The following is a 72089-nucleotide window of genomic DNA, read 5'->3' as shown; positions in this document are numbered from 1 at the left end:
ACCTATCACCCGCCTTTTTGACAGCCGTCATCCACCATCTTTAATCAACAGAGCACAGTGCTGCACTCAATGTGGTGGCGGCAATTTGAAAAATTCTATGTGCTCTTGTTGGGAAACAAAGCCACGTGCAGCTGTCATTCGCCATCTTTAATCAATAGAGCACTGTGCTGCGGGCAATTTCGTCGGCTGTCATCCGTCATCTTTAATCCAGAGAGAACAGTGCTGCACTCTATGTGGTGGCGGTAAATTCCACGTGCTTTACAAACCTATGCGCTTTTCTGACAGCTGTCATCCGCCATCTTTAATCCAGAGAGAACAGTGCTGCACTCTATGTGGCGGCAGCAAATTCCACGTGCTCTACAAAGCCACATGCTCTTTTGACAGCTGTCACCCGCCATCTTTAACCAACAGAGCACTATGCTGCGGGCAATTTCGTTAGCTGCCATCCGACATCTTTAATGAACAGAGCACCGTGCTGCCCTCATGCGGGGGCAATTTCGTTAGCCGTCATCTACCATCTTTAATGAACAGAGCACCGTGCTGCCCTCATGCGGGGCAATTTCGTTACCTGTCATCCGCCATCTTTTAATGAACAGAGCACCATGCTGCTCTCTGTAGTAGCGGGTAATTTGAAAAGTTCTGTTAGCTGTCATCCGCCATCTTTAATCACCGTGCTGTCGGGTGGTGGCAAATTCCACGTGCTCTTGTTTGGAAACAAAGCTTTTAATCCAGAGAGAACACTGCCGCCCCCGGTAGCGGCAAATTCCACGTGCTTTACAAACTTATGTGCTTTTCTGACAAAAAAAATTCTGCTCTCGAGATACTTACCGAACAAGACGATACTATACTTACGAAACTGCTCATCACCTTCTTTCTTCTATGAGTAATAAACAAAAACTCTATCTTGCAAATAAGGAGTGGGAGGAAGGTAATACCTAACCTAAAATAAAAGAATATGCTAATTCTACATTATTTATTTACATCTTGTATGTACAAGTTTTATCTCGAATCATTTTACCCTAGTGATGTTTGCGTACTTCTCGATGCAATTCTTGAATGTACAAGTTTAAACTTGCCGTACTACGCTCTCAGCGTACCTCTCCCGAATTGTGATGTAAGACAGCGTAACGTAAGTACACACACCTCTAGCATAATGTTTATGTAAAGTAGTACCTATCAATACTACTATGCCCCCAGGCTAGCGTGTTGGTAGAATTTGGAATGACAAACCGTTTACAATCATCGCTATTAAGGGCTACCTTACTAATTAAATGAGTGTACAACTGGTGCTTCTTGCTTCTAATGACAGACATTTGCTTATGCAAAACAGGCGGATTACTTTTAATGCAATTGTTATAGTTTTCAAAACTTAGCTGATTCTGAACGACATTCTTTTTAACCCCCTTCAATCTCTTTATTTGTAATTCATTTAAGAGTTTTATGCAATATGACTTGGATTTAGTACCTACAAATGAATCGATAATATTCCCAGCACATTCATCTTTCATTTTACCTAGAACCTTTTTGTTCACTAGCGGTAGATGATATTGATTATCTGCAGGATAGTTACTTGTATCAAACCTACCCAAGTCCGGCTTTATATCATTGTAATAGTCATCAGTTTTGATTTGATAAATAAACGAATCGGTATCTGTGTAGAGCAATTGCGCATTATGCGCGTACTTCTTCATCATATAATCGTAATGGAATTCATACATGAGTGTTTTAGCCAATTCAAGTACTGCAAAGCCGACGTAGGTAGGTTTGTCATACTTAACCTTGACACGATTCATCTGTATAATAACTAAATTCTCATGTATGATGGTGCAGCTGTGGAAATTTGGTTTACTTATTAAATAGTTAGCACCATACCTTTTCTTAATATTATCCCAGTTTGTAATCAATTTTACATCAACGCGTTTGTCAACATTCTCCATAGTCTTACCAAACACACTGTTATTCATGAGCTTGTAGAAATCTTTTTCAAACTCGTTAACCGCATTCGTTCTTAAATTATTGTTCAGATCGATATATGGCTTTAGCCACGGTGACTGATTAAATTCTAGTACGCGGTGAATTTTGGATAACTTCAAACCATGCTGCAAACACTGTTTTAAATTTCGGTAATGAATGATATACTTAGATTTATCGCACAAATTAGCAATGAGCATTTTCGTCGTTGATGCAATGTACGAGGGCTTCATATTTTCAGGGCAGAACGGTAGGTCATTATGAGAAGTGTGTAACTCTTTAGGATACTGTAAGTCAACTTCGAGGAAATAGCCTTTATCAGCTTCATCACCTAGGGCGTGTAGCTGTAAACCATCAATTTCGCACTGCGTCAGCCAGCGGAAACCACTCACCGGTAGATGCTGACTCATCGCCCACCCATACTGATTATTAGCATCGAGGTAAACGATATACCGAGATTCCTGACTGGAATCGAAACTCGGCATGTACTTATTATTAGCACTCGAATACCGCCCGCTGCACTGACTCAGACCGCCTCGAATTGATGATTTTATAAAGTGAACCATATCGATATCGGTCAGCAGTTCCAAATTCACATGCGTGTGTTTCAACATGGCATCCCAACTTAACCCAGGTGCAGTAAAATACTGACATGGGTCAAGGCTGTAGGTGTTCATGCAAACACAGCGAAAATTTTCAAAAACATCAGCTAACAAAAGTACATCTGTCTTTAAATATAAATCGGAGTATTCACCCAGCGTTTGAATGTGGAACTGCTCCCAGATATGTTGTGCATGTAAATAGTCATCATCACTAATATCTGCTGAATTCAGCGAGCTGTAAAAGGATAGTTTCGATGGTAAGGCACGTTCTTCGAGGCGGTCTAAGCAGTCGAGATATTCATAACAAAAAACACCCTTACGCCGAAGTAAATTAAACTGCGCTTCTTCGGGGAAAACGCGTCGAATTTCCGTAAATTGTTCAGACTGTAAATGACTAGAAAGTTTATCGAGGCTACTCGCCATAAAGCGAAACGAGTCAAGGAATCTCAGTTTTATAGAATGCTCAGCATCTACTTTTACAGACTTTGCAAACGCAATGTACCGCTCTTTATTCTGAGGGATTATATCTACTTTTTCATCTGAAGCTCCAAATTGTGAAATGATGAAATGAGAGTCGTAACCAGATAAGTTATGAAAAATTACAGGGATGAATTTAGGAACTCTATACTTAAGATTACAGCTATAATGAGCGGCACATCTGTAGAATCCAGTTAAATGATCATGATCAAAAACTTTAGGGTCATTTTCGGAAAATTCCCCATCACAAATGCTACACTTTGTAGCACGTTCATGATCATTTAACTGAATTTCGGTGAGTGGCTTCATAGGAATATTACTATTCAGAATACGAACGAGACGAACTGCATCACTTTCAAGTCTTTCTAAAAATACTTTAGCAGCATCATGTCCTCGATACAGCTCTAAATTGTTAAGCGTACTATCGTAACTACACTTGATGTAATACGCGAAGCTATACGGGACATGCATGTGCGTAGTATTAGTGAAAGAGTTGTCAGGATTAGGTGAGCATGTGTTGCATGGCGTGAGGATGGCTTCAAAGTCTGCATAAATCACGAACGGTACCCACATCTGCTTGTGAAAATTTGTAAATTTTAAAACATTATTGCCTGTAGTAGGTATCTCTGTACGTACATGATTGCAGTCATTCTTGTAATGCTTCGTTAACTGATCTTCTTTTCTGAAATACTGCAAGCATCCATCACATAGCCACTTTTTACACTTATCTTTAGATAACTGACTACCAACAAGTCTACTCAGATTTTTAATCCAGCAAAAGTGGCTATTCTCACTGTTTTCAATATAGAGTAAATTAACGTGAGTACTCTTCTTATGACATGTATAATACAGAGGACCTACTACAGACTTTTTCTCTACACCATACACATTAATACTAATGTTATTTAGTTCCTCAAAGCGCTTAATATCCTTTATCTGCACAGGAAATTCTATACTATCGAAATTTAGCTGCGTTGAATAGTGTGGATACGATGATGTTCTATTCGCTACATTCCGTTTCACAGGATTTAAAGCTGACATCACCGCCCATGCAAAACATGCTTCGTCATTGTTTCGGATGTTTACAACAGCTTCTTTTCGCTGAATCCATGTCGGCAGCTCAATGTGCGAAGATCCACGCATAGGATTGTACTTATTGATGTTAACTTCTAGATACATTATCTCAACTAAAGCCCACCCTGATTCCTTTTCCTGAAATTCCTCGCTCTTAGTTGAAATAATGTTAGAGACATCCCTAAGTACATCACCAAAATTAGTCGACTGACTTATGACAAAATTCTTCGTATTAAATGATTTAATGTCCGTTATTTCGGATTCATCCGTGCTTTTAATGTACAAGGCGAAAAGTTCAAAATTAACTTTAAATAAATTATGATTGGACAATGATTTAGCAAGAAGCTGTTGTACATCCGGTTGAACGCAATTTAAAAAGTTTGAAGTGCTCTGAAACTTTTGACTGGTGCGAATTCTGTAACTAGCAATCCTACTTTTAAATGCTGTATTAATTTCCTCGATGTTTGCGTTACTACCACTTCTACACGCATTATTTTTATGCGCATTACTCCGTAAGTGCCCCTGAAAATGCGAAGATGGTACATCAGTGTTACAGTGCTCGCAGTGAATAGTTTGAAGTTCATGATTTTTTCTAGGTTTTTTACTACTAGTACTTTCTACAGCTACATCAGTAGCTGCACGCTTTTTCCCTACTACTACCTGAGGGCAAGTAGATATTTGATGTACCTCTGCTAAGTGATCCTCATATCGCTCTACGTTAGCGAAATACACACTACAAACTTTACATAAAGCAGATGTTATGCTAGGGTGTTTTGATTTCATATGGCGCATGAAGTTATCACGCCTTGCAAACGTTACATTACATTCCTCGCAGCAGGGGAACATCTGTTCATGATTTTTTCTAGGTTTTTTACTACTAGTACTTTCTACGGCTACGTCAGTAGCTGCACGCTTTTTCCCTACTACTACCTGAGGGCGAGTAGATATTTGATGTACCTCTGCTAAGTGATCCTCATATCGCTCTACGTTAGCGAAATACACACTACAAACTTTACATAAAGCAGATGTTATGCTAGGGTGTTTTGATTTCATATGGCGCATGAAGTTATCACGCCTTGCAAACGTTACATTACATTCCTCGCAGCAGGGGAACATCTGTTCATGATTTTTTCTAGGTTTTTTACTACTAGTACTTTCTACGGCTACGTCAGTAGCTGCACGCTTTTTCCCTACTACTACCTAAGGGCGAGTAGATATTTGATGTACCTCTGCTAAGTGATCCTCATATCGCTCTACGTTAGCGAAATACACACTACAAACTTTACATAAAGCAGATGTTATGCTAGGGTGTTTTGATTTCATATGGCGCATGAAGTTATCACGCCTTGCAAACGTTACATTACATTCCTCGCAGCAGGGGAACATCTGAAAAGAGAACGACCGATAGAGATTAGGTGAAAGTTACGGAAGAAACCAAGTTTCAACGTATAGAGGTTGGACATGGCTGTGAGTTAGGCCTATAGCATGAGGATTGAAGAGAACGACTAAAGTTACGATGTTCGGAAGAAACCAAGTTTCAGCCCGTTGAGGTCAGACATAGCTATGTGTACGTGTTTGAAATTATACCACGTCTACAGTATGAGGATTGAAGAGAACAACTATTTATCAATTGCTTAAAGTTACGATGTTTTAGAAGAAACCAAGTTTCAACCCGTTGAGGATAGACATAGCTATGTGTACGTGTTTGAAATTATACCACGTCTATAGCGTGAGGATTAAAGAGAACAACTATTTATCAATTGCTTAAAGTTACGATGTTTTAGAAGAAACCAAGTTTCAACCCGTTGAGGATAGACATAGCTATGTGTACGTGTTTGAAATTATACCACGTCTATAGCGTGAGGATTAAAGAGAACAACTATTTATCAATTGCTTAAAGTTACGATGTTTTAGAAGAAACCAAGTTTCAGCCCGTTGAGGACAGACATAGCTATGTGTGTGTGTGTGTGTTTGAAATTATACCACATCTATAGCGTGAGGATTGAAGAGAACAACTATTTATCAATAGCTTAAAGTTACGATGTTTTAGAAGAAACCAAGTTTCAGCCCGTTGAGGACAGACATAGCTATGTGTGCGTGTTTGAAATTATACCACGTCTATAGTATGAGGATTGAAGAGAACAACTGTTTATGATTAGCTTAAAGTTATGATGTTTTAGAAGAAACCAAGTTTCAGCCTGTTGAGGGCAGACATAGCTATGTGCACGTGTTTGAAATTATACCTCGTCTATAGTATGCGGGTTGAAGAGAACAACTATTTATCAATAGCTTAAAGTTACGATGTTTTAGAAGAAACCAAGTTTCAGCCTGTTGAGGGTAGACATAGCTATATGCGCACTTCGTCTATAGTATGCAGGTTGAAGAGAGCAACTATTTATCAATAGACTAAAGTTACGATGTTTTAGAAGAAACCAAGTTTCAGCCTGTTGAGGACAGACATAGCTATACCTCGTCTATAGTATGCAGGTTGAAGAGAGCAACTATTTATCAATAGACTAAAGTTACGATGTTTTAGAAGAAACCAAGTTTCAACCTGTTGAGGGCAGACATAGCTACGTGCACGTGTTTGAAATTATACCACGTCTATAGCGTGAGGATTGAAGAGAACAACTATTTATCAATAGCTTAAAGTTACGATGTTCGGAAGAAACCAAGTTTCAACCTGTTGAGGATAGACATAGCTATGTGCGCGTGTTTGAAATTATACCTCGTCTATAGCGTGAGGATTGAAGAGAACAACTATTTATCAATAGACTAAAGTTACAATGTTTTAGAAGAAACCAATTTTCAGCCTGTTGAGGGCAGACATAGCTATGTGCGCGTGTTTGAAATTATACCACGTCTATAGTATGCGGGTTGAAGAGAACAACTATTTATCAATAGCTTAAAGTTACGATGTTTTAGAAGAAACCAAGTTTCAGCCTGTTGAGGGCAGACATAGCTATGTACGCACCTCGTCTATAGCGTGAGGATTAAAGAGAACAACTATTTATCAATAGACTAAAGTTACGATGTTTTAGAAGAAACCAAGTTTCAACGAATAGAGGTCAGGCATACCTTAAAATCTTCGCGCTGCAAACTGTTACTTGATGTATAAAATGCGTGCGTTCAAGCCTGAAACTCGAATGATAATATTCTGGTCGTACCTAAAAAAAAGAAGAAACATATATGAATGTAGTGTGTAGGGGTACATCATCTAACCTAGTTATCTTTACAACTCAAAGTTCGATAACATACCTTTTAAAAAAATGCACGTGCTGCAGACTGTTACTCGGATGAATAAAATTGCGTACTTTCGAACGGTACCTAAAAAAAGAACAAACATATATGAATGTAGATGTCTAGCGTAGAAGTTGCTTTGCAAATAAAAAAAGTAACTAACAGTTCTACCTTACCTTAAGATAAAGGCTGAAGAATAATATTCACAGCAGACGGGAGATGTGTGTGTACGTAATAAACGCATACAGAGAACTGTGAGCACTTCGCGCAGACTGCAGCGACTAAATATTCTGCTTGTTACCAAGCGGATGTGAAAAAATCGCTGACAACCGCGGTACAGTCGGAACGAAGTGTTTATGCAACAAGAGCTCCTACCTATAGTCCTGCAGGCTGACGTATTCGAACCTCCTGTTGATGCCGAGGTGTCAGAATTTAAGAGTTCGAGCCTTGGAAAGTTAGCGTGTGATCCACGACTTCTCGAGGGTACATACGCGGTATTCCTTACGTGTAGGCACTTAAAGCTAGATCATGTCATGACGATCGCGCTGGTCCCTCGCCTAACATTTACGGCTTCCAGTTCGAACCCGCTATCTTCCGAAGTAGCGAGAATGATTGAAGAGTGTTTGAGGGTGATTCATTTGTTGGATGGAGGTGTTAAGCTGGCTTCTTCGGTAGGAGTAGGCTATGTCGGGATATCGATTTAAAATCCTAGTCAGGAGGGGCAACCGGTCGTATAAAACTATGGTGTGAGGCGGGGTGTGCAAAAAGCTAGCAATAAGTAAGGGCTGTTGATAGGGGGTGTTAAACCTTGTGCAGACTCCTTCGAAAATGATTTTTTGAGTACAAGACTTGACGGTGATTCATTTGTCGGATGGAGGCAATAAGCCTTGTGCAGGCTTCTTCAGTGGGAGTAGGCTATGTGTCGGTACCGGGATATCTAGTTATAAAACCCGCTACAACAAATTTATCGCGTATACTGCGATTTAAAATCCTAGTCAGGAAGGGCAGCCGGTCGTAAAACTATGGTGTATGATCTAAGAGGCGAGGTGTGCAAGAAAGCCAGCATTAAGTAAGGGCTGTTGATAGGGGGCGTTAAACCTTGTGCAGGCTCCTTCATCAGGAGAAGCCTACATGCCGGCACCGTGCAGGCTCTTTCGATAGGGGTGTGCTATATGCTCGCACTGTGTGTGTGTGTGTGTGTGTGTGTGTGTGCGTGTGTGTGTGTGTGTGTGTTTTAACCTCTCCGTACAATCATGATAGTATACGTTAGGAACTTACATAGGCTAAATGCTACACATTCCGTAGCAGAGCCGGGAATCGAACTCAGACCTCCGGGGGTAGCAGCTAATCACACTAACTACTGCACTACAGAGGAGGACTATTTCAGAATATTTTACAACCTTAATTGGTACTGTGTTTTAAGAGCTTGAATGCTACTCAGCTAAGAAGACCTTCGCGAGTTACAAGCCGCTTATCAGCACGCAGTATCCTCGTTCAAGGTCGAGCCGGAAGATACGTGTACAATTTCAGCTAACACATGCATTCCACACTCGCTCAGAATGACTGTACCGATACTTCAAGGACTGTAGAACAAACCCATAGCCTACAGTTTAGTTTAGCGTGCATGCCTCTCACCCGGTAGTCTCGGGTTCGATTCTCTTAGGAATAAAAATGTGTTTAAATCGCATGAATGTGTTGAGTTACCCTTCCTGATGCAAAACTGGGAGTATCTAACCTCTTACATTATGGTTTTCAACCGGTTGCCCTTCCTGACAACTCGGATCAAGAATCTGTCGAGAATCGGGGGTTTTACAGCTAGCTTAGATTTTAAATCACGAACTACTGTTTTACTGCCGGATGCCCTTCCTGACTAAGATTTTAAATCGCAAGAATTTGTTGAGTTGCCCCCTTCCTGACGCAAAACTGGCAGTATCTAGCCTCTTACACTATGGTTTTCGACCGGTTGCCCTTCCTGACGCTGAAAGACCAGGATTTAGCCAGTTACCCTTCCTGATGTAACAAGACTAGGACTGCACTTGGCTAGAAATAGCCACACAAAATTATTATATAGAAAGAGAATAGCTAGGCTGATGAAAGCTGTCAGAAAAGCACATAAGTTTGTAAAGCACGTGGAATTTGCCGCTACCGGGGGCGGCACTGTTCTCTCTGGATTAAAAGCTTTGTTTCCAAACAAGAGCACGTGGAATTTGCCACCACCCGACAGCACGGTGATTAAAGATGGCGGATGACAGCTAACAGAACTTTTCAAATTACCCGCTACTACAGAGAGCAGCATGGTGCTCTGTTCATTAAAAGATGGCGGATGACAGGTAACGAAATTGCCCCGCATGAGGGCAGCACGGTGCTCTGTTCATTAAAGATGGTAGATGACGGCTAACGAAATTGCCCCCGCATGAGGGCAGCACGGTGCTCTGTTCATTAAAGATGTCGGATGACAGCTAACGAAATTGCCCGCAGCATAGTGCTCTGTTGGTTAAAGATGGCGGGTGACAGCTGTCAAAAGAGCATGTGGCTTTGTAGAGCACGTGGAATTTGCTGCCGCCACATAGAGTGCAGCACTGTTCTCTCTGGATTAAAGATGGCGGATGACAGCTGTCAGAAAAGCGCATAGGTTTGTAAAGCACGTGGAATTTACCGCCACCACATAGAGTGCAGCACTGTTCTCTCTGGATTAAAGATGACGGATGACAGCCGACGAAATTGCCCGCAGCACAGTGCTCTATTGATTAAAGATGGCGAATGACAGCTGCACGTGGCTTTGTTTCCCAACAAGAGCACATAGAATTTTTCAAATTGCCGCCACCACATTGAGTGCAGCACTGTGCTCTGTTGATTAAAGATGGTGGATGACGGCTGTCAAAAAGGCGGGTGATAGGTGATGAAATTGCCCGCATGATAGCAGCACGGTGCTCTGTTGATTAAAGATGGCGGATGACAGCTGTCAAAAAAGCACATGGCTTTGTTTCCAAACAAGAGCGCGTGGAATTTACCGCTACCACATAGAGGGCAGCACTGTGCTCAAAGATGGCAGATGACAGCTGTCAAAAAAGCACGTGAGTTTGTTTTCAAACAAGAGCACGTGGAATTTGCCGCCACCACATAGAGGGCAGCACTGTTCTCTCTCGATTAAAGATGGCTGCATGTCGAAAAGCATTTTTCAAATTATCCGCCACCACATTTCAAAGGTAAGTAGCTAAAGAGGGCAGCACTGTGCTCTATAGATTAAAGATGGCGGATGACAGCTGCACGTGGCTTTGTTTACCTCGCGCTAGTTAGGTTAAGTTGGTAGCACTAAGGTTTAGACCCGTCAAGATGGCAGCACTGCCGATGACAGGTGACGAATTTTGCAGCTACTACGATATAGAGGGCAGCACAGTGCTTTGTGGTTTAAAGATGGCGGATGACAGCTGTCAAAAAAGCACGTGGCTGTTAAAAAACACGTGGCTTTGTTTACCTCATGCTAGTTAGGTTAAGTTGGTACCACTAAGGTTTAGGCCCGTTAAGATGGCAGTACTGAGGTTAGCGATGCGTTGTTGTCTGTCAAAAGCACGTGGCTTTGTTTACAAATCTGTCAAAAAGCATGTGGCTGTCAAAAAGCACGTGGCTTTGTTTACCTCGCGCTAGTTAGGTTAAGTTGGCACTACTGAGGTTTAGGCCCGTCAAGATGGCAGTACTGAGGTTAGCGATGCGTTGTTGTCTGTCAAAAAGCACGTGGCTGTCAAAAAACACGTGGCTTTGTTTACCTCACGCTAGTTAGGTTAAGTTGGTACTAGTGAGGTTTAGGCCCGTCAAGATGGCAGCAGTGAGGTTAGCGATGCGTTGTTGTCGATGACAGCTGTCAAAAAGCACGTGGCTTTGTTTACAAATTCAAATCTCCCGCCAAAATTCAAATTTCCCGCCCGGCGGCGGCGGCGGAGGCGGCGGAGGAGGAGGAGGCGTGCGGCGGCGGAGGCGCCCGAACCCGCTTATTATACTACTAACACTATTCTAAGTTATGACTAAACGGCGGAGCAAAATTAAATAACTATTGTTTTCTCCGTCCTCATTCTATAGCTGTATAACCGGCTACCTAGCCAATGTGGTAAAGACATGTTCGGTTCACCCAGAAGAACGACGGTCCAATTCCCCTTCATTATCATTATTATCATGTTGTATTCAGTCTGGTAACGGGTTTGTCCCAAGGATGAGTTTCCTCCAAATGAATGTCTTTCGGGCTGTTCTTTTAGCTTCTTCATAACTATTTATGCCAGTATGACTGAACAACTTTGGCCTCCTAACAGGGCGCTTGATGGATATTTTGCCCTTCTCAGGTATTTCAATAATTACGCCACAATGTCGCAATCTTTACCCCAGCCATGCTGATCTTCTTTAGTTTATTTGATTGATTAGCTGTCGCTTCTCGTTGACTAGCTCGATTACGTCCACATGGGTTACGTGCTCTACCAGCTTATTTTCTTTCAAACGTCACCAGCACCACATCTGAAAGGCCTTTAGCCCTTTTAAGTCACCTTTGTTCAATGTCAAAAATTTAGTAACGTGATATCAACTTCTAGAGAGATTCACTTTGCATACATCATAAGTGAGGACCTAGTTTAATTTCTGGGGGCAAAGGTGGCCAAGCAAAGAGCTAACCACTCTATCTCATTTAGCGCCGAGGTTACGGCTAGTGGTAGCCTTTATACCTTCCACTTTTTGATAGGTAGATGCAGTGTGGGTCTCGGCCAACAAGTAGCCACGGCTGGTTGGTGGTCCAACAGCTCTGCACTCTGACCGGCCAACCTAGCAGAGGAGGGATGGCCACGGCTCTACCGTGCCTCTACGTCTCTGCATTCGGGAGAGGGGACAGGGCTGGATCTCACGGCTGGCCCTAACTGGCTTCTGTCCTGAGAACGTTATTCCGAGTTTTTCCATTCTCCTGCACTAAGGCGAATGCCGGGACAGTTCTTAGTATAGGCCACGGCCGCCAACCCCCTCACCTCCGAGCATCCCCTTCACCGTAACAAATCTCCCGGCCTGACAGACGGTCACCGTCTAAGAGGCCCGCCTCCCCCTTCAGGGAAGGAATGAAAACATTTTAGTATTAGTAGTAGTAGTAGTAGTTCCACTTTTCCAAGGGCTTCAATGGCCTGTATGGAGATGACTTCTTTTCTCTCCAGATAAATTGTGGATTAATGTCGGTTCTTGACCGATGATGTACACTACCTGACACAAGTACTCAGCAAACTCTTCTATAGAAGACACAATGTCAAACTTCATGTTATGGTATTTCGTATTAAAACATGGCATTCCTTACTATGTAATACATTGAAGATTGACAAGACGCTATCACGCCGCGTCACAGTATACAAAGACTTTGCATTTACTTATTTTAATGTGTCCTCGCCTTATTTTTAATGTTATGTATTTGTATTTGTGACTGAAGATCTCCTATAAGAGGACGAAACATGTTTCACCAGTGTACTTTAATGTAGTCTTTGTAATAAACACAATTATAGTATTGTAAAGGTGGAATTATAAAATCTAAATTTTCACAAGTTGATACTTTGACAATACGGGCTCTAATATGACATTTATAACGTGTTATGTAATACAGGGTGTAACAATAATGTAGGGCAAAATTTCAGGACTCATTCCAAACACGTACGAGAAAAAATATCTTACATGGACATGAGTTTGGTAACGCATTACTTCCATGTTAGAACTCTGGACCGAGCTCGATAGCTGCAGTCGCTTAAGTGCGGGCAGTATCCAGTATTCGGGAGATAGTAGGTTCGAACCCCACTAACGGCAGCCCTGAAGATGGTTTTCCGTGGTTTCCCATTTTCACACCAGGCAAATGCTGGGTTGTACCTTAATTAAGACCACGGCCGCTTCCTTCCTACTCCTAGGCCTTTCCTATCCCATCGTCGCCATAAGACCTATCTGTGCCAGTGTGACGTAAAGCAACTTGTAGGGAAAAACAAGAACTCCGGAGAGATTCACTTTGCATACATCAAAAGTGAGGACCTAGTTTAATTTCTACACAGTACTGTACACAGTACGTTAATCTTGTGAAACACAGAGGAATAGAGCGTATCAGCATAGTTTATGAAACTCCTTTTTTATATATAAAATGTTCAAAATGCTCTCTATTTGTATTGATATATGCATAAACGCGCCGTCGCATTGAATCCCAGTACAAGATGCAGAGAGCCCTCGTGTCCGTACCAATCGTATCGCACTTATTGCCGCATCTACGTGCACTTGTTTTGATAGAAATACATCAGCGCACTGAAACTTTTTTATATATAACTTTTCTGTTGTAAGATCGTGCTTTTTTGTATTCAATAACACATTTACGTAACTGTGTTGTTCTGATGAAACCGACAGTAGACATATTTGTAGACTGCGTCCCACAGAGTTTAAGTGCAAAATAAAAAGATCAAACAAATAATAAAAACCTATTTCTATCCTGAAAGTTTTGTTCTCTATACAGATTATGAATATGTATGTTTTTCATTTATTTTATCTTTATGCAATTTTATTATTGTAACACTTAATATTATAGTTATTGAGAAGGCGGTGACTTGGTAGTCAAGACACACTTCCTGATCTTGATGATCTTGATAGTTTGACATTTTATTACGGTTAATATTCATATTTATTATGGATGTTATGGTCTTGATGATATTTTGAATTATGTTTTTTGGTTTATATTGTGGCTTGTCTCGTTTTCTGCTTTTATAGTTGTTTTGTCGTATACTTATAGGTTAGTACACGTGTTGTTTGTTTACGTTGATCGAATGGTTGCTATGTTGCTATTGTTGATATAGAATATCACGAATATTTCGAAGATTAACTATCTCCGTTTAGGACAATAGTATGGCAGTCTTTAGGCCCTTATGAGTAAGAATTGTATCATCTCGTGACCATATTATTTGTGGCTGAACAGTCTAATCTGCTTACATACGATACGAACAATTTAGGTTAGGTGCTGCATTTGGACATTTGATTGGATATATTGAATTTATATAACAAATCGTATATATTATTTTAATGATCTGCATCTGATTTTCCTCTGTGACATTACCAATGTGCAACCTCCGTGATATCATTGTGGGGTACTGAGCCGTATCCGACCGGCCCATAATAATAATTGGAATATTATTTGACCATATATGTGAATTTATTAATAAAAGATACAGTCTAATATGTTAAAGCATCGTATCCCAAGATAGTTAATACCGGATGTTGAGCAAGACTGTAAGTCGCTGGATGTTGCTTCATATTTCCGCATGACCGTGAGAAAGTAAGCGTACCAAAGCGCTGGCAAGGACCGACACGTGTATTACATGCTGACCAAGCAAGATATTTCAGCCAATGGGAATTTATGGATTTGGCAAACATGGAGGCTACACCGCGTCATATATTAATTCCAGGATGACCAACATGCTCAGTTTCTGTAGACAATCGGTTTTCCACAGTTTCTGAAGTTAGATATATTTGGTAATGTATTATAGAAATTGGTGGAAGAGATTTGCTAATGTTTGAGCTGTGTTTTATAAATATATCACAATAAGTATTGTATCATCATAGGCCTACATGACGAACTCTCTGATTGGTGGTTGGTTCAGATACCCGGGAACCCCAACAATATTAGCGTCACCGAAGCCTCCTCAGTAATCCAAGCTCTGGAGAGCGTCATTCTGTAGCAAAAATTTGAGCAGTACGGATGTATTAACTCGGCACTCTGTAGGAAAAGTTTGAACAGTGCGGATGTACCAACTCTGTGACTGGTGATTGTAATTAACGTGGCGTTATTCCAGAAATAGTAACTGGTTCTCGTTGATACTTCAAGTTGTGCAGTCGTAATATTTACTGTGCTTTGACAGAGTTTACTTTTAATCGATAAAGACGGTGTAGTGACCGCTGAGTAACAAGTGTTGTGGAAACGTGCTAGTGTTTCACTATTTCGCGACGGGCGCGTATTCGCGTGGAACTTCCGTACCGAACCGTGGGCTGCTTTTAAAACTGTAATTTTACCCTTTTAGTGAAGTGTGTTATATATATGTGAATCAGTGTGTTAGCTGATCTGGTAAAAGAAAGGGTATTTCGGCTCGCAGCATTAAGCAGCGAAGAGGTTATCAACTATAGTCTTCTGTGTTCCAGTGAATTGTTTTCCAGCAAGATGATGGATACACCTGCAGAGGAAGGAAGTGCATTCCCACATGTTAAGGATGTGATTAACATGGTGTAGATCCCAAAATTAGTGGGGATGTAAGCTGCTATCCTGGTTCCCCGAGAGTCATCTAAAGTAAGATGCACGTATTATATATGGCATGATATGTAAGTTATGTTAAGGTACTAGGGCAGTGTAGATAGAATTTTCAGTTTCATTTAAAGTAAGCCTGACGGCATGTATTTGTTTAATTTTGTCACTATGGTAGATTCGGATACGAGATTAATGCATGTTTATTTTATTTTTATTTTGCTTTATGATTAGATGTTTGGGAAAATGAGGGATTGATAGGATCAGTTATTGTTGTAAATATAGTACTTAGCGTAGGATATTCCGAGTTTTCCTTAAATATATGCTAGAAGGGCTAGATCGACAGGTTCATTTTTGTATTACGTCAAACACGTATCAATTTATTTTATTTCGGTCATTCAGAGAGACAGGTATAGCTATTTTGCATGATGCATGGTTTTACAGAAGCTGCCAGAAGGAGCTGCAGAACGTCGTTGTTAAATTAAGATCTTTGAAGTTAAGTTGGATTCTGTTTGCCTGATGGTCTGCCAAGGACTTGAACAGCGTCTCGTTATGTGGAAAGGCCAGTAGGATTCATGAGGAATGATGAGATAATAATTGCATGCTTAATTATAATGTATTGGTGCAGGCCGATTGTATGCTTGACAAGATAGAGAGAAATTATGCAGATGTGTGTGTGCCTGCTTAGTGTCTTCTGAGTATATTGTGATCAGAATGGACAGTGTTAATTCCAGACTATTGAGTCTGATGTTGTTAAATGGCCCAAGCATGCTAAGAAGCAATTAATATACGGGAGTTTCCGTGTAGTTGATGATGGGCGTTATCTCATGGCAAGTTGAGTCCTGGCCTGTGTTATCGGCATGTGTGAAAGAGACAGTATTTCCTTGTGGCGGCCACGGGAGACAAAATCCAATCTTTAGCGTAGTGGAGTTCAATATTTCTTTACAGCTCGTAATCTACCCGGAAGTACATGACGGATGACCGCGCTGTTGAGCGCTCAAACGCAGCAGAAGGAGGCAATGTTGCCCATTGCTTTCTTCATGACATCAAGGATTATTTATATGTTTTTCTCTTACAGGATGGTTTTACCTTATTATTTTGTGGTTGTATACCTTGTCTCGTTGTTTTTAAAGGGAACAGCCCGAGTGCTGATGTATTGTTGGTTTATCTAGTTCTGTCTAGATCTTTTGTAGTGAACCGGGATTCACATTAGAAGCAGTGTAGCATTTAAGACTTTACTCGATATCCGATGTACATATATGTTTAGTTTGATGATTTGAATTATTGTAAATATAGTGTAGGATTTGCCCCTAGTATTTTGCATACCTTACATAGCGTCCGGTGCATCTTAAGTATTTTTTCTTTCCGTCGTAATTTTTCACATGATGTAACTTTGATTTTACGGAAATAGTTTGATGACTCTCGGGAGTAACTTAATTTTGAAACCGTATCGTTGGGATGCGATAATGTGAAACTCCATACCGAAATACCAATGGCAGTGTTTGCATACACTTGTTGCCATACAACATAAACATTGGACTATGAGAAGATACTCAGTCTTGATTTTTATATATGTTCTTTATTGAACTTGTTTTTCTTTTAATGTCAAATTTGTATTATCACTCATTTAACGTTTCTGATTTCGATTTATTTTATTACTTTGAGTTCATTTTTTACAAGTTATTTTTTTTATTCAATTATTTTCGTGTGATTTGATCGGGGATATTTGTCAATAAATCCATCTTACCCCCTATGATTGTTTCTCATTCGTGTTATACCTCCATTTCCTGTCATTGATTGATATTTTAGTGTAGAACTTCGACTTTTATCCTGACCCAATCGACAACCAACCCACACTCTGCCCAACCCTGAGTTAGTCGGATGTTCATACAGGAATGGAGGCATCGTCCTAGAGGGTATTTACCCCTGGGTACGGTACATATATATTTGGCGCCGCAACTAAGGGCAAATAGACACTTTGGCGTATGTTCGTATCCCACTGGGAGTATTTTTGTGTTACCCAAAGATGTCTAGGTTGTTCTTACAAACTTGGGCAGGTCAAATTGAGATTTACGAGAGTGAATGTGATTTGACAAGCTATTCCGAAGGCTAGATAGGATTAGGATCATGGTTCGAAAGCTGGAAGAGACCAATAATTGGTATCCAGATAATGATTAAATTTAAGAAAGGTAGATAGGTAATTTCGAACCATAGGCGCAACTTAGGAATCTGGCAACCTAACGTTCAGACAACTTGAGTCTAGAGTCCCATGTTCAGTACTACGAATGATAGTAGGCGGACATGAAAGGGCAAGATTTCATAGGAAATCGTGTGTTTAGAAAACAGAGTAAAATCTAAATGCATTACGTTAGGGACATCGGCAAAAAGTTTGATTTAAATTATGTTAGGAAGAATGAGGAACATAGCCGATAAGTAAGGCGTGTCGTAGTAATAAAGGAACTCTATTTGAGTCAGAGAACTATAAAAAGATTTCTCTAATGAGGTAAAGTGGTCGATGACGTGTCCTTCAGACATGTGTTGATCTTGATATAGCCTGGAATTTGTGTGTAGATCAAATTTCAATTGCCAGTAACGATAATTTGATTTGATTTAGAGTAAGGCTAGGAACTTAAGAGCGCCTCAGTCTTAAGAAAATGGTGATGATATTTGCAATGAATGCTGATGATTCAGGACTGGTAAACCTATGCTGGAATATTAGTCTGGAGTCGGAGGTATTTATTGTAAATATGGTCCAGTACTGTTGTCTAGTACTTAGATTAGAGCCCAAAAGACAGGAAAATTATTAATGTTTGGATTTAAAGAATTTGGGGCTACAATATTAGTAATTTATTTTTAAAGTTATGATAAAGCGTTTGTTTGTTATGCGCGGCAGAAGATAAATATTCCAAATCATAGGAAGCTTCTATATGGCGAATTTTGAGGCCATGTTTTCTTGATATTTGATTAACGTAAATCATAGAAGCTTCTCAGTAAAGTAAATGGTTTTCGTATGGAGTACACAAGATACGGTAAAGGATACTAGGTAGTGGCGAGCATCCCTGCGTTTTCTCAAATACGTATTTGGTATGGCGTTAACGATGAAGGAGTTGTTGGAGGAGATGGACAAGAGGGCAGAGCAGGCCGAGATGAGGGAGCAGGAGCGTATGAATGAACTTTCGAGTAAGTTGGAAGAACAGTCCAGAGAGACTAGACAATTGTTTAAGCAGGCAGAAGATAGGACTGACGAACAGTTAAAACAGGCTGCGGAAAAAAGCGAAGAACAGTCCAGAGAGACTAGACAGTTATTAACACAGGCGGCGGAGAAAACTGAGGAGCAACTTAAGGTGGCGACTAATGAGTTACAGGGGAAAATTGACTTCGTTCGTACATGCTGTTTAGAAGGCATGGGAAAATTAGAGAAACAGTTAGATACAGTAGAATTTAAAACACAGATGCAAATTGAAAAGATTAGAGATGCTGTTGAGGAAATCGCCGATCGGGTTACAGAACACATGACTAGCACAGATAAGCGGCTGGGAGACTTATCGCATACAGTAGAAGAAGCCACAGCAGAGATTACACTCCAGCGAGGCGCGATTGACAAGTTACGGATTGACACGGAGACGAGGTTGGAAGAGTTCACCGTGGACATCAGTAAACAAATTACTGAAGCTCAGCAGAATACTGAAGACAAAATTGATTTGAAACTTAAGATGAAGCAAAAGGAGACTGAGGAAAGAATGAAGGAAATAGAAACTCAGATTCGATTGGAAATGAAGGAGGACATTGCGGAGACAGGCAAGGAAGTCAAAGACATGATAATGGCTGATCGGGAAAGGAACAAGGAAGATCTACAGGTACTTGGTTCGAGTCTGGAGACGTGGACAGAGGTTTCACAGAAAAATCAAGTGAAGATAGGGGTTGTTGAGAAGGAAATCGCCTACATGAAGGATAAGTTAGAATTGTTGGATTTACGAACGGACAAAGAACTCAGTAAATTAAAATGTACAGTGCAACAAACCATTATAGAGAAGGCACCCAGTCAAGTTAGCGATAACGTAGCGCTGAGCGATCTTTTACAGTTACCGCGTCAGGAGGTCCACTGTTCAACTCCGAATGAAACACATAATGTTCCTATTTACAATATTATGAGGAGCAATGAAGAAAAACCACGGAAGTTTACAGGGAATGATGAGAGAACACCTAAAGCTTTCTTGCGTGAAATGGATGACTTCTTAGCAGATTACAAGGTACCACCAGAGCGTAAATTAAGGACAGTAGAAAGATTTCTAGGCGAAACCGTGGCTGAATGGGCGAATGCTTTCCGTTATACATTTACTACATATGAGGAGTTTAAGGAGGCATTTTTTAAAAAGTTTTGGGACGTATCTACGCAGCAATCACTGAGGATGGAATTGTATTCACGTAGATATCCGGCTACTACGCCAACGAAGTATTCTCCTTTTTTCATTTCTCAGATGCTAAAATTTCGTGATTTAGACATGCCCCCAAGCGAGAGCGAAATTATAGCAGCAATCTCTCGGCAACTACCTCTTGAAGTGCAGAGAACGTTAATTGCAGCTAATGCTAAAACTGCAGCAGAGGCGGAATTGACTTTAAGACAGTTAGACTTAACATCTAGTCAAAACCAGCCTAGGTTGAGGCATGTTGAGGCTATCCATACGGTAGGGGTGGAAGAAGGAAGTAATCCACCGAAAGTAAGGAAGAGAAATGATTATCAAAGCTTAGGGACTCAAACAGCGACACATGAGCAAACCAACAGGAGTGCTGTACATCAGGATGGTAACTGGCAGCGGAGAGATAGAAGAGACCAGTTTCGAAGAAATAATTATCAAGGTAACAGCCTAAATCAGCGAGGATATAGCTATCCAAACGGAAATAATGGGAGGACCTATAGGTACAAGTATAGAAATTATGGTGGACCCAGAAGACCATATTATCGTTGGGACGAGAAGGAGCGAAACCCCAGAGGAGGAAGAGGCAATTACCAGCAGAATCGTGACCAAAGAAGAGAAGAATCAAGACAATACGTTGAAGAGTTGAGAGGAAAAAGGCAGGAGGAAGACCGGTGGAGAGGAGCCATACAAGCTAATGGTAACGAAGAATGTCATGGAGCTGAAAGTGTTGCGTACAGGGAATACCGTGTAAGGCAACAGGAAAATAGGTTGAATCCTAATGCTCCTAATTATGAGAGCCGAGGGACGGACAACAAAAAAAAAGCACAATAGATGATGAAGAAGATAGCCTGGATTTGATCAATGGGAACAATAATGGTTGGACCGTGGTCTCTGTAGACAGTTGGATTGTAAGACCCGAGGATTTATTGGAAGAAGAAGTATCACAAAATTATCATTCGGTAAAGCGCTTACCCGTAATATATACTAGAGCTGGTCATTTACGAGTAAAAACTTTGGTGGACACTGGAGCGTCGATTAGTGTGGTATCTCAGGCATTGATTAACGAATTGAAATCACGCATGAAGGTACTCACTATTCCTATATCAAAATTGAAAGTCAGGGGAATTGTACCGGACAAGACAGCTGTGTGTAAGGAGCAGGCTCTTTTGGATATTCAAATTGGAAATTTAACTATGTCACATCCCTGCGTAATTCTACCAAAGATGGAATTTAATTTAATTCTTGGTGCAGATTTTCTTGGAGAATACAATGCCTTGATAGACATGGGAAACAATAACATTATTTTCCGAACACAAAATTCTAGTGAAGAGCTGAGATTAGACCAGGTTGAAGAGAATGTTGGAGATGAAAGAATTTGGACAGCAACTGTAACCGAGGGAAAAGAAGAACCTTTTGAGTTTCCAGTAAATTTTGTAGAAAATTGTAATGAGCTCGCAGAATATTTTGAGGCCATGACGTTAAATTTAGAAGCCGAGGAGGATGAAAAATTTTCAAAATTGTTACCAGAGAAGTTAGCGGAAGCACCAGTGAACGAAGAAGCCCGTGGGAAAATGAAAGAAATTTTAGAACAACATAAGAAGGTATTCGGATCAAAACCAGGAAAAATACCTAACTACAAGTACAAAATTATAGTGAACAACTGGGAGCCATTTAAACAGAGACCATACCCCATTCCCGAGAAGATATTCCCTCAGGTGAAGGAATTGGTAGATGATATGGAGAAGAATGGAGTCATTACCAAATCGCCCACACCATTTTTGAGTCCGATCTTGGCTGTTCCAAAAGCAAATGGTTCTGTGAGGGTATGTTTGGACGCACGAGAGGTTAACAAGCGCCTAGTCCCCGAGTATACGCAGGCACCAGCAATTAAGGACATTTTAAAGAGGTTCGGAGGCATGGAGTACTTCGGCACCGTTGATTTAACTTCATCATTTCATCACATTGAATTACATCCAGAATCTAGTATGCTAACTGGTTTCATGTTCAACAACCAGACTTATCACTTCTTACGTTTGCCCTTTGGGTTAACGAACTCAAGTTCCGTTCTTATCCGTGCATTGGAAGGCAATTTAAGTCCAGACATAAAATCATTTACTATCATCTACATCGATGACATAATTTTCTGTTCGAAAACAATCGAGGAACATTTGGACAAAATTGACCGACTTTTGGAAGATCTTAATCGCTGCAATTTCAAGGTAAATCTGGAGAAATCTCATTTTTGTAGCAGGAGTACCTTATTTTTGGGCCATGTCATCGATGGAAAAGGAATCAAGCCTAATCCGGCGAAGATATCAGCAATACAAAATTTTCCGAAACCTACCAAAATTAAGCATATTAGACAGTTTTTAGGACTTTGTCAATTCTTTTCGGACCACTGTAAATCATATACAGACACTGTAGCACCATTACAGGAGCTTTTGAAGGTGAACAACAGATGGAAATGGGGAGAGGATCAAGATGTGGCTTTTAGAAAGACCAAAGAGATGCTGGCGAAGGCAGTGAAGCTAGGCTATCCTGTATATGACCGTCCATTCATAATTCAAACAGACGCTTCAAATGTGGGCATAGGAGCGGTTCTGTATCAGGAAAATCCAGAGAACGAACCCAGGATCACTTATTTGGCATTCACGAGCAGGAAGTTACGTAACCATGAGTTAAAGTGGACTACAACGGAACTAGAAATGCTGTCTATAGTAGTTGCCCTAGGTCAGTGGAAGAAGTATATTTATGGATTTCCGATCATCATTAGAACGGACCATAAGGCATTAACTTTCATCCTAAAATCCAATGTAGGTAGCGACAGGGTGTACAGATGGTCGTTATTTGTACAACAGTTCGATCTGACACTAGAACACTGCCCAGGCAAGTTGAATACCGTGGCAGACGCACTCAGTCGAAACCCGGATGAAGTTGAGGCTACTGTAAATTTGGCAATGTTGGGCGAAGAGGACCAAAACATTTTGGACAAGTTACCAAGTTTAGGCCAAGAGCAGAAAAATTATGGACCAACCAAATTACTGATTGATTATTTTAATAAGGAACTCGAACCCGGCACCCCAGGTTTCATCGAGGCACAAAAGAAGGCATCCCAATATCACTACTTCAATAACCTTTTGCATAAATTTATTGACGAAGAACACACTAAATTTCGTATTGTTGTTCCACCAGTGTTCCAGATGGACTTGATATGGTTAGGGCATCATACCACTGGACACGCGGGCATTGAGAAAGTTACAGCTACGTTACAGGAAACATTTATTTGGCCAAGAATGAGGCGCATGATTCAACAAGTCTTGCGAACCTGTGACACATGTCAGCGTATCAAACCTAACACTTTCCTATTAAAACAGCAACCAAGAGCTGTATTGCCTACAATGCCCAGGAAACTGTTCGCAATTGACTATTTTGGAGCGTTACCTGCAGGACGTCGTGGTGTGAAATACATTCTAGTATGCATGGATGTATTTTCTAAGTATGTAACTTTGTGTCCCGTACAAAAGGCCAACACGAAATCCGCACTACATCAGATTAAAAATAAGATCATTCCGAGAATGGGTAAACCAGAAAGCATACTAAGTGATCACGGTCCACAGTTCACCTCGCCTGCTTTCAAGAGAGAGCTCGATAGGATGGAGATAAGACATGTGTTGAGTTCAGTGAGACATCCGGAATCTAACCCGAGCGAACGTGTTATGAGAGAGATAGCAAAGTACTGTCGGATCTTCATACCAAGAGAGCACTGGAAATGGCCAGATGTAGTTCCAATTATCATGGAAAGCATTAATTCTACCAAGCATGAAAGTACCGGACAGATTCCCAGTATTATTCATCTCAACGAATACCCACAGCGTCCATGGCACGAGAAAATTCAATGTCCAAATGACCCAAGGCCGTCTGCAGAATTATGCATACGAGAAACTGCAGAGAAATTAAAGGCTCAGGCAGACAAGAGGCTACGCAGAAGCAGGAACAAACGATTTCATAGACAACTGCGGGTTGATGAGCTTGTACTGGTAAAACGTCCTCAGAGCTCAGATGTGTCAGCGCGCTTCTGTCAGAAGTTTGCTGAATTGTATATAGGTCCATATAAAGTAACTCAGGTATATGGAAATAATTCCTACAAGGTTTGTAGCTTAGACGGATCTACGGAGAAGGTTTTCAATGCCTCAAACCTCAAGCTTTATTATCCCAGAGGTCAAATTAGAATAGACGACATCCCAGAAGGAGAAGAAGAAGGAGAGATGGCAGAAGATGAGAGTGAAGATGATGGAGAAGAAGAGGAAAACCCGAATGATGAACCTGTGATGGTGGATGCAGATGACCCGGAAGAGGACACGGAGAATGTCAACTTCGCGCAGATGGAAAGAGACAATTATTCAGAAGAAGAAGATTGTGAAGAGTGTGGTGGTGTGCAGAGACGTTTTCATGCTTTACTTGACATCTACTACAACATCCGCCAAGATAATGATAGACTGTGGGAAGAGAATACAAATTTGCGAGACGGCAAATAGTACTAAAGGAAAAAGATTACATATATCCAGATGATAATAAATAGTCAAATAATACATTAAGAAAAAAAATAAATACTCCATATTCATTTTTTTTCCCTGGGTAAGAGGAGGATGAGCCGTATCCGACCGGCCCATAATAATAATTGGAATATTATTTGACCATATATGTGAATTTATTAATAAAAGATACAGTCTAATATGTTAAAGCATCGTATCCCAAGATAGTTAATACCGGATGTTGAGCAAGACTGTAAGTCGCTGGATGTTGCTTCATATTTCCGCATGACCGTGAGAAAGTAAGCGTACCCAAGCGCTGGCAAGGACCGACACGTGTATTACATGCTGACCAAGCAAGATATTTCAGCCAATGGGAATTTATGGATTTGGCAAACATGGAGGCTACACCGCGTCATATATTAATTCCAGGATGACCAACATGCTCTGTGGATAAAGTCAGTTTCTGTAGACAATCGGTTTTCCACAGTTTCTGAAGTTAGATATATTTGGTAATGTATTATAGAAATTGGTGGAAGAGATTTGCTAATGTTTGAGCTGTGTTTTATAAATATATCACAATAAGTATTGTATCATCATAGGCCTACATGACGAACTCTCTGATTGGTGGTTGGTTCAGATACCCGGGAACCCCAACAATATTAGCGTCACCGAAGCCTCCTCAGTAATCCAAGCTCTGGAGAGCGTCATTCTGTAGCAAAAATTTGAGCAGTACGGATGTATTAACTCGGCACTCTGTAGGAAAAGTTTGAACAGTGCGGATGTACCAACTCTGTGACTGGTGATTGTAATTAACGTGGCGTTATTCCAGAAATAGTAACTGGTTCTCGTTGATACTTCAAGTTGTGCAGTCGTAATATTTACTGTGCTTTGACAGAGTTTACTTTTAATCGATAAAGACGGTGTAGTGACCGCTGAGTAACAAGTGTTGTGGAAACGTGCTAGTGTTTCACTATTTCGCGACGGGCGCGTATTCGCGTGGAACTTCCGTACCGAACCGTGGGCTGCTTTTAAAACTGTAATTTTACCCTTTTAGTGAAGTGTGTTATATATATGTGAATCAGTGTGTTAGCTGATCTGGTAAAAGAAAGGGTATTTCGGCTCGCAGCATTAAGCAGCGAAGAGGTTATCAACTATAGTCTTCTGTGTTCCAGTGAATTGTTTTCCAGCAAGATGATGGATACACCTGCAGAGGAAGGAAGTGCATTCCCACATGTTAAGGATGTGATTAACATGGTGTAGATCCCAAAATTAGTGGGGATGTAAGCTGCTATCCTGGTTCCCCGAGAGTCATCTAAAGTAAGATGCACGTATTATATATGGCATGATATGTAAGTTATGTTAAGGTACTAGGGCAGTGTAGATAGAATTTTCAGTTTCATTTAAAGTAAGCCTGACGGCATGTATTTGTTTAATTTTGTCACTATGGTAGATTCGGATACGAGATTAATGCATGTTTATTTTATTTTTATTTTGCTTTATGATTAGATGTTTGGGAAAATGAGGGATTGATAGGATCAGTTATTGTTGTAAATATAGTACTTAGCGTAGGATATTCCGAGTTTTCCTTAAATATATGCTAGAAGGGCTAGATCGACAGGTTCATTTTTGTATTACGTCAAACACGTATCAATTTATTTTATTTCGGTCATTCAGAGAGACAGGTATAGCTATTTTGCATGATGCATGGTTTTACAGAAGCTGCCAGAAGGAGCTGCAGAACGTCGTTGTTAAATTAAGATCTTTGAAGTTAAGTTGGATTCTGTTTGCCTGATGGTCTGCCAAGGACTTGAACAGCGTCTCGTTATGTGGAAAGGCCAGTAGGATTCATGAGGAATGATGAGATAATAATTGCATGCTTAATTATAATGTATTGGTGCAGGCCGATTGTATGCTTGACAAGATAGAGAGAAATTATGCAGATGTGTGTGTGCCTGCTTAGTGTCTTCTGAGTATATTGTGATCAGAATGGACAGTGTTAATTCCAGACTATTGAGTCTGATGTTGTTAAATGGCCCAAGCATGCTAAGAAGCAATTAATATACGGGAGTTTCCGTGTAGTTGATGATGGGCGTTATCTCATGGCAAGTTGAGTCCTGGCCTGTGTTATCGGCATGTGTGAAAGAGACAGTATTTCCTTGTGGCGGCCACGGGAGACAAAATCCAATCTTTAGCGTAGTGGAGTTCAATATTTCTTTACAGCTCGTAATCTACCCGGAAGTACATGACGGATGACCGCGCTGTTGAGCGCTCAAACGCAGCAGAAGGAGGCAATGTTGCCCATTGCTTTCTTCATGACATCAAGGATTATTTATATGTTTTTCTCTTACAGGATGGTTTTACCTTATTATTTTGTGGTTGTATACCTTGTCTCGTTGTTTTTAAAGGGAACAGCCCGAGTGCTGATGTATTGTTGGTTTATCTAGTTCTGTCTAGATCTTTTGTAGTGAACCGGGATTCACATTAGAAGCAGTGTAGCATTTAAGACTTTACTCGATATCCGATGTACATATATGTTTAGTTTGATGATTTGAATTATTGTAAATATAGTGTAGGATTTGCCCCTAGTATTTTGCATACCTTACATAGCGTCCGGTGCATCTTAAGTATTTTTTCTTTCCGTCGTAATTTTTCACATGATGTAACTTTGATTTTACGGAAATAGTTTGATGACTCTCGGGAGTAACTTAATTTTGAAACCGTATCGTTGGGATGCGATAATGTGAAACTCCATACCGAAATACCAATGGCAGTGTTTGCATACACTTGTTGCCATACAACATAAACATTGGACTATGAGAAGATACTCAGTCTTGATTTTTATATATGTTCTTTATTGAACTTGTTTTTCTTTTAATGTCAAATTTGTATTATCACTCATTTAACGTTTCTGATTTCGATTTATTTTATTACTTTGAGTTCATTTTTTACAAGTTATTTTTTTATTCAATTATTTTCGTGTGATTTGATCGGGGATATTTGTCAATAAATCCATCTTACCCCCTATGATTGTTTCTCATTCGTGTTATACCTCCATTTCCTGTCATTGATTGATATTTTAGTGTAGAACTTCGACTTTTATCCTGACCCAATCGACAACCAACCCACACTCTGCCCAACCCTGAGTTAGTCGGATGTTCATACAGGAATGGAGGCATCGTCCTAGAGGGTATTTACCCCTGGGTACGGTACAGTACCTTCTATGACGGCTTCGTCGGTCGATTTCTGTACCACTGTCGTTGAACATATTACGATATATAAACGTTATTATTATTCTGACACTTCACATCAGCTCTTTACCTTTGTGTTAGCAGTAGAAAGAACTATCTGACTCGGTAAGATCTATCATTCAAAAACAGCATTATTACAGATTGGCCAAACACTCCAGAGCATGGTCGATTCTCGGGAAGTATCAAGCACTTCAAGTGCTGTGCCTACATTTATTGAATGTAAGATATGTCACAGAAAGTTTGCAAGGAGGGGTATTAACATACTCAAAGCAAGAGCTCACGAGTCACTATCTCAGGACTCATCATTGGTAGATAGTGAATAATTGCACGTTAATTTAGGAATTCCTCAGGCATCTCAAATTCTTCATCCAAGTTTATCAGCTAGACACACTGCGAATTCTTCAAATCAGGCATTTGACAATATAAATTGTCAGTGTCCACACTGCGGATGTCATTACTCCAATTCCCATGGGGTCAAAATACACATCAGCAGAGCTCATCCTGATATTCACCGTCAAATTTTAGTTTCTAGAAATCGACAGGGGGCTGATCCCTCTCAAAATATCAAAACAATTGTTCAAGAATGTGACCCTCAAGCCAACACGGAAACTAAAGATGTCAACACATTTCCGCATGAATTTAAACAGAAAATGATGCAGTGGTGAAGTAGATTTTTTTAAAAATTGACGGACGAGCAATTTAAGCATGAGATTAACATTTGGTTTGAGTTCTTGGCTTCTACGATTGATCTTCTTCCTGGCCCCAAACATCCGTCACGGAAATACTACCAGTATAGGAAAAATAAACAAACCACAGATAACCAGAGGAAATATAAACAGACAACCAATCCTGAACGGGCAACAAAAGGGGACCGAATAAAACACCGAGAAAAACACAAATATCAGCTTACGCATTACCACTTTTACAATAAGCGCAGAAAGTCTATTAGATCTGTTTTAAATTCCAATGCTGAAAACTGTAAAATTCCTTCGGATGAAATATTCCATTATTTCTCTGAAATTCTCGGGCAACCTAAAGACATGATTCGATCCGAATACCCATCTCATACAAGTAATATTGATAGAGAACAAATTGACATTTTATTTAATGACACTATAAGCCCAGATGAGCTGTTAATCATATAGCCGTAGACACATCACCCGGCCCAGACCACGTCCTCGTCAGGGTTAACAGAGACAGTAATGCAGTCGGCATAATATCTCACATTGCCACACGTATGTTGAAAACTGGGGTTGTACCTTCTACCTTCAAAAAGGCCAGGACTGTTCTAATCCATAAAAGTGGAGATACACTCAATATTAAGAACTGAAGACCTATCACAATCTGTTCAGTAATAAGGAGAATAGTTGAGCGGGTCCTTTTTAGGCGTCTTCGTGAACATGTTGTCTTAAACCCCAATCAACTAGGATTTACTAACTCCTCTGGAACGCATGTCAACACTGCGATACTCGACTCTCTTCTCCGTGAAGCTAAAACAAACAAGCCAATATGACTACTATATTCTTAGATATACAGAAATCCTTTGACAACGTTGATCATGCTCATTTAAATGAGACACTAAAGTCATTACCAATTCCAACCAAACTTACGAATTTAATCATGAATCTGCAAACAGGGAATGTCACACAAATTCAGACGCAGGGAAGTACAACAAGACCTCTCGTTATAAGCAGGGGAGTTATGCATGGTTATCCTCTGTCGCCAATCCTGTTTAATCTCGCCATCAATCACATTCTGGATGACCTCAGCGAAACTTCGATATCTACCCAATATGGCTTTCAGTTGAGTCCAGATCGTGAAGCTCTAACAGTATTAAGTTTTGCTGATGAAGTATTTATTGTTGGGAAATATTCTGAGTCAGCTTTAGTACTTGCTCATGTGGCCAAACATCAACTACAAGACATTGGACTTAACATCAATATTGGAAAATGTAAAGAAATATGCATCAATCATGGTCACTTGTAAGAAGAAAAACTATTCACGGCAGATGAAAAACAGATACCATGGCTGAAAATAGGAGAATCTATTATTTGGGTGTAAATTTCTCCAATAAAATTACTTTCCAGTCCGTCGAGGTCCTAAATAAGCTCAAAACACCCTAGAGCTCCTCATTTCTTCACCGCTTTTGCATTCCGATCAAATGTTTATCATAAACACTTCAATCTGTCCCAGTTTGGTACATAAATTTCAGACAGTACCACCACAAAAGATACCAGTCACATTTATAACTGACGCCGATATTGTGGTTAGGGGAGCATTAAAGGAAATTTCGCAACTTCCCATGGATGTCCCGAATGATATACGCTGAAATGAAATTTAAAGGTCTGGGTTTATTTTGTGTATCATGGGAAATATATCTGCAACATATTAATGCATGCAAAATTTTGAAATTTTCCAATAACATTTTTTACACTCAACGAGAAACTTATGTCAAGAAATCAGCGGGAGCCTCGCCGCATTAAATGTAGCAGAAACAGACTCTATTCGAGACAAAAGGCATGGTTTTGTAGACACAAAGAAAGTTCGACTCGAATTGAGAAGAAGAGCTTTTGAGAACTGGGGCAAGAAAGAGCATAAAAGCAAAGGTGTAGTCCTGTTTAAACAGTTTACTCCAGCGAATACATGGATTCGTGATCATAAAGGATTGTCTTGCAGTGAATGGTGTGATGCAATAAAAATGAACGCCAATGTTTCTGCTATGCGTACTGTACCTGGCATTTCCTAGGGCAACAGCCTCTATCGGCGTTGCCACAGAGAGTTCGAAACTCTTTCACATGTCCTGGGAGCCTGTCCACATGGTGATTTACTACGCACCTCACACCATAATGTAGTCAGATCAATGATAGCTAACGCTTTGAGAGGACAAGGTTATAATATCTATGAAGAAGTACATGGTTTCTCCAACAGAGGAAGCAACCGACGCATTGATATTATTGCTTTTAAGCCATCCTGTTCTCAAAGTTTCGTCATTGATCCAACAATTAGATTTAAGATCAACCAAAACCAGCCGGAAGAGGTCGATGCAGAAAAAAGAATTTATGAAGAAACGGTGGACTTCTATAAGCGAAAGTACAAGCTCTCATCCATCTCTGTAATCGGCTTGATGTTAGGTGCTCGAGGAACCATACCTACATTTTTTGTCAATTTCTGCAATATCTTTGGGCTGTTAGAGGCTTCATCTATAACATCGTGTTTACCATACTCCAGAAGTTCATCATGATCTTCAAGAACCATGCTTGCGGACCTCAAACAAATGTTTGACATGCCTCACTCGATTGCCTACACGTAACAACATACAATATCCATATATTGTTGTTAAGGTACTCTTTGTCTTTGAGCAACCTGCAGCTGTTGCAGGAAGATTGTATAATAATAATAACAACTTCATTTCGCATTCTTTCTAGATGAGCCTGAAACTCTAGCTCATGTTCTTAGCTCATGTCCACGGGGGGGACTTGCTTAGGAATGTTAGGCAAAACAGAATAAGATCTAGAATTGCAATATCATTCTTCCAGAACGGTTACGACGTATATGAAGAGGTGCCGAGTGTTGCTGACTGTGGAAGCAACCGGAGAATAGATATAATCACAACTGACCTAGAAAAGGACTTCGTATATATTCTGGACACCACCATTAGATGTGAGGTCGACTTCAGTCAACCAGCAGAGAAGAGAGCCATCTATGAACTAATCATCAGCTACTTCAAAGAATCATACAGCACTTCCTGTATAAGGGTTGTGGGACATTTCATCGAAACAAGAGGAACCACATTAATATTCTTAGTTGAGTTTTCAAAAGTGTGGGCATTCCCAAGAATCCATACTATGATTTAGCCATCTTGGCCATTAAAGGCTCCGTCCAGAGAGTTATAAATCACCTCTATAGTACTGTACACGAGAGGGATTTACTCTAGAAAACTCAATATTTAAGTGTTATGGTATACTTTGTTACATTTAGGCAGCCTATCATTGTAGAAATCTTGCTAATACGTCGCTCTCGAAATTGTCGAAAAAACTGAACCTCTAGTTATACTGTATTACGTATGACAATACGCTCTCCCCTTTCGATGTTACACGCGTGAACTTTGAATTTTTAAACTGATCGCCGTTTGTGCCACTATGCATACTCAGAGAGAAAGATTACACGCAGTTAGCGGCTTTCGAGCATCCTTTTCCAGACACGCATTTAATCTTTCAGGTTGTCGAATAGACCGAATATTTTAAGAACAACCCCATTTTCTAGGCCTATATTCCTGGCAGATAAAACATTGATAAAGTGGAATTTGGAATTAGAATCGATAATTGTACAGTAGTTCATGAGAAACTAGTTGGCATCTTTCTTCTCTGATAGTTAATTGAGAAACAAATAAGTAACTCTTATGGAGTAATGGGGGTTTCTAGCCAGTGCTTCATCAACCTAATTCGGAAGTGGTGAAGCTCCAAAGGTAATTAAGGGAGTAACTTAGAATCTGGTAGAATGGCGTCAATGTCGTAGCGAAGATGTGAGTAGGCCCTAATACTTTCAATTGCTTTATTCGGCAGTTCATTCCAGTTCATTCTTCCTGTTCCTTTCTTCCTCTTCTCGTTTGATTCCACCTTCATTCCATTCTTTATTTTCTTTGTTATTTCCTTCTTCTTTTTCGTTGATTATTTCTTTCCTTCTTTAATTTTATACGCCATAAATAGAAATAATTGGCAAATGGTTTAGTCCTATCTCAAAATAAAGCCCAGCGCGTGTACCTAAAATTAAATTTTCTACAGACAGATCATATGCATCTTTTTGCAACTGCAATGGTTCTCCAGGAAATTGCACTCGAACGTGTTAAAGCAAGCATTCAACGATAACATTAAAGTAACTCACGGTTGTTATTATTGAAGTGTGTTTGGCCTCCCATGCTGCCACTCAACTCCACTAGGTGGTATTATTGCTCAAGTACACAAAATCTAACCCGTTGACGACGAGAACATCGGATAGCATAAAATGTTTTAAATGATCCTTTTGGAGGATACGGTAATCGACTGACACTCTTAACCAACGCAGTACACAATCTTTATTGAAAGTATGATAATGCACTTCACAAATCAGCTTCTCCATTATCAAGTTAGTTTCTGATGTTTGAAAATATATTGGCCAATAATTAAAATTTGCTGCTCGCACAGGTGCGATGTTGAAACTGGTAAATACATGTGTTGCCAATTCAGCGGTTTTCCCTCTAGAACTAGAAGTTTTGAATGTTAGTGGGTGAAAATTAACGACAGCGGCTACCGGATTTTCAGACGGGTTCTAACTTTTGAATAGCTGAAATCTAACCGGAAATATAATTGTTATTAATTACTGTTTTATTTTTCATTATAGTACTAGCAACCTTTTTTTTTTAAAGAGAGACTTTGTATTCTAATGCTAATGAAAAGAAAAATTGTACATAATGGTGCACCATGGCTTTATTTCTTATTTTGATGAAAATATAAAATCGGATTCCTTTGTTTTGTTTAGTTCCTTGGCAATGTACCTACCAAGCACTGTTTCAGAATGCTGTCTGTTTCTGGTGAAAGTGGAGCTGCTGTGTATCGGTGAGCTGTCGACCGGTGATGGCCACATGAGGATCCCTGCATAGAAACGGACAGTGAACTGTGGAGTTACATCTCCGAACAGTCAAATTAATCATACTAGCGTGTCTTAAATTCTGCATTTTTTTGTAGATATGTTTTCTTTAAAATTTGTGTATGTTATGCCGTAAACCATTCCGTCAACACATAAATGAGTCCGGGTGAAAATAAGTTGTGCTTTTGTTTGATACGCAAAAATAGTACAGTAGTTTTATATCTTGTGTATTCCTTAATCTATAAGCCTGCTTTCATAATCAGACCATTTCCAAATTTTAAGAGACTTATATGCTGCCATGCAACGAGGCTGAGGAGTTAATATATTATTATGCTTCTATGACATATTGATAAGTTTAAACGTAAAATACACATGCCTACAACATTTTTCTCTCTTTTTATTGTATAATTCGGAAATGGCTGTAAACAGTGATGTATTGGTAGCCATCTCATTCAGTACGTGACCTTTTATGTCCAGTCGTGCCTCCTTTTCTATAAATATACTACTTTGAAATTCCAGCAGGATTTGGGGAACATTTGTGGGGCTTTAAGAGTTATCTAGCGGGACTGTACCAAAAACAGTTGGGAACTCTGGTAGAAACGCTTTATTAGGATTTTACGAGCAGGGAAGACTTAACTTTAAAGATTTCCATTTGTTGCTCAACGTCGTACTAATGTTGGTACGCTTTTGGCGACGCTTGAAGGCGGAAACTGATGATGATGATGATGATGATGATGATGATGATGATGATGATATTGTTTGTTGTTTTAAGGGGCCTAACATCGAAGGTCATCTGCCCAGAGGGCGGGGAACAAAACCTATGGAAAACGTTCGAAAGAAGTAAGGTGATATAGAAAACATTACTTTAGGAAGTATTATCTTGAAGGAAGTATATGGGTATTATTACTTAGGTAGAAGAATAGCTAACTATTTGGGTTGTGAAATTTGACCGGAAGGAATGGGAGATTGATCAGAAACATATTCAGACACCTATGACATTTTCAGTTTTTAAGGGAAGTGTCGGGATAAGAATTTTAGAGGCAGACAAAGATATGAATATAACAAACAGAGTAGACTATGTATAGAATGCATTAGTTTCGTAGAAATTAAAATGTTAGCACAGAATATGGTGCAATGGGCAGCTGTATGAAACTAGTCTATGGACCGACGATCCAAACAAAAACAATGGGTGCTAAAAATCTAGGACTGTACAGCCAGCGATCATGGTCTTAACCCAATTAACGGTAAATTTTCTTCCCATAAATTGAACATTTCAATTTTTGAGAAAACATGTAGAAAAAAGGGGAAAATAACAAAACGAAATAATTATCACATACCTCGTATCTTGAGCCCAAATGGGGATCTTTCTTGAACTATCCATCACAGTTACAGTTAGTTATATTTGTAAAATAAAATACTGTTTCATGTGGTCTATAGAAATAAACTAATGTAATGGAATTTCATATTTGTTTGTACAATAATATGACCTTCATCCCTTTAAATACATTGAAACGAAGAAGCCTTGAAGACCTGTGTTTTTCCTACCAGTTAGTGATGGGCAAAAATAGCGTAACAGCTATGTTACACTATTGACGTCGTTACACTACTGACGTCGTTTAAAAATGTACCATGTGCAGAAAGTATCGAATTACTGTGTCACGATCTTCAAAACTATCTGTCTGAGATAAATGCGACCATTAGCAACAAGAAAAAAAGACTTGCTGAAGCATAATCGCACACACTATCCAGAGACTACTTTAGTTTGTGTAAACAAGCAGTCTTTGTTGCCCTCTAGTGCTAGTGCTCGACAACCGACTACCCGCGGTTTGATTTCCTCGATCAATAATTACTGGTACTACTATATATCTGCTATGTTTTAATTCTGTTATACTATGGGTTTTGTTATTATATTGTTATTATTATTGTTATCATTATGCATATATTGTAGTTTGAGAAATGTTCTGCTAGTTTTAGGTGCCAGTTATAACCTACTACTTCGAGTGGTAAAACTAGCAGTTGTCATGGACAGATAGCAAGGTTAATTTACCAAGTAGCAACATTTATTTACTTCAATACTGACCAGCATCATGATTATTGAGGTGGTGCGAATATCATATCCTTCACTTCTATCGTCTGTTACATTGTGATGATAAGGATAACCAATGAGAGTGCCTTACTGCAGCACAGTTTTTATGGTATCTAAGTTACTTCGCTGGAGTGTTTTCAGCCAATTACATTCGACCATCTTGAGTATGTGTCTCCTGGGATATGAATACTTGATGAGAGAGTCAGTTGCTGAAGACGGTCAAATATAAGAAAAGCAAGTCAACTAGTTTTACTATAAAAAGTGTAATGAAATTGTTACCATTTATTGTAAATTATCATTATCCTGTTCCTAGCTTATCCACTTTCTTATAATAAAGGTTAAGCCTGTAATAGAGAGTTGTATAAGAATTAACAATGAGAGAAAATTACTTCAGCACAGTTTCTATGGTAAACAATTTAGTTAGATGGAGAGCTTTTAGCATAAAGACATTCGCACATGAAGCAAGGTAACGGTACCTGTAACGCTGAATGCCGAAGTTACACTACACTCCCAAATGACGTAAAACAACTTCCAATGATACATGTACCACAAATATGTCTAAACTTTACTTGTAACAGTTACATATCACAGTTACTTTCTTGTGACCGTGGTCCACGTAGGCATTAGAGTAAAGCAATGCTTTGGCACATCGCTGCTGTAAGTAACACTTCAGAACAGACACGAGCATGTCAGCAATCCCTACATGCATGGACTTGAAAATGTTCTTGACTATAAGGGAATTATTAAATCGGCATTGCATTGCCAACCTATTCGTTAAAAATGAATGCAGCAAAGAAATCTCCTAATGGTGATCGTGAACTTTAATGGGTTAATTAAGTACAGTTCCGGCATTTTCCTGATGTGAGAACTACTGAAATCCACTTGAATACTGCTTTCGGTGAGGTTCGAACCAACCAACTTCCGAATACAAGCTGAATTTTCACGATCAACACTGCACAGCCAACTCGCTCGGAATGTATAATGGACTTACATGACAAAGTGTACTTTGTATCACAATGAGATTCAAATCATCCAAAAGAGAAATTGTGACAAAATTCAATCCAGGTTTGTAATAATTTTGATGGAAGTACAGTACATTTCATCCTACGTTCCTCCTAAACTGAAGGGTTGCCTATAATAACATTACAATTCACGTCAATCAAAATCAAAGCTATTTCATACCTACATTGTTCATTATTACCGATTAAGAAAATAAAATATTAGCAATACAGGCTTATTTTCTTTTTTGTTTTGGCTAGTTGCTTTACGTCGCACGTCTTATGGCGACTATGGAAAAGGGAAGGGCTAGGAGTGGGAAGGAAGCGGCCGTGGTCTTAATTAAGGTACAGCCCCAGCATTTGCCTGGTGCGAAAATGGTAAACCACGGAAAACCATCTTCAGGGCTGCCGACAGTGGGGTTCGAACCTACTATCTCCCGAATACTGGATACTGGCCGCACTTAAGCGACTGCAGCTATCGAGCTCTGTAATACAGGCTTTAAACTAGTACGTAAATTAGCATGAAGAGAGTAGCACTGGAAGAAGGCGTGTAATATGATGTTTCTTCCAGTGAAAATGCTACATGTCAAAAGGCAACCCACAATGTAATTCTAGGCAACCATTCATTATTGAAACATCACGGCAAAGCGCAAATCTTAGGTGCACTAAAATGCTATAACTCAACTGTTAGAGATCCATGATCGTAAATCTCGAATATTCATCTTGTTGAGGATTCTTCCGAGTGTAAAGAATTATTTCTGCTATTGCTGGCTAAATGTATGGTAAGGATGTTGTTCTCGCGTTCAAAGCGGGAAACTTTCTACATGGTTGTTAGATTAGAATCTCGAGAGATGCTAATCCAGCTTCCACGTTTTGTGCTCTTCACCATAAAGTAAATATTTGAAATTCCCTACTGCTACGTTTTTATCTGCTGGAGTGTACACGCAGGATTTTAATATTACATCCGCTTAGTCCAGTATTAACCGTTCGTCGGCAAACAATATTTAGTATTCTTGCTCTATCATATCACATATGCACTGCTTCTCCTCTGCTTCAACGTGTAGTTAACTTTTTCACAGTGGGGGATATTGCTGTTCACTGGGATGGAATTAGTAGCTGTAGACATCGACTGGAGGAAGAAATTTCGCCAAAGATCAATACACGACATTTTGAAGCCTGATAAAAAGCTAAAGAATTCTAAATGTGTGGTTTAATGTTAACAATGATGCTTTCACGGTCCGTACTAGTAGAGGCTTTTCGGCTTATGCCGTGTCAAGAAAACAAGGTGAAACCCTTCACGTTTCGCAGAGAACTTCGCTTCGCTTCTTAATAAAATCTCGTCTGTTCACAAGTAAGACTTCCTTAACAATGAAGGTTTGAATTTAAGAATGATTTACCCTTGGCGCATAGCACGTGGTAATCTCGTTCGTCAGTAGATGGCTCACTGTGCGCTAGCGTTCCGAGTGGAAGTGACGACACCCTCTTAGCTCAAATTAAAATCTTCCTTGTTCCATCGACTAAAAATCAATAAACATGAAATAAAATGGGGAAATGATCAAATAAAATGAAGTGCAACGAAATTCCGACAAGATCAAATAACGCAGAGCTGAAGACATATCATAGATCTACTCCCAGACAGAGAGGCTCTCTGATTGTGCCAGGAAAATGAGGCTAACTTTCTGTGGTCATGTGGCAATATTGTCTCTCAACAGACTGATCATCGGCCTGTTCACCTTCTGGCGAAGAGAACGAAGTCCGTACCACAAGAGTGATGGAGACTGATGGAGATGGGCTGAGAGACCGATCGTGAAAAAAGTCCATCATTTTCAGTAAAATCCGCTGAAGAAGAAACGTACCCTCTGGTCCGAGGAAGGAAAATAGCTATACCGGAAGAAGATGCGATGATACTGGAAAAATATCAAAGTCCAAGAGTGGTTGCAAGCATGGGCGCCCATAGGATAGTTTGTAGGGGAAGGAGAGGGGGGGGGGGGGGTGCTAGACCTGGAGGTATAATAATAATAATAATATAATAATAATTTCGTGCGGCTATTTCTAGCCGAGTGCAGCCCTTGTAAGGCAGACCCTCCGATGAGGGTGGGCGGCATCTGCCGTGAGTAGGTAACTGCGTGTTATTGTGGTTGAGGATAGTGTTATGTGTGGTGTGTGAGTTGCAGGGATGTTGGGGACAGCACAAACACCCAGACCCCGGGCCATTGGAATTAACCAATGAAGATTAAAATCCCCGACCCGGCCGGGAATCGAACCCGGGACCCTCTGAACCGAAGGCCAGTACGCTGGCCATTCAGCCAACGAGTCGGAGACCTGGAGGTATGTAGTATTTTTAATATTTTGGAAGATGAATGGCGACTTGTATTACACGGTAGAATACCACCCACGGTATCCCTTACCACTTCTACGTAATACAGACTTTTAAATCATTTTCTTGAAAGAAAAACACCTAAGATTGTTTACTTTCCCTGAGAGCTAGGGAGGGCGTCCCCCCTTGCCCCCGGGCACGGGCGCCCTTGATTCCAAGTAAGCCTATTCGAAATTCAAAGAAAAAGACAGGTCAACTATGACACTTTACAAATTAATGGAGACCCTCTTAATAAGGTAGATACATCCCACTACCTAGGATATCGACTGCTGAGCCATGACTGAGTGAATGTACCTGTACGAACAAGAATCAATGCGACGTGGATGCGATCCAGAGGTGTCTCAAGTGTTCTGTGTGATAAGAAAATACCTATCCACTTAAAATAAAAAGATATATCACTCATTGTTGAGACCACTGCGCCGTATAAAGTACTGATCGCTGGCTTATTCCTAGAAGCACCAAGTACTCACGCATATTATAGGAATGCGAATACCGAGCTGCGCGGTTTGAGTCACGTAGCTATCAGCTTGCATTCGAGAGGTAATGGGTTCGAAACCCGCTGTCGGCACCCCTGGATTACACTTATAACACCAGTCTGTGCCTTACCTAAGGTCACGGTTGCTTCCTTTTCACTCCTATTCCTTTCCTATCCTATCGTCGCCGAAAAGCAAAATTTTAACTGCGAAGCAAGGAAAATTGTTACAGAAATTCGAATGCTATGAATATAATTGGGCATTTCTCTGCACAACCATATCAATAACACAACTATATGCCAAATACGAGCAAGTGTGCTTCAGTCAATAAGAAAATTACAGGAAAGGGACTTCGTTGGTACGGACGGGTAAGCCTTTCGAGCACCAACTGATTCTGTTAACAGCTTAGCTTACCATCTTCCTGTCGAAGGTCGGAGGCAATGGCGCGGCCATAAATTTTATTTGTGGAGATCTGTAATATAAAATGTTCTAACTGCTATAGATCACAGGCAATCAAATAAACAGTCTACTAGAAGTAAATAAATGAAGGTATGTTTATGATATCCGATATTTTAAAGCCAATGTTATTCAAGCTATGCATTACTGCTATTCTTAAACAGGACCTCATTCATAACATATATAAAGCATCCGATTTTATTCCACATTTGAAATCAATAACGAACGTAAATCGAAATGTCTAACAAGATCGGGACAGGATTTAGAATACATATTCGTGAATGAGAACTCAGCAAGATAAAGGAGGTAAAAGCATAATATATTACGGCTAAAACATAAAGTTCAAATTCAAACAAGATTTATACCCCAATGAGAACTTCAAATTATATACTACAAATAAAATTTACATTGTAAAATTCGACTCTAAAGGTCGTTCAAAGTATACGGTCAAACACCCGGGCATATAAAATTCAGTAACTTCGGAGACGTGAAATCTACCTATTTGTGACGGTGATCGCAGGCTGCGATTAAGAGCCGTCTCTTTCACGAATACGTAATGATCGATTCAAATACTGGCCTAACTACACTAATTGGGGTTTTTTAGGATATAAAGTTAAAAAAGAATACTTTGTTTAGAACTGACCCTAAGTTTAAACCACCAAAAGAACACTGATTCTAATACACGATCCCCGAATCATGGGCATATGACAGAGGTTTGGAAACCTCGCAATCCTACTACAGCCAACGGACTGTGGAACACTTATCAACACAAATAAATGACAGCACTATCATACACATAAAACACATATAAACAATGAACACAATTAAAACACTTCTGAAAAAAGAAAGACATGAATGGTACTCGTTCAACATCGGATCGAGCGGGAATCGCTCTGAGGTTCTGATAGTTCTCGTGATAATCAGTCAAAATACACAGCTTCTTCTTCGCTACATGTTCTCAAACAGGTGGTCAGCTGGTTGGCAAGGGAACAAACAATCACAACCTTGGTCAAGCAATCCCAAAATACGACGCTTTAAAGTTAACAAGACTATGAATAAACATTCACTCAAAGCCTCGAGCGGGATATTGACATTCTTCGCTCTTTACTTGGAGAACAAACTTGCCCAGTGGAAAGACCATCTCGGCGTATAGGCCCTTAACTATATCATTCAATATAACATCTGGTCTGGGGTTCACACTCTTACAAATCAGATACAACTCATTACATCAGCCACAATACTATTTCCAATTCCAGGCCTCAACACAATAAACATGGCTCATCTCGGCCTCGTATTCAATAGTCCCCGGTTCAGTTCTGGATCACAGATGAGGTTTGCCTGCCACTTTTACTAAATGACCCTCAGTAAATTCAACGATGGGGACAGCCAGCTGCACAAATCGTCAGCTGAAAAATAACACATGCAATAATAATACATCATGCATAGCCTGTCTATAGATTAGTTCTACGCGTCTCTAATTTCCCCCTTCGATCCTCAGGAAGTTCAGTGCCCTCCAATTTGCATAGATGACTTTGACATCGCTTATAGCTTAGTGTGTGCATGGCACGAGTACAAATAAGACACATAAAAATTTAAAAAACTACACAACATTCTAACGTAGCCCTCGTATCCCAACTAAAAATAGCACTGAAATAAAACTGGAGCATAGCATTCATCCGGCCTCAAACGTTACATACACAACAAATGAAAACAAAGCACTGCCACTCTGGCTTACATTACAATTCATATTTACATTTAACTAAAGGGCCATACGTGAACAAGATCACTACATTTCATGCTATAAACAGTTCAACTTATCTTTATCTCTATTTCTTCCGTTAGGGGTACCCTCTCAACCGCTGCATTGGTGTAATTTATTTCGTGTCAGCGTTGCTGTTGACGGATCTAGGAGTCTATTGGTTCGGTCCTTCTGGTGCCATGATGTGCTGCCTTCGGTCACGTGTTGCGGATGTGTCCCAGTAACCTGGCAACGATCTTCAATCTCAATTCTGTTCACCGCTTCGTTCGTGCACGAATACACTGTCGTAACCCTGGTAAGGAAACAATTGACAATATCACCTATCGAGACATTAGTCCGGCCAAACGATAGTTATCAAATTAAGGAATACTTCCCGGTTCTGATCAAGTCCTTGTCAGCAGTTCGCCCTCATTAGCTGGCCTCGGGATTATTACACAGCTAGAACTTTTGTTCAAATATTTATTAACGGAGTAAATGTTGCTCGGGTGAGCTTAAACACATCGTTACTAAGTCTGCTCTATAACAGGTATAATAAGCTTTCTTAATCGCGTTGAAAATACTCACTCCTCGAATGTCACTTAGCTACTTCGGGCACTGAAGTAGTGGAGGCAGTTGCACTAACGCTTCCTGCTTTTATAGACTAAGTAGAGGGACGCGCCGTTCAGTACATCCCCGAGATACACTCGGCTCGCTTTGTTTTCGGCCAGTTACCTCTCAACGGATATTTCAAACAAGTTGAAATTAACAAAACAGGCACAGTGACAACATTTTTCTGGCTTAATCTACTTCGAAAATATCAAGAGAAATTGTCCTCTTCTTGGATCTGTGGGACATGACTTTGTGACAGTCCGGGATCGAATTCGAATGATTCCAGACCTGGATATTTCGTGTTAGAGGACAGCCTGGCGTTGTTCGGTAGTTCACCCCTTTCAAATCTCTCGCTCTGACTGTTGCATGCTATTTGCCGACTCTGTCTTCTCCTCACATAGCCAAGCCATGGACAGGATTTACAACAGTAAACTTACGACATCCTGCCTTGGCTCCTCTGCGGTAACAGAGTCGCATCCTGCTTGCTGTGGGTTCGACACGTATATACAAACGGTCACCCAGCGTTCCTAAGCTCGTTCCTCAGCGCTAAATTCAAAATGTTCCACTGTGATAAATCAATTTAAAAGGACCGTGAATTGATATGGTTCAATATGTGTGTAAAGGATAAGAAAGCGTGTCCTAAACGGACAACTAAGTTCCCGTATTTGTAATGCCTGTTTGAAAACTGTAAAGAGTTTCTTGTATACTGTATGCCGTCTGCGACAACTACCCATTAGTTTGACAATCGGAAAATATCTACTATCAGCAGGGAGAGGTTGAGTCCCGCTAACACCTCACGTGGCAGCGCCACTGGTCAGAGACAACGAGATGATCATGAACGCCGCTCTAAAAACCCGAAATTTGAATGTAAAAGACGTGGGAGACCGCAAGAAGTAGTATTCATTGTTTCGAAATTTGGATCTTACTCCAACGGGAAAACGCGATGAAGATGACGATGAGACAGGTGAGCCAGGTGTATGACATATTTTTCAGATTAAAGGGCCAACATTTATTCAGTAAGATATGTGTGTAGGGAGAGTGTACTAGTGGATGACCGAAAGCAGTGAATGGCTCCAAGCTGCTGTAAATATATTTTTAAATAAAGAAAATGAATGTCTTGTAACTTGGTTTCATTCACCGTCGCAGAAGTAGTCGATGAATAAAACAAAATGTTCATTAATTAGTGTTTCTCGTAACTATATTGTATTTCGCGGTACTAAACCAAGTAATGCAAGTCCTCATTCTTCAGGCATAATTTGTGAAAATTTTAAATTCTTAGATCATGAATTGCAACGGCTAAATGTGAATGAGAAGTTTTATTTTCATTTACTAGAGCTTTTACTATACATCATTTCCTACAGATTTAATTTATGTCAAGTGTCAGTACACGTATTGTTCCTCAACACATGGTTCAATTCACCCAGTTTATTTTATTTAAATCCAGTAAATTATTAATCTGGATAACCCCCAATTAATCGAGTAATGTTTTAATTCTGTATTGAATCAGGGCCTCCTTCGTCCAGCGGGGTAATTTAAATGAAGCTTCTTGTAGTGATCAATAATTTGTCTCGACCAATTACCATCAGCATTTTCTCTGACATTAATTAAGATTTGCAAGCAACTTTTCAGCGCACGGACATTTTACGTCAAAGAAAGGAAAGGGAATTTCCCACGGAACTAAGTAATCCGTAGCTATGCAACACTAAACAATATTTATACAAAATGAATATATGGAATTCGTAATGGCACTGTAATTTCTACATTTAGAAAAAAATATCTCATTTGCTGATTAAAATGGTCGTTTTCATGTCTTCATTCTGAGGGCCATCAGAACCATCTCGTTGAAGGCTCAAGCAGTGGTCTGCCGTAATATATCCGTCCCATCTGGCTTTATACCTTTCATCAGTCACATTTATACCTTGATGGAACCTCTCCTCCTTTTGTTTCTCACTCAAATCACCAGTTCTTTTTCTGGAAATATTTGCAAGTGGCTATGGATCGGGAGCACTCAAATTCGTACCTTCTGGGAGCATGTTTTTGTATAAGTTTTTGGTAATTTTGTGCTTAAGCGATTACCAAAGAAGTACTTGACAGCAATAACAAAGATTCGTTAGGCAGACGCTTTCATATCGGTCATACCGTTAGTGAAATTTGGATCTTTGCTGAGTTATGAATTTGAAGGCTATCAAAGGTTTTCTTAGTAGTAAAGGACTAAGGGCAGTGAGCTTTGCACATCACCGCAAAAATGGTAATAAATCAGAAAACTACTAATCTGATTTTTTTCTTGGATGGGTGAATTGAGTCTTCACCTCAATCTATATATAAAAAAAATGTTCACTAAAACAGCTTCGGCCTATTCGTTCGACCGTTCTACTGGACCGATTACATTCATTTTTGTTTTATTCTCTCCGCATTTACTTGCCGGTAAGTCATCAGGCATTGATAAGGTGTGTAAGTTCAGTCAACTCTGAGTAATTCTAAAATCAAGTCATTAAATGACCACTTCAGTAATTGCAGGTGAAGGTTTACCCTAGCCCGCGATATATTCTTTACTTAGCGGGTTGCACACAATTAAGGAGTAATATACAAAATTAGCGAAAACATATCGACGAAGTTAAGAGATTCAAAATGACGGCAACTATAGGGAAACCTGCAATTTCAACCAAACTTGGTACACATATCACCAGGGGTGGAGCAGAGAGAGAGAGAGTAACATGTAACAATAATCGAAAAAACTTATATTAGTGTTGAATTCATGCTTTTCGGGGTCACTGAGACGAATAGTTTAAGTCCCCATGTGGATGGGGGTAAAAAGAGTGAAAAAGAAAATGTCAAAAAATGACCGAGATTATCGATGTGCGTATGTGTATATGTTCCAGAATAGCTCAAACCCGAACTTCGTACACATATTATTTACAATCTGAAAAATAATACTGCGGGGTTAAGAAATCCCTAGTATCCTAAGCTGGGAATCAAGATGGAGTGACATGTAAAAATCATCGAAAACGACCAATATTTGTGTTGAGTCCATACTTTTTGGGATCATTGAGATGAATTGTGAAACTCTTGAGGCTGTAAGTCAAAGTTTATCCTCTATCGGCAAGGGGGAGAATGGAGCGAAATCACAGGTAAGTGACCGAAAGGGCCTTGAAGAAACGACGCACTGTGGCAGGCTTTATTAGGAAGAAAGCAACTGAATTTTATCGATAAAGAAATCGAATATAGGGGTGGGGGTGAAAAAGAAATTGTCCAAAATGATTGAGACTAGTGCTGAATCCACAGTTTTCGTGTTCGCTAGGCTAATTAGTGACAGTATCAATGACAGTTGGAATCGTGTACATCATAACAATAGGGCGAAGCGTAAATACATACAGTATTATTTACATACAGTATTATTTATTTATACATACAGTATTATTTATTTGAGGAGATCAACTACTTCCCAGACAGTACGGGCTGCAAAAAGGGCAAAGATCCACGTGAATCAAAATTATGTAAAACTAAAACTTGTGATAAAACAAACTAAAAAGTAGTTCGTAAAATTTTAATTAACATCACAGTAAAGTAATCTACAAAAATCACTTGACATATAATTAAGAGGTATTTCAAATTCAAAAAGCTGACATTTAAAAACTACCAGGCAGATCATGGATCAATTTCATATCAATACACGCTATCTGATGTTTTCTCTAGTAATTGTATTGAGATAAACTCGCCCTTTTCTGTATATAATTTGCATAAATGTTTTAGGAGTTACTGTCGTTTTAGTGAGAGCATAATACTGTTTAAATACCGCAAGGGGAGAATGGAGAGAAATCACAGGTAAGTGAGCGGCAGGGCCTTGGAGAAACGTCGCACTGAGATATATTACGAAGAAAACAAATGAATTTTATCGATAAAGAAATCGTATATGGCCTACCGCAATAAATTTAAAATCCCCCTCCCCGTGCGAAGCCGGAGCGCGTCGCTAGAAATAGTAAAAGTATAGGTGTGTAAGCTACTGCTTTACGGTTAGTGTTTCACTGGACAAGGTGATGTAGGAGAGAGCAAGGATTAGAGTCGTGAAGAGATCTGCTACAACTGATCACGTCGTCCTTGATCTCTGAGATGTATATATCTGCTCTTCTGACAGCTGCCTTGAAAGGGCCATTCACTTTCTCCTTCGGTATTAGTTGCACTGATCAGTTGCTTTTTCACGACTTTATTACTTTGTGTACGTAATAGGATAAGATGACACTGGATTTTTAATTAGAAACCACCAGTCAAGTTAACTGAATACCTTATTTCTTTGAAATACAAAGTTATGAATTCATAATAACCTACCCATGAATTAAACGTAATCTAGATGAGCTGTTATATTATTATTATTATTATTATTATTATTATTATTATTATTATTATTATTATTATGTGTGATTTTGTTTTTGTTTTTGTTCTTTTTTCTTGTTTTTTTGCATGGAAACGACACAGACAGGTCTACAACGACGTTGGAATTAAGTAAGGAACAGTCCCGGTATTTGTCTCATGTGAAAACGGGAAACCACGGAAAACCATCTGCAGTTTTGGTAATGTTGCGTTTAGAGCCGACTTTCTCGTGAATGCAAGTTGACAGCTACGTGACCTTAAACGTCATCTTCTGGCGCTTTCCCTACATCTTGGAGGGGACGCACATGGGAACTCTGTCGCACATGTGAATTTGGCCGTTTTATGGCCGGATGCTCTTTCTGACGTCAATCCTAAGTGGAGGTATGTTTTCATTATTGAGTGTTGCTGTGTTGTTTGGTAGTGTGGTGTGTTGTGCGTACGTGAAAAGGAGTGCATTAGGATAAAAGGAACTGACGTCCCGAGCTAGAGGAATTAACCAGACGCCGCTAAAATCACTGACTCAGCCAGTAATCGAACCTAGGATCCTCTGAACCGAAGACTACAACACTGGCTATTCAGCCAAGGAGAAGACGGTTATAATATTACACTTTACCCACGATAAGCACAATTATAAGAAATGTTTTGACTCCAAATCTGTGGCGATACAGCCAATTACGGTCCTTGGACTACTAGCAACCAGATGGCCTGCAAGTACTGGAGTGTCACTTGGTAAGCCTCTCTTATCAGAGAATTTGTCAGTTCTTCTTATGAGGCTGAGTGATTGTTGTTCCAGTCTTCATTCAACAATTAGAAATCGTTGGAACATCCAGAAACCGAACCTGGGACTTTCTGGTATGAAGCATGTACGCTATCCCTGCACCGGAAGGCTGATTCTAAACTTACAGGAAATTCATGGAAATTCATGGAAGGGATTCAATTTATAGAGGTCGGGAATTTAACACTGACTAGAGTGAACATAACTGACAAGGAATATTGGGTTAAGAACCCATCATGGATGTGGAATTTAGTTGTTTCTGCAAGTCCGTTTCGGGTACATGTTGGGATGTTGCTTAACGTGCGCTGTAGAGCATGTCGCCTTCTTTTCTCTCATGCCGGGTTGAGTGGCTCAGACGATATAGCGTTGACTTTCTGAGTCCTAGTTGGCAGGTTCCATCCCGGCTCAGTCCGGTGACTTCAAGGTGCTGATATAGGCCAGTTTCTTTAATACCACTGAGTGTGCTACCAGACGTCTTAAACATACCAACAACAATGACATGAACGACTAAGGTTTCAATCCGCTCTTCAAAAATCTACTACCTCGGCTATGTCTGATTCCGCAAACTTGGACATTACCTTTGATACTCCGCGGCAGCGTTTCTGAGGCACTGCTCGCTTTGAACTCAAACATATTTTTTACTTCAGTTGTTCGCTGTTGACGAATATGACACATCTCTTTCCTTATTTCATTAAGTGGCAATGCCGGAAATAATGTCTTGAATTTTAATAAGCTATTACAAATCACACGGCATTCAATGACTCTAGACTTGCGAACAGACTGCAAATCTACACAAATAGCCTACACCAGAAATGTGTTTCTGTCTTCTTATATTCTATTGTAAATCTACTATTATTTGCAAATACCTCTGAGGGGAGTAAAGAAATCGCTTCATGCAAGGCAAAAAGGCTTCATTCACGATTTTGACTAAATCGTAATTAGTAGGCAATCTGTATAGAGGATGAACCGAAATTCGCGCACTCTTGGGCGTCGCAGCGCGACTCCTCACATGCCAGCATTAAAAAAATATCTCTCACAAAAATTCATCCTACGAGTATATCCGGCAGAAAGAGGATGTTGAAGAGTGGCAATCTGGCAACACTGTAACTACATGTAGGGTAATTACCTGTGTCAGCACTTGTTAGTCGCGCTGTAGAGTTGCTGCAGTTGCTGAGTTTTGGGTTAGCATGCAGGAGGTCAAGGGATCGATCCTGGGTTGAGGCGTATGATTATTATTTCGTAAATGTAGTCCAGGTGGTACGGTATCTGGCATCTTAATCGTCAACAGCGAATAAATTCACGCCGACTACGTGGATAGGGTGTCATTCAAAGCTGACCAATGAAAACGATTGTTGGTCTATTTCTAGGATTGTAGTATGTAAGTGCAAATGGTTACTAGAGGATCCACTGCAATCGCTGTTGACGATTAAGATGCCAGATACCATACCAGCTGGACTACATTTACGAAATAGAAAACATACGCGTCAAGCAAGGATCGACCTCTTGACCTCCTGCACGCTAACCCAAAACTCCAGCCACTGCACCAACTGTACAGTGTAACGGACTCTTCACTTCACCGGCAACTACTATTATGTACCTCGCCACGCACATAACCTTTTTCTACTATTAATATGGACTTACCCTCATCTGGATATACACCGCATTTTCTCTTCAACTGGAACTTACATACTTATGTGAATTTCCACACATCGTACCTTGCACGAACTCTGCTTTATCCACCTTTACGATCTACGATAAACTAACTTCCTTTCCGCTGCCTGACGTCATGTGACATCGCCCGCTTTGTCACGCATGCTCCACTAACCTCTGGAATCTTCCAGACATATTTCTCATTATTCCACACTATAAATACCCGGCCTTCCTCTGAATGTGTTGAGATGGACTTTGGCCTGTGTGGAGGGAGGAACCTTTAACGTCATCTCCGTCCTTAGCGACATGTGCCCTGGACTCTCCATTTTCGGGCGGAACTACTTGGTTCAAGATGAGGTATGACAAACTGATAATGTCCTTATTGTAAATACTTCTAAGTTGCATTTGGAGCTATTTTCTTTACATATTCTAACTGGGAGCAGTGCATTTCCAGGCCGAGATTTCACTTGTATTTTCTATATCTAAGCCTCTATTGACTAACTAGTGACAATTTGCTTTCCAAATGTGCGTGTGGTATATCGGCAACTCTGCGACTCCTATACACACTTGTGCTTAATCAGTGCTTCACCATTTATGTTTTTGCATACTTTGAGACTGTTTCATTATAGTGTACAGTGACTTACGCCAGTATGACAACGTTAATTTGTGCCTATTCGGGTGATAATTGAAGAGGTGGCAACTTTCATATTACATTTAGACCTTTGCTTAGAAGACTTCATGCGGGTATACTCCAATCTGGTAACTGTGTACATCCTTTTCTTATTCTCGTTGTTCAACATTTCTCTTTATACCGTATTCATCCCTTTCCTCTCCTGGCCTATTCTCTTATTTGCTTTCATTCTCTTGGATGTTTTATTCTTGGTGTAACAAATTTGTATTACATGTGGTTGGGAAAATTCCGTATTTGTACAGACTTCTATTCATCTAATATTGTAAGAGCATGATTTAATTCTTCTAATATATCTATTTCCAAATTTTATCTTGGTTTCTCATCTATTTTCACCCGTCATGTCCCTTATTTCTCCTGCCATTTTCTTTTAATTTTTTTTAATATTATGTAATATAGTTTCCACTGCGCCATCTGTGGTTATCCTGGAATGCTTATTGGAGAACTTGTTTTTTACCACGGCCTCCATTCTCAATTTGGCGTTTTACTCGCTGCGTAATATTACTGCCTACCGTTTGAAAGTACTCGGTGTCACCGATACTTTGGATTTCCCTCCGCTGGATTTATGAATATATATATGCATATACCCCCATAATAGGGGTTACACATGGTAGCAGAGTACAAAGTCGCAGTTTACTACCACTCTAACTTCACCCTGTCACTGCCTTAGTACTTCTATTTCTTTTTTCTGAGGTTTAGTGTATCTCCTCGCTAGACTTTGCCTTTCTTTTTGTCATCTCTTTCAACATGGCTTATTTTTCTGATAATTTTTCTCCTTATACTTCGGACACTTCTGACATTTCGTTTGATCCCCATTTCAATTTTTCTGATCCAAATCATTTTACTAATGTGTCTTATAATCCTTTTCTTACTTGTAATTCTGATCTTACTTCCACGTCTAGTACTCTTACTACTACTGTTTCTTCTAGTTCATCATCTGAACCTTTACCAACCCCGCCTCAACCTAACACCCTTTTCTATCCTGATCTTTCTCTTTTTACTGCTGAATCCAAACTTCCACTTAATCAGGCACCTCCGCCTTCTCCCAATAAAACTCAATCAGCACAGCATTACTCTCCCGATTTGCGAACTCTACCGCCATCCCCTTCTCAGCAATATTTTTATGAATCTCCATATCATCACACCCCTTCTTCACATCAACCACTTAATTTCCATATTTTGACTAAATGTCTTGACCAGGTACCCCTCATTCAGTCTACTGATCCTGATACTTTGACACAATGGCTTTTTTAGTTCGCAAATTTCTACAGACTGACTTGGCTCCATTTTCCCAATTGCTTTCGTTGCTTTACCCAAAAACCTCAGGTCATCTTAGTAATTTTTGGCTCCAGTATATGAAGTCTTCTCATGATTGGGCTCATTTTCGCTCGGTTTTACACACTTATTTTCTGCCTTATGAAATTCGACAACAGCTGAGTAACAAATATATCAGACGTCATCAACGTCCAGATGAATCAGCTTATGATCATCTTGATTCCATTATCGGCTATTCTGATGTGTTAGCTATTGCTCAACATCCCCAGGAAATTATTTCTCTTATTCGATTTTATGCCTCTCCAGCTTCCCGTCAAATCATCAATCCCTTTACGCCACCCACTACTATTCCTCAGCTTTACCACATTGCTCAACTAGATATTCTACATACCCGTAGTAATTTTTCTTATTATTCTTCTTCCCCACCTCCCCAGTTAAACACTTCAACAACTCGCATGCCTTCTACCACTCGTCCACCTTCTCAGAGTGATATCTCTCGTCTTCGCTGTTATCGGTGTCAGGCTATGGGCCACTTAGCACGAAATTGTACCAATTCTACCTTGGGAAACTTCAATTCCCGTCGTCAGTAGGCAGCTCACGACCTCTTGGGCAAAATCTGCCTTATGTTTCCTCAACTTTCTCGCCTGCTACTAAATCACAGTCGTATACTCTTGTACAGTTACATAACACTCCCTCCTTAGCTTTATTAGATTCAGGTTCTGCAATTTCCCTAATCAGTTTCTCCTTTTTTCAGCAACTTTTACAAACGCATCCGCATCTTCAATTGCGCCCTTCTACCCTCAGATGTCTTTCCATATCTCAGCACACTCTTGAAATCATGGGTCAACTAAAACTTAATGTTAAAATTTCCCAATTTTCTTGGCCGTTTGAATTTCAAGTGGTTAATAATTGTTCACTTCCTGTTATTCTGGGGTATGATTTTTTTGCTCATACTGGCCTTATTTATAATACTGCTATGGCCTCTATCTCCTTTTTTTCAATCCTCGTGTTCAAATTCCTTTGGTAGACCCCCTCGATTTCCCTATGAACCACGTATTCAGTCATCAGCATATTTATGCCACTGCTCCCCAACTAGATGCAATTGAGGCCTTGAAATCTGAATTTGCCGATGTTATCACAGATACTTTAGGCTCTGTTGTTAATTATCAGGCTCACATTGATTTACTTGATGAAACACCTGTTCGTTCGCCTCCTTACCATCTTAGCCCTCCTCGGATGGCCAAAATGGATGACATTATTGACAAAATGCTTCTGGATGGTACCATTGTCCCATCTTCTTCCAATTACGCATCTCCGGCATTTCTTTTCGACAAGCCTGATGGTTCTTCGCGCCTGGTAGTTGATTACCGTAAATTAAACTCCAAAATCCTCTATGATTCCTATCCTATTCCTAAAATGCAAAACGATTTCCACTTTTTTCTAAAGCTAAATATTTTTCTCTTTTAGATCTCAATTCTGCTTACTACCAAATCCCCTTGGACTCTCGGAGCAGTCGGCTTACTGCTTTCATCACCCCAAATGGCCTTTTTCAGTTCACAAAAGTTCCTTTTGGATTGAACTTGGGGTCACAAATCATGCAGAGATTAGTAGATTATTTATTCTCAGATTTCAAGTACAAATTTCTCTATCCTTATATTAATGACCTTTGAATCTTTAGCCCAGATTTTGAGTCCCACATGTCGCATCTACACCAAGTTCTTTCCAGATTACGTTCTATTGGTCTGACAGTTAACCCCTCTAAAATTTCTCTAGCTCAAACTTCTATAAAGTTCTTAGGTCACATTGTGTCATCTCAGGGAGTAGCTGTCGATCCCGAACGTACTTCTGCTATCTCTAATATTCCACCTCCCAAAAATCTCAAACAAACACGCACCTTTTTAGGCATGGTTTCTTTCTACCACCGATTCATTCCTAACTTTTCTCACATTGCTGAGCCTCTCAATTATCTGAAACGTAAAAACATTCCTTTCATTTGGACTCAATCTCAACAGGACGCCTTTCTTCAGCTTAAGTCTCTTTTGACGCATGCCCCCATTCTTCAATTTCCTGATTTCTCCCTACCTTTTGCAATACATACTGATGCTTCCAATCTTGCTGTTGCTGGTGTTCTAACTCAGGTTATTAATGATGTTCCTCTACCTATCGCCTATTTCAGTCGACTTCTTTCTCCTACTGAGAGGAAATATTCTATCTTTGAGCGTGAAGCCCTGGCTTTATTAAATTCCATTGAACACTTTGCTGAATATTTGGAGCATAAAGAATTCCTTGTCAAGACAGATAATCAAGCTCTCTCATGGTTGTTACATAACGCACCTAAGATTGGTAGAACTGGCCGATGGCTCATGCGATTGTCCAGATTCAAGTTTTCCCTTAAGTTTATTTCTGGCACTGAGAATTCTGTAGCTGACGCTCTTAGTCGCTTATTTGACACTTCCACTCCTCAGTCAAGTACTACTGACGATTTACCCCCGGATGTCTCTATGATGCCTTCATCTTCCTCCATTAATGCTGTTTTTTCGTTAACAGACTTTCCTCTTTCTTTTCAATCCTGTCAGTCGCATCAGCTCACCGATCAGTTTTGCATCCAACTCAAACAATCCATCTCTGATCCCTCTTATCAGGGTCCCTTTACTATTTTTAAAGATCTCTTGGTTTACAAACCCACTAAGAAAGCTTCTTCTAAAGTGGTGCTTCCACAGGCTCTTCAACCTATGATCTTGCTATATTATCATTCCTCCCCTGTGGGCGGGCATCTAGGCATCACTAAAACGTACAACCGTATAGCCTCTCTTTTCTTTTGGCCTCAAATGCGCAAATCTATTCGCAATTTTGTTCAAACTTGTGAATTGTGTCAAAAATCTAAACCTTTAAACATGAAGTCTGCTGGTCTTCATTCTGCCCTTCCACCCACTCATCCTGCCCAAAACTTTTTCATTGATCTAGTTGGACCCATAGTTCGTTCTTCTCGTGGCAACTTGTATATTTTTACCTTGTTGGATGCCTTTTCAAAATTTCTAGTCCTTCGACCCTTACGGAAAATTTCTACTCAGATCATCATTAATTTACTCACTGAACAAATCTTTCCTATTACCGATTTGCCTGCTAATATTGTTTCTGATAATGCTTCTATTTTTACTTCACGTGTTTTTTTAATATGTGCTTTCAACTGGGTATCAAACGTATCTTGACTTCTCCCTACCACCCTCAGTCAAACACCGTGGAAAGGTATCACCGTAATCTCAAAGTTGCTTTATCTATATTTCATAGTTCTTTCCAGAAAGACTGGGATTCTCATCTTTCTTCTTTGGCGTTAGCCTTTAATTCCAGTATCAATAGTTCTACTGCCCAAACTCCGGCTAAGCTCTTTCTTGGTCGTGATCTTCAAACTCCTCTTTCCCTAACCTGGGATCTGCACAACCTCCTTGAATCTTCTGATCAGCCATCCTCTTCATCACTCTGGAAAGACGCCTTTGATCAATTGCTAAAAGCTCAACAGGTCCACAAAAAAGCTTATAATGCTCGTCATAAGCCATCCACTTTTAAAATTGGTGATTTAGTCCTCGTTGCTAATCATCCACACAGCTCGGCCATTAATGCCACTTCTGCCAAACTTGCTCCTCGATGGCTTGGACCATACCGTATTGTGTCTTTCCCTACTCCTGTCACTGTATATTTGCAATCTACTACTGATTTGTTTGACACTAAAAAACTTCATCTGAATCAGCTCAAGCGATTTCATCCTTAAAAACTTTCATATCTTGATCTTTTTTCTTTTGCCCTGTGTTTTCCTTTTCTTGTTATTACCTCCTCTTCTTTCTGATTTTTTTCTCTCTATTCTCCATCTGGTCTGGAAATGTCTATTGCTCCCAGTGTTATTTATTTTTTGTTCTTTTCTTTTTCCTTGTTGTTTGTCTACCTCATCCCCCCATTATTTTCTCTCCCTTTATGGAAATTTTTTTTCTCCCTCCACACAGGTTTCTCCAGTCTCCCTCCCAGCCCAATTGGCACAGGTTGTAATGGGAGTGTACATACAACTCCCCAACCATTTTATTTTTCTCTTTTGTAATTGTTTTTAATTTTTCTTGTCATTTGTGATATTTATATTTATATTTCCATGTTATCACTACCCTTCTATTCTTACCCTTACCCTTTGCTAACGCGTTAGCCCTTTTCTTGTTTCCTTTCCTCCTTTACCTTTTTGCATTTTCTATTTCTCTATTTAGGCATGTTTATTGTGTTTGGATATTTTTCTGCCGCCTCTTGTTTTGTTTTGCAGTATTTTTGCTCTTTGATATACCGTTGCGGCTGCTATCGACCCCCGCTCCAGCTGATGGAAGGGCCCTCCATTGCTGTTCCTGGGGCCGCCTCGCCGTCGCCACTCAACTGTATCTTCCGTTTCTCGTCTTCCACCAGCAGTCTTCATTTTACTCCAACTGCTTCAACAACAACAACGACAACAACAAAAAATCATTCGGATTTTTTTTCTGGTGCCCGGCGGATAATGTAACGGACTCTTCACTTCACCGGCAACTACTGTTATGTACCTCGCCACGCACATAACCTTTTTCTACTATTAATATGGACTTACCCTCATCTGGATATACACCGCATTTTCTCTTCAACTGGAACTTACATACTTATGTGAATTTCCACACATCGTACCTTGCACGAACTCTGCTTTATCCACCTTTACGATCTACGATAAACTAACTTCCTTTTCGCTGCCTGACGTCATGTGACATCGCCCGCTTTGTCACGCATGCTCCACTAACCTCTGGAATCTTCCAGACATATTTCTCATTATTCCACACTATAAATACCCGGCCTTCCTCTGAATGTGTTGAGATGGACTTTGGCCTGTGTGGAGGGAGGAACCTTTAACGTCATCTCCGTCCTTAGCGACATGTGCCCTGGACTCTCCATTTTCGGGCGGAACTACTTGGTTCAAGATGAGGTATGACAAACTGATAATGTCCTTATTGTAAATACTTCTAGGTTGCATTTGGAGCTATTTTCTTTACATATTCTAACTGGGAGCAGTGCATTTCCAGGCCGAGATTTCACTTGTATTTTCTATATCTAAGCCTCTATTGACTAACTAGTGACAATTTGCTTTCCAAATGTGCGTGTGGTATATCGGCAACTCTGCGACTCCTATACACACTTGTGCTTAATCAGTGCTGCACCATTTATGTTTTTGCGTACTTTGAGACTGTTTCATTGTAGTGTACAGTGACTTACGCCAGTATGACAACGTTAATTTGTGCCTATTCGGGTGATAATTGAAGAGGTGGCAACTTTCATATTACATTTAGACCTTTGCTTAGAAGACTTCATGCGGGTATACTCCAATCTGGTAACTGTGTACATCCTTTTCTTATTCTCGTTGTTCAACATTTCTCTTTATACCGTATTCATCCCTTTCCTCTCCTGGCCTATTCTCTTATTTGCTTTCATTCTCTTGGATGTTTTATTCTTGGTGTAACAAATTTGTATTACATGTGGTTGGGAAAATTCCGTATTTGTACAGACTTCTATTCATCTAATATTGTAAGAGCATGATTTAATTCTTCTAATATATCTATTTCCAAATTTTATCTTGGTTTCTCATCTATTTTCACCCGTCATGTCCCTTATTTCTCCTGCCATTTTCTTTTAATTTTTTTTAATATTATGTAATATAGTTTCCACTGCGCCATCTGTGGTTATCCTGGAATGCTTATTGGAGAACTTGTTTTTTACCACGGCCTCCATTCTCAATTTGGCGTTTTACTCGCTGCGTAATATTACTGCCTACCGTTTGAAAGTACTCGGTGTCACCGATACTTTGGATTTCCCTCGGCTGGATTTATGAATAAATATATATATGCATATACCCCCATAATAGGGGTTACATCAGGACGGCTAATACGTGCTGACAGAAGTAGTTACCCTACATGTGGTTACAGTGTTGCCAGATTGCCACTCTTTAACGGTTTTTTTTTCTCCCGGATATACTCGCAGGACGAACTTTTGTGAGAGACATTCTTTTATTACTGGCATGTGAGGAGTCGCGCTGCGACGCCCGGGTGCGCGAATTTCGGTTCACTCTGTATACGAGTACATTATGTGAAGGTAACCATATAATTCTATGGAAGCTCTTAATTAGACTTGGGTGGGTGTGAGTTCCCTAGCTTCATAGAAAAAAGTCTCACTTAGCAGAAGAATAGAAAATAATACAATTAAGTTCCAGTAATATGCTGATTCATGAAAGGACGATAACTTAAAATAATACAGAATTATAGGCACTGGTATTCTAACATACAATTTAAAATCCAAACACATTCCCAGGGAAAGAAAATTATATTTTTTAGTAAACAGTCAGTCTCATTTTAGCATACAGCAGACAACTGACTGGTTGTGACATGGTTCACAAATTCATCGTTAGTCTTCTAAAACACACATTTTGTTTATCACATCTTGGACTAGCAAAGTCAATATTTCTTCCAATATCAGTTTACCCTGCGGGAAAATGTACTGAAAATATCTGAAAATATCGTTGATATCAAGTCACTGATACCCTGCGTACCACAGTAGTATGATTAATTTTATGAAGCAATCCTTCATTGCCCAGTTTCTGAATGTGTAACTAGCATGGTTGTTGTTTAATATTACATTACCATCGTTATACAATATTTCCCACAAACAGTCAAAGAGCATATAGTAAGCAGTTTCGTCTCATTAATTAAAGAGAAAGCTTATCAGAAACCTATAACTGATAACTGCATACGGGAGACAAATCTCCACAATGGAATTCATTGGATGCTCATTTAAATTCTTATCTTTCAAATATATTATCTCGACGCAGGCCATCATTTGGTTGGAAAATTATATTTGAAAAATAAAACGAGAATCAAATACACTTGATGAACTCAGAGAAACTGCTGAGGAGAAATCTGATCAGTTACTTCTGCTTTAAACAAATTTCATTTTATAAATTGTGTTTGTAGGTGAGCATATTGAATGCACGACGCTCGCGTACTAAAGCTGAAAGCTTATATTACTGTTGCAGATTGCGAAACATCTTGAAGCCTTGTATAAGCAGAGCTGGTATGAGGAGCAAATGTGAATTCTCTCTTCTATTCAAGTCATGTTGTGTAACTTCCTATCTAAAGGCGGAAATTGAAAAGGGATGGGAACACGGTCTGGAAATATCCTCAAGCGCTTCTTTCTGTATAAACTCGTGTTGTATCCTCAATTTTAGCACAATGTGAATGCAAGAAGTGAGTGTCGTAGACGGTGATTACAGTATTAAGAAACTCTTCTCAGACTGTGGCGGATTGACACTGGAGGCTTAAGAATACGTCTATAGTTTCGGAACAGTACATAGACCGGTAGGTGCTTCAAAAACACGAACGTTTTTAAATTGAAGTAATTTCTAGACAAATCATGTGACAACAGTGTTCAATATCTAATTTTAAAGAAGAAGGACCGGTGCATTTGGCAGCAAGATTCTGACTACGGTATGTCATCGCCCAGCTGCGTGGCGAAAAATTAATGTAGTTGTGGACTCCTGAGGGTCAACTCGTCGTATGAGGTGTCGTTTGATACATCTCAGGAAAAACAAAATGGTATAGCAGCATTTGAGAAAACCGGTGCAAGAAAGTGCGAGCAATTTACTTATTTTCGTAAAATATCCATTCCAGATGCTTATTTCTTCCAGCATAGACGTATTGGTATGGTGTTAGGTGCAAGAAATGTACAGGATGAGTCGGTAAAATTATTATCTCATAACACTCTATTTTCCTCTTCTCTGCCTGTTTGATTGTCCATGTTTCGGCTGCATTGGTGTCAATGGAAAGTATAAAGCAGTGAGTCAGCTGTTCATTGCAACTACACGATCCTCCTATATCCTGATGAGCTTTTAGTGGTTGCCCTGGGCACAGCCATTGAAACATCCTGCTGTATTAGAACGCATCGATCCAAGTAAAAGTAATTCTGGACGACCTCGAAACAACTTTCCCTTGTGCTGAGTTGGTTGGCTTTTCGTCCGTCGACAACCATCACCTTTGTTCTCCTTCCGTTTCCAGACCATATACCGTGCTAGTCAACACTGGCTTATCCATAAGGATCTGTAGATCTTGTGCACTAGTAGCAAGGATTAGAGTGTCGTCAGCCTTGTCCCCATGAAAATGGTTGTGCAAAATTTTATAAAATCTCGCCCAGCGGTTTAGACGAAATGTCGTTTCAGAAAACTGATAGATAGACAGACATACAGACAGGCTTGAATAACAGGCTGTCCCATTCATAAAACATGAGGAAAGTAACAGGTGTAATTTACTCACGTTATTTCCAGTGAACCTTCCATGATGGAATCCGGCTTCTTTGCTGAATGGTCAGCATACTGGCCTTCGGTTCAGAGGGATCCAGATTCGATTCGTGGCCGGGTTGTGGATTTTAACTACGTATGAAGAAATCCTCTTTTTTGTATTTGTTTTACATAGCACCAACCATGGGATAGGACTGGGAAGAAAGCGACCGAGTCCTTAATAAAGCTGCATTCCCAGCATTTCTTTACGATTGAAATATCCTGTGATTCGAGGAATAGCCTGAAAAATTTCTAAAGTGGTGCTATCTACAGCAGCTACTAGAAATTACATGGTATAATTCAAACGGTAGTTGTCCTGGTCGAACGGGTCAACTTAAAGTTATTAAGTTAGGAGGCTAATGCAGGTTTAAGGCAAAATGTACACAGACACCCTACCTTTTACACTCAATAGTATTCACATTAATTTTTTCTACAACTGCATGGAATAGGTCCTATACTAGTTTTGGCAGAATATGCCATATTTACTTTTTATTAGATTTTCAACTTTATAACAGACTAGCTGATGTACCCGTGCTTCGCTACGGGATTCTCAGAAAGACTGACTTCTTGGTGGTTTTCCTAACTGAATTCAACGTAGGTCATCACAAAAACGTCAGTAGGAATGTAGCGTTTGAAAGCAATGCTATCATATAAAATACTCGATCAAATGAAAAACCGCACACTTTCTCACTTTCAACGAACAGTACTACGGTGCCGATCTAACAGTCCAAAGTTCCAGAGCTGGAATAACCAGATCGCAGACTGCCGCGAACACTCCTCTGTCATTATTCCGTTAAATATGCACACTACTCATTCCAATCAGTGCCCCAGAGTAGGGATTGAATAGCTCGAATGCTATGATGAACCAGTGTGTTACGTACCAGTAATATCAGAAAATGTATGAAACAGAGGAATGGCATGCTAAAGAAGAAAGTTATCTAACTCCCCAGCTACTTCCCGCCAATATACAGGCAGGCTGTTTCACTCGGTACGACCAGGCAAGTTGGCCGTGTGGTTAGGGGCGCGCAGCTGTGAGCTTGCATCTGGGAGATAGTGGATTCGAACCCCACTGCCGGCATCCCTGAAGATGGTATTCCGTGGTTTCCCATTTTCACACCAGTCACTCCAGGATGTACTTTAATTAAAGCCAAGGCCGCTTCCTTTCCTATCCCAACGTCGCCATAAGACCTACCTGTGTCGGTGCGACTTAAAGCAAATTAAAAAACCTCGGTACGCTGCAGTAATCCTATCTATCGGAGATGAGTGGAAACAGAAGACAAAACGCACATCACAACAAACAATGGCCAATGTAATGTTATTGTTGATAAAGTTTATGAGCTTTCTATATTGCAGGCCTTCACATTAGTTTTCTTTCGACTCTGTGATATTAGGGCGTCTTACAAAATGATTTATATCGTAGACTGTAGTTCCTTATTCTCACACTTTACATACCGATTTTCACTAAATTCTGTTTACCCATCTTCTCGTGACTCGGTGCTGATATGGACTTAGTAACAACAATCCAAATTCATGAATATCTCTGTGATTATACGCGGTACGGTAACAATGTATGACATAAGTGATCGGAAATGTAATAACTTCTTACATAACTACTACTAACTTAGGACATAACTAAAGTTATGTTAGTTATGTGGTATTTATCGATACGACCATTAATAACATAACTTATTTGATAATTAAATTTCAGGCCTTCCCCTAAACTACCATTTTTCTCAGCGTGAATATAATTATGTATAGCCTATATTGTAGCGACTTATTTCCCGTCTTTGTCTACCGATTTCCATTAAGATACGACCACTAATAACATAAATATTTGAAAATTAAATTTTAGGCATTTCCCTGAACTGCCATTTCACTCAGCGTGAATACAATTATTTATGGCCTAGATTATATCGACTTATTACGCCGGCTTTGCATACCAATTTTCATTAAGACGCGACCACTAATAACATAAATATTTGAGAATTAAATTTCAGGCCTTCCCCTAAACTACCATTTCACTCAGCGTGAATAAAATAATGTATAGCCTAGATTGTAGTGGTTCATCACCCGACATTACATACCGATTTTCATTAAATTCTCTTCAGCCGTTTTCTCGTGATGCGTGTACATACATACAGGCAGATAGGCAGACAGACAGACAGAAATTACGGAAAAGTAGAAAATGCATTTTTCTTGTTACTGTGGACATGATCGATACAGAAATACCATTCTTTTTAAATTCTGAGCAATGTACAGACAAAACTCTTATTTTATATATATATATATATAGATTACGTTAGTAGGGAACAGAAATAACTAGTCAATAAGTTGGTCTGAATTCGATTTCCTACTCCGCTTTTAAATACATTATATGACTGATTTGAGGAGCCCAAATGAATGCACTGAACATCAATTGAGGTAGGAAGTGGGTAAAAATCACACAAATAACATCCTTAAAGTAGTTTTATGGGACTGTCAAATTCCGATCCAAACGAATGTCAGATTAATATTTATAATGCATACGGCGACAGGAACTTCCTTCTCAGTTATCAATCTAATCTCCAATACTTGTAGCAAATACACAAGCCATTCTAGAGTACGCACATCAATATCAGTTTTCAGCCGCCACACACGTACACCCTGAGAATAAAAACTGGTGATCAAAATATCGCAAGCCTCTTCCCTTGATGAAGTAGTTACAACAACAACAGAAAGCCGGAAGATTCTTCAGTATGACTGGGGTTAGTTTTGTCATCCATTTTATGCAAAAAGTGGATAACTGCGTTTCTCCGTTGTTATTTCTGTTTCCCAGATGTGCTGGAGAAGTTTCTCCAATTATTACTCCAACACTCTAAACCTCCGGCATGTTTAAGGAGTTCTACCGTGATGGAATCCTTCCCCTACGTTCCACGATTATTTCTCCAGCTTTCTCCTGGTGGTTTGAAGGAGAAGAGTCAGGAAGTCTTTGATCAATGGGTAGAACGCCAATTTGATACATAGAGCGTCACGATTCAGAAGACTCTGAAAGTATTTGAGAACATGTTCGCAGTTTCATTTACCGCTAACGATCCACTTCCCTCATATATCTTCAAAGAATGCATTGCCAAATGGGCACCCTCTAATCTTACTCTCGAATGTCTGATAAAATTCCCCCGTGTTTTTTTCCGAAAGTTTTCCTTCATTTTATTCAATTGGTCCATTTTGTACCAAGGTTTCACATTCTCCGAAGTCCTTCTGATCGTCCCTACAGGGCAGTTTCGTTGTCTTATTATTATTATTATTATTATTATTATTATTATTATTATTACTACTATTATTATTATTATTATTATATGGGCACGCCGGTGGTTGAAGGTTGATGTGTAGTATCACTCTACATCGAGGGTTGGATATCGATCGGTTTCGTTGTATTCTTGCAGGCGGGATAAACCTTACCGCAGAATGTCTTTCACGGCGACATGTAAACGACGAATTGAACATATTTAGCGCCCATTGAAGTAAGCTACCTCCAGGACACTGTGTGGTAATTAAAACATATTTTCCCCAATATATGCTTACGTGCTTAAGTGATTTATCACCTTGTCAATTAAAAAAGAATAATTAGCTTTGTTTATATAAAATGAGCAGTTTGTGGGAAATGAAAATGAGACTCCCAAGTGACTAACAAGCTGACACAAGAATCAGATTTAGTTAACCAATTAGCTGCAGAATGTTAAACGCTGAGATGTAGAGGGTTCCTTAAAAGAGCTACGACTCGCACCTCTCCCCCTGCTACGCCAGCGCAGTAGGTTCGTGGGCTGCCAGTCAAAATTGAGTTGTGCTGTTATCATTATAATGGCAGGCCCCTTTTCCTAATGATAGCCAGCTTACTGCTAGTCAAACCGAGTTGGTGAGTTTCCATTAAAATAGCAGGCCATTCTAATCCACCTTTGTAGATTTTCTATGTATCTAAATTAACTCTCCATCTGAAGGGAGGGGGAGGCCACCTAGTGGATGGATAACACCATTCCTTGCCAAATAGATGAGCTACTGTATATGTGGAGGAATGATGAAAGAAGGAGCTGGCTTAGATAAGAATTCTGAATTTGGTTAAGGAAATTTTTAGGATGCACAAGGGGATGGAAGATGTAGTGTGCCAGATCTTTATTGGCTAACCTTTTTCTGTTCTTCTTTCTTCCTTTTTCTTTATTTTCATTTATAGCATGATAACGAGCAGTAAATACACATTATGCATTGGTGCATATTTCGATGAAGGGAATTAATGATGTCCCTGGCCATAATTGACTAAGGGACTACGACCTATTAGCTGTAAGAGAATCTTGAAATTAATACTCAAGTCGTCAAGTTGGCATCAGCTGCATTTCACAGTTCAGGCCGTATTATTATTATTATTATTATTATTATTATTATTATTATTATTATTATTATTATTATTATTATTATTATTATTATTATTATTATCATTATTATTATTGTGACGTAATTTCCTTGCGCTTCTGTAAACTTCGGCCGCTTGGGAGCGCACTAACTTACAATCTTGAATTCTTTCTTGAGTAATATAAATCTGTATTTCTATGGCATTTTCAAATAAGCGAAGTGATTGAAATTTGTCTGCGATTAGCATTATTAATGATGTGTTTATAAACATGTTTAATATTTTCGAACCGGGCGAGTTGGTCGCGCAGTTGCGAACTTGCATCCGGGTGTGTTCGAACCCAACTGTCGGGAGTTCTAAATATGGTTTTCCGTTGTTTCCCATTTTCACACCAGGCAAATGCTGGGTCTGTACCTTAATTAAGGACACGGGAGCTTCCTTCCTACTCCTAGGCCTTACCTGTCCCATAGTCGCCATAAGACCTATCTGTGTAGGAGCAACGTAAAGCAAACAGCAACAAAAAGTGCTTCACCATGTACTATTGAGCGATTTGTGGCTCTGAAGTGCACATTTAATTCGTCCGATGTTTTCTCATCTCAGAAGATCGGCGACTACCTTGGAATAATTACAACTATTTTGCAATTCTCGTATCAGGAGTTACCGCATCGTGGATGCCGAACCACTGTCGGAGTTTCTGCGTCCAGAATAAACTTCTCCGCCTTCGTCAATGACTCCCTTCTACTGTATCTTTCCTTCTATAATTACTTATATCAGGTTGTATTTGACATTTCTGGGGATGTTCCTGAAACAGGCTGCTTTCCAGCATATTGCGAGGATTAAGTCTCCGCATGATTTCCCTGGAAGGAGAACTTCCTCGTTGGTGACCAGTTCAACCATTGACATCTTGAACTTCAAGCGGTATATCCCCTCTCCGAAGCACTACAATGCAGAACATCGAGACTCGTCGACAAACACACAGATGAATACCATGCTGGATTTAAGAAGGTACAATCGTGCGCTGGGCAGAACTTCATAATCAAGTTATCAGAATATATAAGAGGAACAATAAGAAGATGATCATGACATCGTGGCATTCTTCGACTTCTAGAAAGTGTTCGACTCATCAGATCGTAATAATTGAAATTCTGAGGAAGTTTGGAGTAGACAAAGTTATCAGAGCAATAATTTTCCAAACGTTGGAAACTTCCTACTCAAAGGCCAAGTTTCTAGGACAGCTCGTAGAGCCATTCGAGATTAAAACAGGACTGAGACAAGGAGATGGCCTCTCGCCAATCTTGTTCAACTGCGTTTTTGAAAAATCTATCAGGAAGTAGAGCAGGGAGATGAGTCGACGTGGCCTCCCCGATGGAATTAATCTGGGACATCGGAACAACAAATTTACACTGGATTGCTTCGCAATTGTGGATCAAGTAAATGTCACGAGGCAATTCGAGACCCTGAAGGAAACAGCTGAGAAAACAAACCTGCAGATCTCCTTCAAGGAAACAAATTCATGAATTTGAACAATTCAGATCCATTTTAAGAAATGGGCTCCCAGAATAGGGCTGTTTACAGGTCCGAGATATTCAAGTGCTTCCGCGAAATTCTAACCCCAAATGTCGATGTGAAAGTTGTCGTTGAAGACGGGGGGATAAAACTGGAGATGGCATTTAGGGTCTACCTTAAGACACACCAAGATCCTTCTTCTATCAAGTCCAATACAGACAATATATTACAGTACCATGCATATCAGAAACCTTAACAACCGAGCAAGAGGCCGTGCGGTTAAGGTCGCACAACTGTCAGCTAGCATTCGGGAGACAGTTGAAGGGCCAAAGGAAATTCCGCCAGAGTTCAAACAAGAACCTCTAACTAGTCATGTTCGATGCGGTATAAAAATCATGAAAAAAGAAAATAATGATATTTTATGGGCTTATCAAAAGCATGGGGACGAACAGGTTAGGGAACAAACTTATTCTCCAAGAGAAGTAGGAGTCACAAACTCCCTGTTTTCCAGAAGTGCACCAGAACTTGAAAAAGGTGAATACACTGACTGACAGAGCAAATGCAACACCAAGAAGGAGTGGTTCGAAAGGGATGAAAGTTGGGGAAAAACAGAGACGGCACGGACGAATAATTGATGTTTATTTCAAACCGATATGCAGGTTACACAATGCGCACGGCATCGACTCAGTAGGATGTAGGACCACCGCGAGCGGCGATGCACGCAGAAACACGTCGAGGTACAGAGTCAATAAGAGTGCGGATGGTGTCCTGAGGGATGGTTCTCCATTCTCTGTCAACCATTTGCCACAGTTGGTCGTCCGTACGAGGCTGGGGCAGAGTTTGCAAACGGCGTCCAATGAGATCCCACAGGTGTTCGATTGGTGAGAGATCCGGAGAGTACGCTGGCCACGGAAGCATCTGTACACCTCGTAGAGCCTGTTGGGAGATGCGAGCAGTGTGTGGGCGGGCATTATCCTGCTGAAACAGAGCATTGGGCAGCCCCTGAAGGTACGGGAGTGCCACCGGCCGCAGCACATGCTGCACGTAACGGTGGGCATTTAACGTGCCTTGAATACGCACTAGAGGTGACGTGGAATCATACGCAATAGCGCCCCAAACCATGATGCCGCGTTGTCTAGCGGTAGGGCGCTCCACAGTTACTGCCGGATTTGACCTTTCTCCACGCCGACGCCACACTCGTCTGCGGTGACAGAGCAGAAGCGTGACTCATCGGAGAACACGACGTTCCGCCATTCCCTCATCCAAGTCGCTCTAGCCCGGCACCATGCCAGGCGTGCACGTCTATGCTGTGGAGTCAATGGTAGTCTTCTGAGCGGACGCCGGGAGTGCAGGCCTCCTTCAACCAATCGACGGGAAATTGTTCTGGTCGATATTGGAACAGCCAGGGTGTCTTGCACATGCTGAAGAATGGCGGTTGACGTGGCGTGCGGGGCTGCCACCGCTTGGCGGCCGATGCGCCGATCCTCGCGTGCTGACGTCACTCTGGCTGCGCCTGGATCCCTCGCACGTGCCACATGTCCCTGCGCCAACCATCTTCGCCACAGGCGCTGCACCGTGGACACATCCCTATGGGTATCGGCTGCGATTTGACGAAGCGACCAACCTGCCCTTCTCAGCCCGATCACCATACCCCTCGTAAAGTCGTCTGTCTGCTGGAAATGCCTCCGTTGACGGCGGCCTGGCATTCTTAGCTATACACGTGTCCTGTGGCACACGACAACACGTTCTACAATGACTGTCGGCTGAGAAATCACGGTACGAAGTGGGCCATTCGCCAACGCCGTGTCCCATTTATCGTTCGCTACGTGCGCAGCACAGCGGCGCATTTCACATCATGAGCATACCTCAGTGACGTCAGTCTACCCTGCAATTGGCATAAAGTTCTGACCACTCCTTCTTGGTGTTGCATTTGCTCTGTCAGTCAGTGTATTACATCGAAATATGTCTATATTAGCATGAATTTTAGGACGGAAGTGATAGGGGTAAAGGTACCCCTGCGAGAAAGGCCATGACTTCTGCAGAAGAGCGGCTAGGATGCAGAGAGTGGAAGATCTCTAGCAGGAAAGGAAGAAGACACTTGAAAAAAAATGAAAAACTGCTGTGTTTCGTAGTCTATAGATGCCCGTAACGAATAATAATAATAATAATAATAATAATAATAATAATAATAATAATAATAATAATAATAATAATAATAATGTGAGATTAAGGAGGACAGGGGGAAGAATGTTATGAATTTAATGGTCTTTCAAGGGCTATAAGTTTTAAAAGACGTAGAGTGTCGGAATGATACACTCAAATGGAGCTAATTTGTTTAGATGTAAACCGAGTTATGTGGATATCTCGCAAGTAGGGCACTTAGAATTTTGTTGAATTGCTAATGGATTAGTCCATTCACATTCTGTTCATTGTGGAGTGGCAAAAATCTACATGTAATATCGATACAATATTACACAGTGACGGCCTCATGTTGTTGGTTGAGGGTATTAAAGGATGCTAAGAATAACCCTTTGCGTTACATATTTATTTAACCGATGATACTGCTTCTAACGATTTTGTCATTCTATGGATTGTGTTGTGGAGGGTAATTAGGGTCCTTGAAACTAAAATTACTGCACAGAGAGCCAACATGTTTTATTTATTTTATTTATTTATTGATGTCTTTATTTGTGGCGAAGTTAGGGCTCTTGGCCCTCTCTTACACTTAACCACATTATGCGGCTTAATACTGAATCCAAACTTAATATTCAAACTTAACACAGTGTATATAATATAATAGTAATATAACTTAATAAACTCTAAAACTAAAAGATTACATCCTAAGTCTAAATTTAGAAAAATAAATTCAATATTAACTACTCTAGGTGGAAATCATAAAATATAACAGTAATTTATGTAAACTTTTGGGAACTATTTACTACAGACATTCACTCTCACATTCACACATAACTACATGATATAGCCTACGTATTCAAGAGGAAATCTTTAGACTGTCTTTTGAAGGTAATTAATGAGGAACAGTTTCTAATTTCAGGGGGTAAAGCATTCCATATTCTAGCGCCCGACACAAGGAAAGAATTACTGAAGGCAGATGTATGATGTGGAGGTATTGCAATTGTTGACCCAGATCGCGTGTCACGGTCATGAAAGGAGGATAGAAAACGGAAATTACTGGAGAGATATTCAGGTATATTTTCGGTCAAGAGTCGATAGATAAGGGTTGATACATGGTGATTCCTCTGCTTCTCTACTTTTAACCAAGAAAGTTGTGCATAAAAAGGGGATACATGCGAGGCAAAATTCAATGAAAAAATAAATCTAATGCAGGAGTTTAAAGCTCTCTGCAATTTCCTATTTTGTTCACTGGTAGCATCCAGCAACACAACATCACAATAGTTAAAAATTGGAAGTATCAATGTTTGAACCAGTTTTATTTTTAAGTTGAGAGGTAATACGGTCTGGTGAATCTTAAGGGGATGAAGTGATGAGTGAACTTTCCTGCATACGTTAGTGACATGCTCATCCCAGTTTAAAGTTTCATTTATAGTGACTCCAAGGCTTTTTACTGATTTACAGAATGGGATAGCAACGCCATTTAGTTGAATGACTGGAATTTGTAGACTGTGTAGATGGGCAAGCAGTTTCCTCTGGCCTAGTATAATAGCTTGTGTTTTCGTTGGGTTGATGGAGAGAGAATTCTCAGCTGCATAACAGCTGATCTGTTCTAAGTTTCGGTTCATATTTTCAATAGCTGCATTTATGTCATTCACTTTTGTGTGACAGTAAATTTGAAGGTCGTCGGCATAGAGATGGTAGTTGCAGTTTTTCAACTTAGAAGAGATGTCATTCAAATATAAAATAAACAACAGGGGGCCGAGTATAGAACCTTGTGGCACACCATTAACTTTGTACTTCCACTCCGTTCTCTTATCATTCATGACAACACACTGTCGTCGGTTATGGAGGTAGGAAGCGAACAATTTGAGAGCAGCGTGGCTAAAATGGTAGGAATGCAATTTCGCTATTAATATGTCCGTACTGATAGTGTCAAAAGCACTGCTGAAGTCTAGGAGAATGAGCACGGTCACTTTGCGTTCGTCCATTGCTTTTCTTACGTCATCCGTAACTTTTAGAAGAGCAGTAGATGTACTATGTCCGTTTTTAAATCCAGATTGCAGGTGATCAAGTAACGAATGATGCATCAAATATTGGAGCAGTTGTTCATGCATGAGTTTTTCTAAGACTTTCGAAAGTGAAGAAAGTATACAGACAGGTCGATAGTCAGATGGAGAATTTGCTAGAGATTTTTTTGGTACTGGGAAAATTAAGGCATCCTTCCAAACAGTTGGGAAGTAGCCTTCCAAAAGACATGAGTTACATATGTGGGTTAAAATTGGCAGTACTACATCTATCAAGGTAACGACGAAGGATATCGGGATGTCGTCCACTCCGATTGCTTGCGATTTGATTGATGTTAGTTTTCTTCTTACATCGTTTTCATTTACTTTACGAAATTTGAACAAAGGCCGTTGTGGTAATGGAGTAGATTGAAGAGAATTTATTGTTGTTTGTATAATATGAGGGTGGGTATTAACTATTTCTCTAGTAAAGTGGGCATTTAATTCATCTGGATTTATGTCATGCGTATTGGAGTTTGTAGTTTGCCTCCCAATACCTACGGATCTGAGTTGTTTCCAGGTACTTTTTGTGTTTAAGTTACTGGCTAATTGTTGGAAGTACGCATATTTTTTGTTTCTGATTATTTGTTTAACTTTATTTCTAAGCACACGGTACTTTTCAAAATCTTCAGATGATAATGTCTGCTTGTAACATCTGTGTAGTGCATCTCGTTCAGCCATTGCGGACTTAATGTCATTTGTTAACCATGGAGCAGCTTTTCGAGTCACCCTAGCAGTACGTTTAGGTACGTGTTTGTTATACAATCCCAACAATAATGTGTTAAACCTCTTTACTTTTTCATCATTGTCAGTCAAGTGCAGTATTTCGTCCCACGGGCAGAGATTAGCATCTTGTATCAATTGTTGAGGATTTAAATTTTTCATGTCTCTATAGGTTATCCACTTCGGCTTTGTTTTGGGAACTTTCAAAGAATAAGCTAAATATATGAGATCGTGGTATGAAATACCAGGTACAGAAGTTTGTCCGTGTTTTAGTATTTTCTGAGGATTATTTGTGATAAGTAAATCTATTAGAGTGTGTGAGGATCCGTTAGCCGTGTGCACGTGGTGAGTGGGATTAAGTGGCAACACTGACATGTTACAAGAGGTAAGTATGTTCTGTAAACGATTTGCTTCAACGGAGTCTATTAACAGGTTTGTGTTAAAGTCGCCAAATATGAGTACATGTTCGTAGATAGGTAGGAGTCTTAGTAAATTTTCTTCGAAGTCTGTGAAGTTTCCTGCTCTTGGTGGTTTGTAAACAACTCCAATCAGTACTTTAGTCTTATCAACAGATAGTTCTACAAACATATATTCAGTTAAGGTATCGGTAGATAATGTCGAGGTATGTATAATCTTCCCCGTTAAATTATTTTTGTAGTATAGAGCTACTCCTCCTCCACGGCGCTTCGGTCTATTGTGAAAAACTGCATTAAATCCTTCTATATTTACCGAATTCAGAGGGACCGAGTCCTTCATCCAACTCTCACTAATTGCTACAACATTTACCATGCTTCCTTCAAAAATAGCTTTCAGCTCAGTGTGATGGGCAATTATAGACTGAGCATTGACATGGGCACACAATAATGAGCGGGGAAAGGACGAGAATTCTCTCTCCAGGTGACTGCGGGCGGGGTGAGAGGGGGTCAGGGAAAGAGAAGGGTGGGAGGGTTCAGTATCAAGGTGAAGGTTGTTTACCCTGCCCAGGGAGAAAGCTACGTTATTACCTGTGTTAGCCATAATCAAAAATAAACAGAGGGCAACTTACCATGGTTTCCTCTTGCCTACGTAAGCTACTTGAATCATTTAAACATTCACTCACACTAAACTTATAATAAAACCACTTATAATTAAATCGTAAATCCATGAGTCATGTACTCTACTAATCACCTAGCCCTGAAATAACAGCATTTAGTTCCGCTGTAGTGGTCACAGTGAATTTGTTTTTGTTTTTGCCTAGAACTACTATTCTTCCTTCCTGGGTCCAAACGTTACGCACTCCGAGCTGGTCTCGGGCTCGATTTAACAGTTCTTTTCTAGAAGCAGTCAGTGACTCCGTAACCAATAGTTTGGTGCCTTTGAAGAGCTTCTTAGCGCGCCAGACACGATCGCGAACATGAAACCGGACGAATTTGACTATAATCGGCCTGTTTCCCGAGGTCACGACTTCCGCAGCTGATCTGCGTAGAGGTCCCAATCTATGACAGCGATCGATGTCATCCATCGATAATTCCACTTGTAGGTAAGACTTTACTGTCTCTATCACTTTGGCATAGACATTCTCAGCCGGTTCTTCTTTCACCCCGTGTATGAGTAGACAGTTCCGTCTACTGTATTGTTCGGCTTCGTCAGCCCTGGCTTCGTGCCGGTCAAGACGCTGTTGAACAACTAGTAACTCCTCCTTTACACAAGAAATTTCCGCCGAGATGTACTGGCGAAAGTCTTTGAACTCGGAACAGAGGGAAGACAGATTTTCATCGGCGCGGTCGTTAGTGTTGGCAGCCCTGCTGGCACTGGCTGATGTCAACTGTTCCAAGCGAGCTTGGAACTCATCCATCCGTTTAACAAACTTTATTTCAAAGTCCGACACACGCTTATTTACACTTTTTACGGACATGTTTTTACTAGAACTAGACGTCAGTTGTCTGGTGTAATTACTGAGACACACTCACCGGACCTGTCTGCTAATAATCTT

The sequence above is a fragment of the Anabrus simplex genome, chromosome 3 (genome assembly GCF_040414725.1).
Source record: "Anabrus simplex isolate iqAnaSimp1 chromosome 3, ASM4041472v1, whole genome shotgun sequence".
NCBI classification, from domain to species: Eukaryota; Metazoa; Arthropoda; class Insecta; order Orthoptera; family Tettigoniidae; genus Anabrus; species Anabrus simplex.
Note: the sequence above shows the minus strand (reverse complement) of the source record.